This window comes from Phyllobates terribilis, unplaced genomic scaffold, assembly GCF_046119375.1.
Source record: "Phyllobates terribilis strain yellow unplaced genomic scaffold, ASM4611937v1 Scaffold_31__1_contigs__length_13893835, whole genome shotgun sequence".
Lineage (NCBI taxonomy): Eukaryota > Metazoa > Chordata > Amphibia > Anura > Dendrobatidae > Phyllobates > Phyllobates terribilis.
Window position 1 is genome coordinate 10,738,331 of NW_027362791.1, and position 72,089 is coordinate 10,810,419.

Genomic DNA, 72,089 nt, shown 5'->3' on the forward strand with positions numbered 1-72,089 from the left:
TTTTACCCCCGTGGGATATATATTCTACCCACACACATTTGGAACTCTCCTGGGGTACCCTCACACATATTATTCCCTCATTTAGTGGATATTTTCACAAAAAAGTGAAATTTTCAAAAATCCAGAAAATTGGCTGAAAACGACTAAATTTCAAGGACTCATTGGGCAAATCGCTCTGGAACTGAAATCGGAAGGCTCACTGACATTTCCCCTATCTGAAAGTCTGATAAACGACGGAAAAATGACTAAGTCCCCAAAAAAAATTTTTTCAACTTTTTTCAATTTTACCCCGTGGGATATATATTCTACCCACACACATTTGGAAATCTCCTTGGGTACCCTCACACATATTATTCTCTCATTTAGTGGATATTTTCACAAAAAAGTGAAATTTTCAAAAATCCAGAAAATTGGCTGAAAACGACTAAATATCAAGGACTCATTGGGCGAATCGCTCTGGAACTGAAATCTGAACACTCACTGACATTTCCCCTATCTGAAAGTCTGATAAACGCCGGAAAAATAACTAAGTCCCCAATAAAAAATTTTTCAACTTTTTTCAATTTTACCCCCGTGAAATATATATTCTACCCACACACATTTGGAACTCTCCTGGGGTACCCTCACACATATTATTCCCTCATTTAGTGGATATTTTCACAATAAAGTGAAATTTTTAAAAATCCAGAAAATTGGCTGAAAACTACTAAATATCAAGGAATCATTGGGCGAATCGCTCTGGAACTGAAATCTGAACGCTCACTGACATTTTCCCTATCTGAAAGTCTGATAAACGCCGGAAAAATTACTAAGTCCAAAAAAAAAAAATTTTCAACTTTTTTCAATTTTACCCCCGTGGGATATATATTCTACCCACACACATTTGGAACTCTCCTGGGGTACCCTCACACATATTATTCCCTCATTTAGTGGATATTTTCACAAAAAAGTGAAATTTTCAAAAATCCAGAAAATTGGCTGAAAACGACTAAATATCCACGACTCATTGGGCAAATCGCTCTGGAACTGAAATCGGAACGCTCACTGACATTTACCCTATCTGAAAGTCTGATAAACGCCGGAAAAATGACTAAGTCCCCAATAAAAAAATTTTCAACTTTTTTCAATTTTACCCCCGTGGGATATATATTCTACCCACACATATTTAGAACTCTCCTGGGGTACCCTCACACATATTATTCCCTCATTTAGTGGATATTTTCACAAAAAAAGTGAAATTTTCAAAAATCCAGAAAATTGGCTGAAAACGACTAAATATCAAGGACTCATTGGGCGAATCGCTCTCGAACTGAAATCTGAACACTCACTGACATTTCCCCTATCTGAAAGTCTGATAAACGCCGGAAAAATAGCTAAGTCCCCAAAAAATTTTTTTTCAACTTTTTTCAATTTTACCTCCGTGGGATATATATTCTACCCACACACATTTGGATCTCTCCTGGGGTACCCTCATACATATTATTCCCTCATTTAGTGGATATTTTCACAAAAAAAGTGAAATTTTCAAAAATCCAGAAAATTGGCTGAAATCGACTAAATATCAAGGACTCATTGGGCGAATCGCTGTGGAACTGAAATCTGAACGCTCACTGACATTTCCCCTATCTGAAAGTCTGATTAACGCCGGAAAAATGACTAAGTCCCCAATAAAAATTTTTTCAACTTTTTTCAATTTTACCCCCGTGGGATATATATTCTACCCACACACATTTGGAACTCTCCTGGGGTACCCTCACACATATTATTCCCTCATTTAGTGGATATTTTCACAAAAAAGTGAAATTTTCAAAAATCCAGAAAATTGGCTGAAAACGACTAAATATCAAGGACTCATTGGGCAAATCGCTCTGCAACTGAAATTGGAACGCTCATTAACATTTCCCCTATCTGAAAGTCTGATAAACGCCGGAAAAATGACTAAGTCCAAAAAAAAAAATTTTTCAACTTTTTTCAATTTTACCCTTGTGGGATATATATTCTACCCACACACATTTGGAACTCTCCTGTGGTACCCTCACACATATTATTCCCTCATTTAGTGGATATTTTCACAAAAAAGTGAAATTTTCAAAAATCCAGAAAATTGGCTGAAAACGACTAAATATCAAGGACTCATTGGGCGAATCGCTCTGGAACTCATATTGGAATGCTCACTGACATTTCCCCTATCTGAAAGTCTGATAAACGCCGGAAAAATTACTAAGTCCAAAAAAAAAAAATTTTCAACTTTTTTCAATTTTACCCCCGTGGGATATATATTCTACCCACACACATTTGGAACTCTCCTGGGGTACCCTCACACATATTATTCCCTCATTTAGTGGATATTTTCACAAAAAAGTGAAATTTTCAAAAATCCAGAAAATTGGCTGAAAACGACTAAATATCCACGACTCATTGGGCAAATCGCTCTGGAACTGAAATCGGAACGCTCACTGACATTTACCCTATCTGAAAGTCTGATAAATGCCGGAAAAATGACTAAGTCCAAAAAAAAAAATTTTTCAACTTTTTTCAATTTTACCCCCGTGGGATATATATTCTACCCACACACATTTGGAACTCTCCTTGGGTACCCTCACACATATTATTCTCTCATTTAGTGGATATTTTCACAAAAAAGTGAAATTTTCAAAAATCCAGAAAATTGGCTGAAAACGACTAAATATCAAGGACTCATTGGGCGAATCGCTCTGGAACTGAAATCTGAACACTCACTGACATTTCCCCTATCTGAAAGTCTGATAAACGCCGGAAAAATAACTAAGTCCCCAATAAAAAATTTTTCAACTTTTTTCAATTTTACCCCCGTGAAATATATATTCTACCCACACACATTTGGAACTCTCCTGGGGTACCCTCACACATATTATTCCCTCATTTAGTGGATATTTTCACAAAAAAGTGAAATTTTTAAAAATCCAGAAAATTGGCTGAAAACTACTAAATATCAAGGAATCATTGGGCGAATCGCTCTGGAACTGAAATCTGAACGCTCACTGACATTTTCCCTATCTGAAAGTCTGATAAACGCCGGAAAAATTACTAAGTCCAAAAAAAAAAAATTTTCAACTTTTTTCAATTTTACCCCCGTGGGATATATATTCTACCCACACACATTTGGAACTCTCCTGGGGTACCCTCACACATATTATTCCCTCATTTAGTGGATATTTTCACAAAAAAGTGAAATTTTCAAAAATCCAGAAAATTGGCTGAAAACGACTAAATATCAAGGACTCATTGGGCAAATCACTCTGCAACTGAAATTGGAACGCTCATTAACATTTCCCCTATCTGAAAGTCTGATAAACGCCGGAAAAATGACTAAGTCCAAAAAAAAATTTTTTTCAACTTTTTTCAATTTTATCCCCGTGAAATATATATTCTACCCACACACATTTGGAACTCTCCTGGGGTACCCTCACACATATTATTCCCTCATTTAGTGGATATTTTCACAAAAAAGTGAAATTTTTAAAAATCCAGAAAATTGGCTGAAAACTACTAAATATCAAGGACTCATTGGGCGAATCGCTCTGGAACTGAAATCTGAACGCTCACTGACATTTTCCCTATCTGAAAGTCTGATAAACGCCGGAAAAATTACTAAGTCCAAAAAAAAAAAATTTTCAACTTTTTTCAATTTTACCCCCGTGGGATATATATTCTACCCACACACATTTGGAACTCTCCTGGGGTACCCTCACACATATTATTCCCTCATTTAGTGGATATTTTCACAAAAAAGTGAAATTTTCAAAACTCCAGAAAATTGGCTGAAAACGACTAAATATCCACGACTCATTGGGCAAATCGCTCTGGAACTGAAATCGGAACGCTCACTGACATTTACCCTATCTGAAAGTCTGATAAATGCCGGAAAAATGACCAAGTCCAAAAAAAAAAATTTTTCAACTTTTTTCAATTTTACCCCCGTGGGATATATATTCTACCCACACACATTTGGAACTCTCCTGGGGTACCCTCACACATATTATTCCCTCATTTAGTGGATATTTTCACAAAAAAGTGAAATTTTCAAAAATCCAGAAAATTGGCTGAAAACGACTAAATATCAAGGACTCATTGGGCGAATCGCTCTGGAACTGATATCGGAATGCTCACTGACATTTCCCCTATCTGAAAGTCTGATGAACGCCGGAAAAATTACTAAGTCCAAAAAAAATTTTTTTTTAAACTTTTTTCAATTTTATCCCCGTGGGATATGTATTCTACCCACACACATTTGGAACTCTCCTGGGTTTCCCTCACACATATTATTCCCTCATTTAGTGGATATTTTCACAAAAAAGTGAAAATTTCAAAAATCCAGAAAATTGGCTGAAAACTACTAAATATCAAGGATTCATTGGGCGAATCGCTCTGGAACTGAAATCGGAACACTCACTGACAATTCCCCTATCTGAAAGTCTGATAAACGACGGAAAAATGACTAAGTCCCCAAAAAAAAATTTTTCAACTTTTTTCAATTTTACCCCGTGGGATATATATTCTACCCACACACATTTGGAACTCTCCTTGGGTACCCTCACACATATTATTCTCTCATTTAGTGGATATTTTCACAAAAAAGTGAAATTTTCAAAAATCCAGAAAATTGGCTGAAAACGACTAAATATCAAGGACTCATTGGGCGAATCGCTCTGGAACTGAAATCTGAACGCTCACTGACATTTCCCCTATCTGAAAGTCTGATAAACTCCGGAAAAATAACTAAGTCCCCCAAAATTTTTTTTTCAACTTTTTTCAATTTTACCCCCGTGGGATATATATTCTACCCACACACATTTGGAACTCTCCTGGGGTACCCTCACACATATTATTTCCTCATTTAGTGGATATTTTCACAAAAAAGTGAAATTTTCAAAAATCCAGAAAATTGGCTGAAAACGACTAAATATCAAGGACTCATTGGGCGAATCGCTCTGGAACTCATATTGGAATGCTCACTGACATTTCCCCTATCTGAAAGTCTGATGAACGCCGGAAAAATTACTAAGTCCAAAAAAAAAGTTTTTTCAACTTTTTTCAATTTTATCCCCGTGAAATATATATTCTACCCACACACATTTGGAACTCTCCTGGGGTACCCTCACACATATTATTCCCTCATTTAGTGGATATTTTCACAAAAAAGTGAAATTTTTAAAAATCCAGAAAATTGGCTGAAAACGACTAAATATCAAGGACTCATTGGGCGAATCGCTCTGGAACTGAAATCTGAATGCTCACTGACATTTTCCCTATCTGAAAGTCTGATAAACGCCGGAAAAATTACTAAGTCCAAAAAAAAAAAATTTTCAACTTTTTTCAATTTTACCCCCGTGGGATATATATTCTACCCACACACATTTGGAACTCTCCTGGGGTACCCTCACACATATTATTCCCTCATTTAGTGGATATTTTCACAAAAAAGTGAAATTTTCAAAAATCCAGAAAATTGGCTGAAAACGACTAAATATCAAGGACTCATTGGGCAAATCACTCTGCAACTGAAATTGGAACGCTCATTAACATTTCCCCTATCTGAAAGTCTGATAAACGCCGGAAAAATGACTAAGTCCAAAAAAAAATTTTTTTCAACTTTTTTCAATTTTATCCCCGTGAAATATATATTCTACCCACACACATTTGGAACTCTCCTGGGGTACCCTCACACATATTATTCCCTCATTTAGTGGATATTTTCACAAAAAAGTGAAATTTTTAAAAATCCAGAAAATTGGCTGAAAACTACTAAATATCAAGGACTCATTGGGCGAATCGCTCTGGAACTGAAATCTGAACGCTCACTGACATTTTCCCTATCTGAAAGTCTGATAAACGCCGGAAAAATTACTAAGTCCAAAAAAAAAAAATTTTCAACTTTTTTCAATTTTACCCCCGTGGGATATATATTCTACCCACACACATTTGGAACTCTCCTGGGGTACCCTCACACATATTATTCCCTCATTTAGTGGATATTTTCACAAAAAAGTGAAATTTTCAAAACTCCAGAAAATTGGCTGAAAACGACTAAATATCCACGACTCATTGGGCAAATCGCTCTGGAACTGAAATCGGAACGCTCACTGACATTTACCCTATCTGAAAGTCTGATAAATGCCGGAAAAATGACCAAGTCCAAAAAAAAAAATTTTTCAACTTTTTTCAATTTTACCCCCGTGGGATATATATTCTACCCACACACATTTGGAACTCTCCTGGGGTACCCTCACACATATTATTCCCTCATTTAGTGGATATTTTCACAAAAAAGTGAAATTTTCAAAAATCCAGAAAATTGGCTGAAAACGACTAAATATCAAGGACTCATTGGGCGAATCGCTCTGGAACTGATATCGGAATGCTCACTGACATTTCCCCTATCTGAAAGTCTGATGAACGCCGGAAAAATTACTAAGTCCAAAAAAAATTTTTTTTTAAACTTTTTTCAATTTTATCCCCGTGGGATATGTATTCTACCCACACACATTTGGAACTCTCCTGGGTTTCCCTCACACATATTATTCCCTCATTTAGTGGATATTTTCACAAAAAAGTGAAAATTTCAAAAATCCAGAAAATTGGCTGAAAACTACTAAATATCAAGGATTCATTGGGCGAATCGCTCTGGAACTGAAATCGGAACACTCACTGACAATTCCCCTATCTGAAAGTCTGATAAACGACGGAAAAATGACTAAGTCCCCAAAAAAAAATTTTTCAACTTTTTTCAATTTTACCCCGTGGGATATATATTCTACCCACACACATTTGGAACTCTCCTTGGGTACCCTCACACATATTATTCTCTCATTTAGTGGATATTTTCACAAAAAAGTGAAATTTTCAAAAATCCAGAAAATTGGCTGAAAACGACTAAATATCAAGGACTCATTGGGCGAATCGCTCTGGAACTGAAATCTGAACGCTCACTGACATTTCCCCTATCTGAAAGTCTGATAAACTCCGGAAAAATAACTAAGTCCCCCAAAATTTTTTTTTCAACTTTTTTCAATTTTACCCCCGTGGGATATATATTCTACCCACACACATTTGGAACTCTCCTGGGGTACCCTCACACATATTATTTCCTCATTTAGTGGATATTTTCACAAAAAAGTGAAATTTTCAAAAATCCAGAAAATTGGCTGAAAACGACTAAATATCAAGGACTCATTGGGCGAATCGCTCTGGAACTCATATTGGAATGCTCACTGACATTTCCCCTATCTGAAAGTCTGATGAACGCCGGAAAAATTACTAAGTCCAAAAAAAAAGTTTTTTCAACTTTTTTCAATTTTATCCCCGTGAAATATATATTCTACCCACACACATTTGGAACTCTCCTGGGGTACCCTCACACATATTATTCCCTCATTTAGTGGATATTTTCACAAAAAAGTGAAATTTTTAAAAATCCAGAAAATTGGCTGAAAACGACTAAATATCAAGGACTCATTGGGCGAATCGCTCTGGAACTGAAATCTGAATGCTCACTGACATTTTCCCTATCTGAAAGTCTGATAAACGCCAGAAAAATTACTAAGTCCAAAAAAAAATTTTTTTCAACTTTTTTCAATTTTATCCCCGTGGGATATATATTCTACCCACACACATTTGGAACTCTCCTGGGGTACCCTCACACATATTATTCCCTCATTTAGTGGATATTTTCACAAAAAAGTGAAATTTTCAAAAATCCAGAAAATTGGCTGAAAACGACTAAATATCAAGGACTCATTGGGCAAATCGCTCTGGAACTGAAATCGGAAGGCTCACTGACATTTCCCCTATCTGAAAGTCTGATAAACAACGGAAAAATGACTAAGTCCCCAAAAAAAAATTTTTCAACTTTTTTCAATTTTACCCCCGTGGGATATATATTCTACCCACACACATTTGGAACTCTCCTGGGGTACCCTCACACATATTATTTCGTATTTAGTGGATATTTTCACAAAAAAGTGAAATTTTCAAAAATCCAGAAAATTGGCTGAAAACGACTAAATATCAAGGACTCATTGGGCGAATCGCTCTGGAACTGAAATCTGAACGCTCACTGACATTTTCCCTATCTGAAAGTCTGATAAACGCCGGAAAAATTACTAAGTCCAAAAAAAAATTTTTTTCAACTTTTTTCAATTTTATCCCCGCTGGATATATATTCTACCCACACACATTTGGAACTCTCCTGGGGTACCCTCACACATATTATTCCCTCATTTAGTGGACATTTTCACAAAAAAGTGAAATTTTCAAAAATCCAGAAAATTGGCTGAAAACGACTAAATATCAAGGACTCATTGGGCAAATCGCTCTGGAACTGAAATTGGAACGCTCATTGACATTTCCCCTATCTGAAAGTCTGATAAACGCCGGAAAAATGACTAAGTCCCCAAAAAAATTTTTCAACTTTTTTCAATTTTACCCCCGTGGGATATATATTCTACCCACACACATTTGGAACTCTCCTGGGGTACCCTCACACATATTATTTCGTATTTAGTGGATATTTTCACAAAAAAGTGAAATTTTCAAAAATCCAGAAAATTGGCTGAAAACGACTAAATATCAAGGACTCATTGGGCGAATCGCTCTGGAACTGAAATCTGAACGCTCACTGACATTTTCCCTATCTGAAAGTCTGATAAACGCCGGAAAAATTACTAAGTCCAAAAAAAAATTTTTTTCAACTTTTTTAAATTTTATCCCCGCTGGATATATATTCTACCCACACACATTTGGAACTCTCCTGGGGTACCCTCACACATATTATTCCCTCATTTAGTGGACATTTTCACAAAAAAGTGAAATTTTCAAAAATCCAGAAAATTGGCTGAAAACGACTAAATATCAAGGACTCATTGGGCAAATCGCTCTGGAACTGAAATTGGAACGCTCATTGACATTTCCCCTATCTGAAAGTCTGATAAACGCCGGAAAAATGACTAAGTCCCCAAAAAAATTTTTCAACTTTTTTCAATTTTACCCCCGTGGGATATATATTCTACCCACACACATTTGGAACTCTCCTGGGGTACCCTCATACATATTATTCCCTCATTTAGTGGATATTTTCACAAAAAAAGTGAAATTTTCAAAAATCCAGAAAATTGGCTGAAAACGACTAAATATCAAGGACTCATTGGGCGAATCGCTCTGGAACTGAAATCTGAACGCTCACTAACATTTCCCCTATCTGAAAGTCTGATAAACGCCGGAAAAATGACTAAGTCCCCAATAAAAAAATTTTCAACTTTTTTCAATTTTACCCCCGTGGGATATATATTCTACCCACACACATTTGGAACTCTCCTGGGGTACCCTCACACATATTAATTCCTCATTTAGTGGATATTTTCACAAAAAAGTGAAATTTTCAAAAATCCAGAAAATTGGCTGAAAACGACTAAATATCAAGGACTCATTGGGCGAATCGCTCTGGAACTGAAATCTGAACGCTCACTGACATTTCCCCTATCTGAAAGTCTGATAAACGCCGGAAAAATGACTAAGTCCAAAAAAAAATATTTTTCAACTTTTTTCAATTTTACCCCCGTGGGATATATATTCTACCCACACACATTTGGAACTCTCCTGGGGTACCCTCATACATATTATTCCCTCATTTAGTGGATATTTTCACAAAAAAAGTGAAATTTTCAAAAATCCAGAAAATTGGCTGAAATCGACTAAATATCAAGGACTCATTGGGCAAATCGCTCTGGAACTGAAATTGGAACGCTCAGTGACATTTCCCCTATCTGAAAGTCTGATAAACGCTGGAAAAATGACTAAGTCCAAAAAAAAAAATTTTTCAACTTTTTTCAATTTTACCCCCGTGGGATATATATTCTACCCACACACATTTGGAACTCTCCTGGGGTACCCTCACACATATTATTCCCTCATTTAGTGGATATTTTCACAAAAAAGTGAAATTTTCAAAAATCCAGAAAATTGGCTGAAAACGACTAAATATCAAGGACTCATTGGGCAAATCGCTCTGGAACTGAAATTGGAACGCTCATTGACATTTCCCCTATCTGAAAGTCTGATAAACGCCGGAAAAATGACTAAGTCCAAAAAAAAAAATTTTTCAACTTTTTTCAATTTTACCCCCGTGGGATATATATTCTACCCACACACATTTGGAACTCTCCTTGAGTACCCTCACACATATTATTCTCTCATTTAGTGGATATTTTCACAAAAAAGTGAAATTTTCAAAAATCCAGAAAATTGGCTGAAAACGACTAAATATCAAGGACTCATTGGGCGAATCGATCTGGAACTGATATCGGAATGCTCACTGACATTTCCCCTATCTGAAAGTCTGATGAACGCCGGAAAAATTACTAAGTCCAAAAAAAATTTTTTTTTAAACTTTTTTAAATTTTTTCCCCGTGGGATATATGTTCTACCCACACACATTTGGAACTCTCCTGGGGTTCCCTCACACATATTATTCCCTCATTTAGTGGATATTTTCACAAAAAAGTGAAATTTTCAAAAATCCAGAAAATTGGCTGAAAACTACTAAATATCAAGGATTCATTGGGCGAATCGCTCTGGAACTGAAATCGGAACGCTCACTGACATTTCCCCTATCTGAAAGTCTGATAAACGACGGAAAAATGACTAAGTCCCCAAAAAAATTTTTTTAAACTTTTTTCAATTTTACCCCGTGGGATATATATTCTACCCACACACATTTGGAACTCTCCTTGGGTACCCTCACACATATTATTCTCTCATTTAGTGGATATTTTCACAAAAAAGTGAAACTTTCAAAAATCCAGAAAATTGGCTGAAAACGACTAAATATCAAGGACTCATTGGGCGAATCGCTCTGGAACTGAAATCGGAACGCTCACTGACATTTCCCCTATCTGAAAGTCTGATAAACGCCGGAAAAATGACTAAGTCCCCAAAAAAATTTTTCAACTTTTTTCAATTTTACCCCCGTGGGATATATATTCTACCCACACACATTTGGAACTCTCCTGGGGTACCCTCATACATATTATTCCCTCATTTAGTGGATATTTTCACAAAAAAAGTGAAATTTTCAAAAATCCAGAAAATTGGCTGAAATCGACTAAATATCAAGGACTCATTGGGCGAATCGCTCTGGAACTGAAATCTGAATGCTCACTGACATTTCCCCTATCTGAAAGTCTGATAAACGCCGGAAAAATGACTAAGTCCCCAATAAAAAAATTTTCAACTTTTTTCAATTTTACCCCCGTGGGATATATATTCTACCCACACACATTTGGAACTCTCCTGGGGTACCCTCACACATATTATTCTCTCATTTAATGGATATTTTCACAAAAAAGTGAAATTTTCAAAAATCCAGAAAATTGGCTGAAAACGACTAAATATCAAGGACTCGTTGGGCGAATCGCTCTGGAACTGAAATCGGAACGCTCACTGACATTTCCCCTATCTGAAAGTCTGATAAACGACGAAAAAATGACTAAGTCCCCAAAAAAATTTTTTTCAACTTTTTTCAGTTTTATCCCCGTGGGATATGTATTCTACCCACACACATTTGGAACTCTCCTGGGTTTCCCTGACACATATTATTCCCTCATTTAGTGGATATTTTCACAAAAAAGTGAAAATTTCAAAAATCCAGAAAATTGGCTGAAAACTACTAAATATCAAGGATTCATTGGGCGAATCGCTCTGGAACTGAAATCGGAACACTCACAGACAATTCCCCTATCTGAAAGTCTGATAAACGACGGAAAAATGACTAAGTCCCCAAAAAAAAATTTTTCAACTTTTTTCAATTTTACCCCGTGGGATATATATTCTACCCACACACATTTGGAACTCTCCTGGGGTACCCTCATACATATTATTCCCTCATTTAGTGGATATTTTCACAAAAAAAGTGAAATTTTCAAAAATCCAGAAAATTGGCTGAAATCGACTAAATATCAAGGACTCATTGGGCGAATCGCTCTGGAACTGAAATCTGAACGCTCACTAACATTTCCCCTATCTGAAAGTCTGATAAACGCCGGAAAAATGACTAAGTCCCCAATAAAAAATTTTTCAACTTTTTTCAATTTTACCCCCGTGGGATATATATTCTACCCACACACATTTGGAACTCTCCTGGGGTACCCTCACACATATTATTCCCTCATTTAGTGGATATTTTCACAAAAAAGTGAAATTTTCAAAAATCCAGAAAATTGGCTGAAAACGACTAAATATCAAGGACTCATTGGGCAAATCGCTCTGGAACTGAAATTGGAACGCTCATTGACATTTCCCCTATCTGAAAGTCTGATAAACGCCGGAAAAATGACTAAGTCCAAAAAAAAAAATTTTTCAACTTTTTTCAATTTTACCCCCGTGGGATATATATTCTACCCACACACATTTGGAACTCTCCTTGAGTACCCTCACACATATTATTCTCTCATTTAGTGGATATTTTCACAAAAAAGTGAAATTTTCAAAAATCCAGAAAATTGGCTGAAAACGACTAAATATCAAGGACTCATTGGGCGAATCGATCTGGAACTGATATCGGAATGCTCACTGACATTTCCCCTATCTGAAAGTCTGATGAACGCCGGAAAAATTACTAAGTCCAAAAAAAATTTTTTTTTAAACTTTTTTAAATTTTTTCCCCGTGGGATATATATTCTACCCACACACATTTGGAACTCTCCTGGGGTTCCCTCACACATATTATTCCCTCATTTAGTGGATATTTTCACAAAAAAGTGAAATTTTCAAAAATCCAGAAAATTGGCTGAAAACTACTAAATATCAAGGATTCATTGGGCGAATCGCTCTGGAACTGAAATCGGAACGCTCACTGACATTTCCCCTATCTGAAAGTCTGATAAACGACGGAAAAATGACTAAGTCCCCAAAAAAATTTTTTTAAACTTTTTTCAATTTTACCCCGTGGGATATATATTCTACCCACACACATTTGGAACTCTCCTTGGGTACCCTCACACATATTATTCTCTCATTTAGTGGATATTTTCACAAAAAAGTGAAACTTTCAAAAATCCAGAAAATTGGCTGAAAACGACTAAATATCAAGGACTCATTGGGCGAATCGCTCTGGAACTGAAATCGGAACGCTCACTGACATTTCCCCTATCTGAAAGTCTGATAAACGCCGGAAAAATGACTAAGTCCCCAAAAAAATTTTTCAACTTTTTTCAATTTTACCCCCGTGGGATATATATTCTACCCACACACATTTGGAACTCTCCTGGGGTACCCTCATACATATTATTCCCTCATTTAGTGGATATTTTCACAAAAAAAGTGAAATTTTCAAAAATCCAGAAAATTGGCTGAAATCGACTAAATATCAAGGACTCATTGGGCGAATCGCTCTGGAACTGAAATCTGAATGCTCACTGACATTTCCCCTATCTGAAAGTCTGATAAACGCCGGAAAAATGACTAAGTCCCCAATAAAAAATTTTTCAACTTTTTTCAATTTTACCCCCGTGGGATATATATTCTACCCACACACATTTGGAACTCTCCTGGGGTACCCTCACACATATTATTCTCTCATTTAATGGATATTTTCACAAAAAAGTGAAATTTTCAAAAATCCAGAAAATTGGCTGAAAACGACTAAATATCAAGGACTCGTTGGGCGAATCGCTCTGGAACTGAAATCGGAACGCTCACTGACATTTCCCCTATCTGAAAGTCTGATAAACGACGAAAAAATGACTAAGTCCCCAAAAAAATTTTTTTCAACTTTTTTCAGTTTTATCCCCGTGGGATATGTATTCTACCCACACACATTTGGAACTCTCCTGGGTTTCCCTGACACATATTATTCCCTCATTTAGTGGATATTTTCACAAAAAAGTGAAAATTTCAAAAATCCAGAAAATTGGCTGAAAACTACTAAATATCAAGGATTCATTGGGCGAATCGCTCTGGAACTGAAATCGGAACACTCACAGACAATTCCCCTATCTGAAAGTCTGATAAACGACGGAAAAATGACTAAGTCCCCAAAAAAAAATTTTTCAACTTTTTTCAATTTTACCCCGTGGGATATATATTCTACCCACACACATTTGGAACTCTCCTGGGGTACCCTCATACATATTATTCCCTCATTTAGTGGATATTTTCACAAAAAAAGTGAAATTTTCAAAAATCCAGAAAATTGGCTGAAATCGACTAAATATCAAGGACTCATTGGGCGAATCGCTCTGGAACTGAAATCGGAACGCTCACTGACATTTCCCCTATCTGAAAGTCTGATAAACGCCGGAAAAATGACTAAGTCCCCAAAAAAATTTTTCAACTTTTTTCAATTTTACCCCCGTGGGATATATATTCTACCCACACACATTTGGAACTCTCCTGGGGTACCCTCATACATATTATTCCCTCATTTAGTGGATATTTTCACAAAAAAAGTGAAATTTTCAAAAATCCAGAAAATTGGCTGAAATCGACTAAATATCAAGGACTCATTGGGCGAATCGCTCTGGAACTGAAATCTGAATGCTCACTGACATTTCCCCTATCTGAAAGTCTGATAAACGCCGGAAAAATGACTAAGTCCCCAATAAAAAATTTTTCAACTTTTTTCAATTTTACCCCCGTGGGATATATATTCTACCCACACACATTTGGAACTCTCCTGGGGTACCCTCACACATATTATTCTCTCATTTAGTGGATATTTTCACAAAAAAGTGAAATTTTCAAAAATCCAGAAAATTGGCTGAAAACGACTAAATATCAAGGACTCATTGGGCGAATCGCTCTGGAACTGAAATCGGAACGCTCACTGACATTTCCCCTATCTGAAAGTCTGATAAACGACGAAAAAATGACTAAGTCCCCAAAAAAATTTTTTTCAACTTTTTTCAGTTTTATCCCCGTGGGATATGTATTCTACCCACACACATTTGGAACTCTCCTGGGTTTCCCTCACACATATTATTCCCTCATTTAGTGGATATTTTCACAAAAAAGTGAAAATTTCAAAAATCCAGAAAATTGGCTGAAAACTACTAAATATCAAGGATTCATTGGGCGAATCGCTCTGGAACTGAAATCGGAACACTCACAGACAATTCCCCTATCTGAAAGTCTGATAAACGACGGAAAAATGACTAAGTCCCCAAAAAAAAATTTTTCAACTTTTTTCAATTTTACCCCGTGGGATATATATTCTACCCACACACATTTGGAACTCTCCTGGGGTACCCTCATACATATTATTCCCTCATTTAGTGGATATTTTCACAAAAAAAGTGAAATTTTCAAAAATCCAGAAAATTGGCTGAAATCGACTAAATGTCAAGGACTCATTGGGCGAATCGCTCTGGAACTGAAATCTGAACGCTCACTAACATTTCCCCTATCTGAAAGTCTGATAAACGCCGGAAAAATGACTAAGTCCCCAATAAAAAAATGTTCAACTTTTTTCAATTTTACCCCCGTGGGATATATATTCTACCCACACACATTTGGAACTCTCCTGGGGTACCCTCACACATATTAATTCCTCATTTAGTGGATATTTTCACAAAAAAGTGAAATTTTCAAAAATCCAGAAAATTGGCTGAAAACGACTAAATATCAAGGACTCATTGGGCGAATCGCTCTGGAACTGAAATCTGAACGCTCACTGACATTTTCCCTATCTGAAAGTCTGATAAACGCCGGAAAAATTACTAAGTCCAAAAAAAAATTTTTTTCAACTTTTTTCAATTTTATCCCCGTGGGATATATATTCTACCCACACACATTTGGAACTCTCCTGGGGTACCCTCACACATATTATTTCCTCATTTAGTGGATATTTTCACAAAAAAGTGAAATTTTCAAAAATCCAGAAAATTGGCTGAAAACGACTAAATATCAAGGACTCATTGGTCGAATCGCTATGGAACTGAAATCTGAACGCTCACTGACATTTCCCCTATCTGAAAGTCTGATAAACGCCGGAAAAATGACTAAGTCCAAAAAAAAAATTTTTTCAACTTTTTTCAATTTTACCCCCGTGGGATATATTTTCTACCCACACACATTTGGAACTCTCCTGGGGTACCCTCATACATATTATTCCCTCATTTAGTGGATATTTTCACAAAAAAAGTGAAATTTTCAAAAATCCAGAAAATTGGCTGAAATCGACTAAATATCAAGGACTCATTGGGCAAATCGCTCTGGAACTGAAATTGGAACGCTCATTGACATTTCCCCTATCTGAAAGTCTGATAAACGCCGGAAAAATGACTAAGTCCCCAATAAAAAATTTTTCAACTTTTTTCAATTTTACCCCCGTGGGATATATATTCTACCCACACACATTTGGAACTCTCCTGGGGTACCCTCACACATATTATTCTCTCATTTAGTGGATATTTTCACAAAAAAGTGAAATTTTCAAAAATCCAGAAAATTGGCTGAAAACGACTAAATATCAAGGACTCATTGGGCGAATCGCTCTGGAACTGAAATCGGAACGCTCACTGACATTTCCCCTATCTGAAAGTCTGATAAACGACGAAAAAATGACTAAGTCCCCAAAAAAATTTTTTTCAACTTTTTTCAGTTTTATCCCCGTGGGATATGTATTCTACCCACACACATTTGGAACTCTCCTGGGTTTCCCTCACATATATTATTCCCTCATTTAGTGGATATTTTCACAAAAAAGTGAAAATTTCAAAAATCCAGAAAATTGGCTGAAAACTACTAAATATCAAGGATTCATTGGGCGAATCGCTCTGGAACTGAAATCGGAACACTCACAGACAATTCCCCTATCTGAAAGTCTGATAAACGACGGAAAAATGACTAAGTCCCCAAAAAAAAATTTTTCAACTTTTTTCAATTTTACCCCGTGGGATATATATTCTACCCACACACATTTGGAACTCTCCTGGGGTACCCTCATACATATTATTCCCTCATTTAGTGGATATTTTCACAAAAAAAGTGAAATTTTCAAAAATCCAGAAAATTGGCTGAAATCGACTAAATATCAAGGACTCATTGGGCGAATCGCTCTGGAACTGAAATCTGAACTCTCACTAACATTTCCCCTATCTGAAAGTCTGATAAACGCCGGAAAAATGACTAAGTCCCCAATAAAAAAATGTTCAACTTTTTTCAATTTTACCCCCGTGGGATATATATTCTACCCACACACATTTGGAACTCTCCTGGGGTACCCTCACACATATTAATTCCTCATTTAGTGGATATTTTCACAAAAAAGTGAAATTTTCAAAAATCCAGAAAATTGGCTGAAAACGACTAAATATCAAGGACTCATTGGGCGAATCGCTCTGGAACTGAAATCTGAACGCTCACTGACATTTTCCCTATCTGAAAGTCTGATAAACGCCGGAAAAATTACTAAGTCCAAAAAAAAATTTTTTTCAACTTTTTTCAATTTTATCCCCGTGGGATATATATTCTACCCACACACATTTGGAACTCTCCTGGGGTACCCTCACACATATTATTTCCTCATTTAGTGGATATTTTCACAAAAAAGTGAAATTTTCAAAAATCCAGAAAATTGGCTGAAAACGACTAAATATCAAGGACTCATTGGGCGAATCGCTCTGGAACTGAAATCTGAACGCTCACTGACATTTCCCCTATCTGAAAGTCTGATAAACGCCGGAAAAATGACTAAGTCCAAAAAAAAAATTTTTTCAACTTTTTTCAATTTTACCCCCGTGGGATATATATTCTACCCACACACATTTGGAACTCTCCTGGGGTACCCTCATACATATTATTCCCTCATTTAGTGGATATTTTCACAAAAAAAGTGAAATTTTCAAAAATCCAGAAAATTGGCTGAAATCGACTAAATATCAAGGACTCATTGGGCAAATCGCTCTGGAACTGAAATTGGAACGCTCATTGACATTTCCCCTATCTGAAAGTCTGATAAACGCCGGAAAAATGACTAAGTCCAAAAAAAAAAATTTTTCAACTTTTTTCAATTTTACCCCCGTGGGATATATATTCTACCCACACACATTTGGAACTCTCCTTGAGTACCCTCACACATATTATTCTCTCATTTAGTGGATATTTTCACAAAAAAGTGAAATTTTCAAAAATCCAGAAAATTGGCTGAAAACGACTAAATATCAAGGACTCATTGGGCGAATCACTCTGGAACTGAAATCGGAACGCTCACTGACATTTCCCCTATCTGGAAGTCTGATAAACGCCGGAAAAATGACTAAGTCCCCAAAAAAATTTTTCAACTTTTTTCAATTTTACCCCCGTGGGATATATATTCTACCCACACACATTTGGAACTCTCCTGGGGTACCCTCATACATATTATTCTCTCATTTAGTGGATATTTTCACAAAAAAGTGAAATTTTCAAAAATCCAGAAAATTGGCTGAAAACGACTAAATATCAAGGACTCATTGGGCGAATCGCTCTGGAACTGAAATCGGAACGCTCACTGACATTTCCCCTATCTGAAAGTCTGATAAACGACGAAAAAATGACTAAGTCCCCAAAAAATTTTTTTTCAACTTTTTTCAGTTTTATCCCCGTGGGATATGTATTCTACCCACACACATTTGGAACTCTCCTGGGTTTCCCTCACACATATTATTCCCTCATTTAGTGGATATTTTCACAAAAAAGTGAAAATTTCAAAAATCCAGAAAATTGGCTGAAAACTACTAAATATCAAGGATTCATTGGGCGAATCGCTCTGGAACTGAAATCGGAACACTCACAGACAATTCCCCTATCTGAAAGTCTGATAAACGACGGAAAAATGACTAAGTCCCCAAAAAAAAATTTTTCAACTTTTTTCAATTTTACCCCGTGGGATATATATTCTACCCACACACATTTGGAACTCTCCTGGGGTACCCTCATACATATTATTCCCTCATTTACTGGATATTTTCACAAAAAAAGTGAAATTTTCAAAAATCCAGAAAATTGGCTGAAATCGACTAAATATCAAGGACTCATTGGGCGAATCGCTCTGGAACTGAAATCTGAACGCTCACTGACATTTTCCCTATCTGAAAGTCTGATAAACGCCGGAAAAATTACTAAGTCCAAAAAAAAATTTTTTTCAACTTTTTTCAATTTTATCCCCGTGGGATATATATTCTACCCACACACATTTGGAACTCTCCTGGGGTACCCTCACACATATTATTTCCTCATTTAGTGGATATTTTCACAAAAAAGTGAAATTTTCAAAAATCCAGAAAATTGGCTGAAAACGACTAAATATCAAGGACTCATTGGGCGAATCGCTCTGGAACTGAAATCTGAACGCTCACTGACATTTCCCCTATCTGAAAGTCTGATAAACGCCGGAAAAATGACTAAGTCCAAAAAAAAAAATTTTTCAACTTTTTTCAATTTTACCCCCGTGGGATATATATTCTACCCACACACATTTGGAACTCTCCTGGGGTACCCTCACACATATTATTCCCTCATTTAGTGGATATTTTCACAAAAAAGTGAAATTTTCAAAAATCCAGAAAATTGGCTGAAAACTACTAAATATCAAGGATTCATTGGGCGAATCGCTCTGGAACTGAAATCGGAACGCTCACTGACATTTCCCCTATCTGAAAGTCTGATAAACGACGGAAAAATGACTAAGTCCCCAAAAAAATTTTTTTAAACTTTTTTCAATTTTACCCCGTGGGATATATATTCTACCCACACACATTTGGAACTCTCCTTGGGTACCCTCACACATATTATTCTCTCATTTAGTGGATATTTTCACAAAAAAGTGAAATTTTCAAAAATCCAGAAAATTGGCTGAAAACGACTAAATATCAAGGACTCATTGGGCGAATCGCTCTGGAACTGAAATCGGAACGCTCACTGACATTTCCCCTATCTGAAAGTCTGATAAACGCCGGAAAAATAACTAAGTCCCCAAAAAAATTTTTTTCAACTTTTTTCAGTTTTACCCCCGTGGGATATATATTCTACCCACACACATTTGGAACTCTCCTGGGGTACCCTCATACATATTATTCCCTCATTTAGTGGATATTTTCGCAAAAAAAGTGAAATTTTCAAAAATCCAGAAAATTAGTTGAAAATGACTAAATATCAAGGACTCATTGGGCAAATCGCTCTGGAACTGAAATCGGAATGCTCACTGACATTTCCCCTATCTGAAAGTCTCATAAACGCCGGAAAAATGACTAAGTCCCCAATAAAAAAATTTTCAACTTTTTTCAATTTTACCCCCGTGAAATATATATTCTACCCACACACATCTGGAACTCTCCTGGGGTACCCTCACACATATTATTCCCTCATTTAGTGGATATTTTCACAAAAAAGTGAAATTTTCAAAAATCCAGAAAATTGGCTGAAAACGACTAAATATCAAGGACTCATTGGGCGAATCGCTCTGGAACTGAAATCTGAACGCTCACTGACATTTTCCCTATCTGAAAGTCTGATAAACGCCGGAAAAATTACTAAGTCCAAAAAAAAATTTTTTTCAACTTTTTTCAATTTTATCCCCGTGGGATATATATTCTACCCACACACATTTGGAACTCTCCTGGGGTACCCTCACACATATTATTTCCTCATTTAGTGGATATTTTCACAAAAAAGTGAAATTTTCAAAAATCCAGAAAATTGGCTGAAAACGACTAAATATCAAGGACTCATTGGGCGAATCGCTCTGGAACTGAAATCTGAACGCTCACTGACATTTCCCCTATCTGAAAGTCTGATAAACGCCGGAAAAATGACTAAGTCCAAAAAAAAAAATTTTTCAACTTTTTTCAATTTTACCCCCGTGGGATATATATTCTACCCACACACATTTGGAACTCTCCTGGGGTACCCTCATACATATTATTCCCTCATTTAGTGGATATTTTCACAAAAAAAGTGAAATTTTCAAAAATCCAGAAAATTGGCTGAAATCGACTAAATATCAAGGACTCATTGGGCAAATCGCTCTGGAACTGAAATTGGAACGCTCATTGACATTTCCCCTATCTGAAAGTCTGATAAACGCCGGAAAAATGACTAAGTCCAAAAAAAAAAATTTTTCAACTTTTTTCAATTTTACCCCCGTGGGATATATATTCTACCCACACACATTTGGAACTCTCCTTGAGTACCCTCACACATATTATTCTCTCATTTAGTGGATATTTTCACAAAAAAGTGAAATTTTCAAAAATCCAGAAAATTGGCTGAAAACGACTAAATATCAAGGACTCATTGGGCGAATCGATCTGGAACTGATATCGGAATGCTCACTGACATTTCCCCTATCTGAAAGTCTGATGAACGCCGGAAAAATTACTAAGTCCAAAAAAAATTTTTTTTTAAACTTTTTTAAATTTTTTCCCCGTGGGATATATATTCTACCCACACACATTTGGAACTCTCCTGGGGTTCCCTCACACATATTATTCCCTCATTTAGTGGATATTTTCACAAAAAAGTGAAATTTTCAAAAATCCAGAAAATTGGCTGAAAACTACTAAATATCAAGGATTCATTGGGCGAATCGCTCTGGAACTGAAATCGGAACGCTCACTGACATTTCCCCTATCTGAAAGTCTGATAAACGACGGAAAAATGACTAAGTCCCCAAAAAATTTTTTTTAAACTTTTTTCAATTTTACCCCGTGGGATATATATTCTACCCACACACATTTGGAACTCTCCTTGGGTACCCTCACACATATTATTCTCTCATTTAGTGGATATTTTCACAAAAAAGTGAAATTTTCAAAAATCCAGAAAATTGGCTGAAAACGACTAAATATCAAGGACTCATTGGGCGAATCGCTCTGGAACTGAAATCGGAACGCTCACTGACATTTCCCCTATCTGGAAGTCTGATAAACGCCGGAAAAATGACTAAGTCCCCCAAAAAATTTTTCAACTTTTTTCAATTTTACCCCCGTGGGATATATATTCTACCCACACACATTTGGAACTCTCCTGGGGTACCCTCATACATATTATTCTCTCATTTAGTGGATATTTTCACAAAAAAGTGAAATTTTCAAAAATCCAGAAAATTGGCTGAAAACGACTAAATATCAAGGACTCATTGGGCGAATCGCTCTGGAACTGAAATCGGAACGCTCACTGACATTTCCCCTATCTGAAAGTCTGATAAACGACGAAAAAATGACTAAGTCCCCAAAAAAATTTTTTTCAACTTTTTTCAGTTTTATCCCCGTGGGATATGTATTCTACCCACACACATTTGGAACTCTCCTGGGTTTCCCTCACACATATTATTCCCTCATTTAGTGGATATTTTCACAAAAAAGTGAAAATTTCAAAAATCCAGAAAATTGGCTGAAAACTACTAAATATCAAGGATTCATTGGGCGAATCGCTCTGGAACTGAAATCGGAACACTCACAGACAATTCCCCTATCTGAAAGTCTGATAAACGACGGAAAAATGACTAAGTCCCCAAAAAAAAATTTTTCAACTTTTTTCAATTTTACCCCGTGGGATATATATTCTACCCACACACATTTGGAACTCTCCTGGGGTACCCTCATACATATTATTCCCTCATTTAGTGGATATTTTCACAAAAAAAGTGAAATTTTCAAAAATCCAGAAAATTGGCTGAAATCGACTAAATATCAAGGACTCATTGGGCGAATCGCTCTGGAACTGAAATCTGAACGCTCACTGACATTTTCCCTATCTGAAAGTCTGATAAACGCCGGAAAAATTACTAAGTCCAAAAAAAAATTTTTTTCAACTTTTTTCAATTTTATCCCCGTGGGATATATATTCTACCCACACACATTTGGAACTCTCCTGGGGTACCCTCACACATATTATTTCCTCATTTAGTGGATATTTTCACAAAAAAGTGAAATTTTCAAAAATCCAGAAAATTGGCTGAAAACGACTAAATATCAAGGACTCATTGGGCGAATCGATCTGGAACTGATATCGGAATGCTCACTGACATTTCCCCTATCTGAAAGTCTGATGAACGCCGGAAAAATTACTAAGTCCAAAAAAAATTTTTTTTTAAACTTTTTTAAATTTTTTCCACGTGGGATATATATTCTACCCACACACATTTGGAACTCTCCTGGGGTTCCCTCACACATATTATTCCCTCATTTAGTGGATATTTTCACAAAAAAGTGAAATTTTCAAAAATCCAGAAAATTGGCTGAAAACTACTAAATATCAAGGATTCATTGGGCGAATCGCTCTGGAACTGAAATCGGAACGCTCACTGACATTTCCCCTATCTGAAAGTCTGATAAACGACGGAAAAATGACTAAGTCCCCAAAAAAATTTTTTTAAACTTTTTTCAATTTTACCCCGTGGGATATATATTCTACCCACACACATTTGAACTCTCCTGGGGCACCCTCACACATATTATTCCCTCATTTAGTGGATATTTTCACAAAAAAGTGAAATTTTCAAAAATCCAGAAAATTGGCTGAAAACGACTAAATATCAAGGACTCATTGGGCGAATCGCTCTGGAACTGAAATCAGAACGCTCACTCACATTTCCCCTATCTGAAAGTCTGATAAACGCCAGAAAAATGACTAAGTCCCCAAAAAATTTTTTTTCAACTTTTTTCAATTTTACCTCCGTGGGATATATATTCTACCCACACACATTTGGAACTCTCCTTGAGTACCCTCACACATATTATTCTCTCATTTAGTGGATATTTTCACAAAAAAGTGAAATTTTCAAAAATCCAGAAAATTGGCTGAAAACGACTAAATATCAAGGACTCATTGGGCGAATCGATCTGGAACTGATATCGGAATGCTCACTGACATTTCCCCTATCTGAAAGTCTGATGAACGCCGGAAAAATTACTAAGTCCCAAAAAATTTTTTTTTTAAACTTTTTTAAATTTTTTCCCCGTGGGATATATATTCTACCCACACACATTTGGAACTCTCCTGGGGTTCCCTCACACATATTATTCCCTCATTTAGTGGATATTTTCACAAAAAAGTGAAATTTTCAAAAATCCAGAAAATTGGCTGAAAACGACTAAATATCAAGGACTCATTGGGCGAATCGCTCTGGAACTGAAATCGGAACGCTCACTGACATTTCCCCTATCTGAAAGTCTGATAAACGCCGGAAAAATAACTAAGTCCCCAAAAAAATTTTTTTCAACTTTTTTCAGTTTTACCCCCGTGGGATATATATTCTACCCACACACATTTGGAACTCTCCTGGGGTACCCTCATACATATTATTCCCTCATTTAGTGGATATTTTCGCAAAAAAAGTGAAATTTTCAAAAATCCAGAAAATTAGTAGAAAATGACTAAATATCAAGGACTCATTGGGCAAATCGCTCTGGAACTGAAATCGGAATGCTCACTGACATTTCCCCTATCTGAAAGTCTCATAAACGCCGGAAAAATGACTAAGTCCCCAGTAAAAAAATTTTCAACTTTTTTCAATTTTACCCCCGTGAAATATATATTCTACCCACACACATTTGGAACTCTCCTGGGGTACCCTCACACATATTATTCCCTCATTTAGTGGATATTTTCACAAAAAAGTGAAATTTTCAAAAATCCAGAAAATTGGCTGAAAACGACTAAATATCAAGGACTCATTGGGCAAATCGCTCTGGAACTGAAATCAGAACGCTCACTCACATTTCCCCTATCTGAAAGTCTGATAAACGCCGGAAAAATGACTAAGTCAAGGAAATTTTTTTTTTAAACTTTTTTCAATTTTACCCCTTGGGATATATATTCTACTCACACACATTTGGAACTCTCCTGGGGTACACTCACACATATTATTCTATCATTTAGTGGATATTTTCACAAAAAAGGGAAATTTTCAAAATTCCACAAAATTGTCAGAAAACGACTAAATATCAAGGACTCATTGGGCGAATCGCTCTGGAACTGAAATCGGAACGCTCACTCACATTTCCCCTATCTGAAAGCCTGATAAATGCCGGAAACATGACTAAGTCAAGGAAATTTTTTTTTTAAACTTTTTTCAATTTTACCCCGTGGGGTATATATTCTGCCCACACACATTTGGAACTCTCCTGGGGTACACTCACACTTATTATTCTCTCATTTAGTGGATATTTTCACAAAAAAGTGAAATTTTCAAAAATTCACAAAATTGGCTGAAAACGACTAAATATCAAGGACTCATTGGGCGAATCGCTCTGGAACTGAAATCGGAATGCTCACTGACATTTCCCGTATCTGAAAGTCTGATAAACGCCGGAAAAATGACTAAGTCCAAAAAAAAATTTTTTTCAACTTTTTTCAATTTTACCCTGGTGGGATATATATTCTACCCACACACATTTGGAACTCTCCTGGGGTACCCTCACACATATTATTCCCTCATTTAGTGGATATTTTCACAAAAAAGTGAAATTTTCAAAAATCCAGAAAATTGTCTGAAAACGACTAAATATCAAGGACTCATTGGGCGAATCGCTCTGGAACTGATATCGGAATGCTCACTGACATTTCCCCTATCTGAAAGTCTGATGAACGCCGGAAAAATTACTAAGTCCAAATAAAAATTTTTTTTAAACTTTTTTCAATTTTTTCCCCATGGGATATATATTCTACCCACACACATTTGGAACTCTCCTGGGGTTCCCTCACACATATTATTCTCTCATTTAGTGGATATTTTCACAAAAAAGTGAAATTTTCAAAAATCCAGAAAATTGGCTGAAAACGACTAAATATCAAGGACTCATTGGGCGAATCGCTCTGGAACTGAAATCGGAACGCTCACTGACATTTTCCCTATCTGAAAGTCTGATAAACGCCGGAAAAATGACTAAGTCCAAAAAAAAAAATTTTTCAACTTTTTTCAATTTTACCCCCGTGGGATATATATTCTACCCACACACATTTGGAACTCTCCTGGGGCACCCTCACACATATTATTCCCTCATTTAGTGGATATTTTCACAAAAACGTGAAATTTTCAAAAATCCAGAAAATTGGTTGAAAATGACTAAATATCAAGGACTCATTGGGCAAATCGCTTTGGAACTGAAATCGGAATGCTCACTGACATTTCCCCTATCTGAAAGTCTGATAAACGCCGGAAAAATGACTAAGTCCAAAAAAAATTTTTTTTAAACTTTTTTCAATTTTACCCCTGTGGGATATATATTCTACCCACACACATTTGGAACTCTCCTTGGTTACCCTCACACATGTTATTCTCTCATTTAGTGGATATTTTCACAAAAAAGTGAAATTTTCAAAAATTCAGAAAATTGGCTGAAAACGACTAAATATCAAGGACTCATTGAGAGAATCGCTCTGGAACTGAAATCGGAATGCTCACTGACATTTCCCCTATCTGAAAGTCTGATAAACGCCGGAAAAATTACTAAGTCCCAAAAATAATTTTTTTCAACTTTTTTCAATTTTATCCCCGTGGGATATATATTCTACCCACACACATTTGGAACGCTCCTGGGGAACCCTCACACATATTATTCCGTCATTTAGTGGATATTTTCACAAAAAAGTGAAATTTTCAAAAATCCAGAAAATTGGCTGAAAATGACTAAATATCAAGGACTCATTGGGCGAATCGCTCTGGAACTGAAATCGGAACGCTCACTCACATTTCCCCTATCTGAAAGCCTGATAAACGCCGGAAAAATGACTAAGTCAAGGAAATTTTTTTTTTAAACTTTTTTCAATTTTACCCCTTGGGATATATATTCTACTCACACACATTTGGAACTCTTCTGGGGTACACTCACACATATTATTCTATCATTTAGTGGATATTTTCACAAAAAAGTGAAATTTTCAAAATTCCACAAAATTGTCAGAAAACGACTAAATATCAAGGACTCATTGGGCGAATCGCTCTGGAACTGAAATCGGAACGCTCACTCACATTTCCCCTATCTGAAAGCCTGATAAATGCCGGAAAAATGAATAAGTCAAAGAAATTTTTTCTTTAAACTTTTTTCAATTTTACCCCGTGGGATATATATTCTACCCACACACATTTGGAACTCTCCTGGGGTACACTCACACTTATTATTCTCTCATTTAGTGGATATTTTCACAAAAAAGTGAAATTTTCAAAAATCCAGAAAATTGTCTGAAAACGACTAAATATCAAGGACTCATTGGGCGAATCGCTCTGGAACTGATATCGGAATGCTCACTGACATTTCCCCTATCTGAAAGTCTGATAAACGACGGAAAAATGACTAAGTCCCCAAAAAATTTTTTTTAAACTTTTTTCAATTTTACCCCGTGGGATATATATTCTACCCACACACATTTGGAACTCTCCTTGGGTACCCTTACACATATTATTCTCTCATTTAGTGGATATTTTCACAAAAAAGTGAAATTTTCAAAAATCCAGAAAATTGGCTGAAAACGACTAAATATCAAGGACTCATTGGGCGAATCGCTCTGGAACTGAAATCAGAACGCTCACTCACATTTCCCCTATCTGAAAGTCTGATAAACGCCGGAAAAATGACTAAGTCCCCAAAAAATTTGTTTTCAACTTTTTTCAATTTTACCCCCGTGGGATATATATTCTACCCACACACATTTGGAACTCTCCTTGAGTACCCTCACACATATTATTCTCTCATTTAGTGGATATTTTCACAAAAAAGTGAAATTTTCAAAAATCCAGAAAATTGGCTGAAAACGACTAAATATCAAGGACTCATTGGGCGAATCGATCTGGAACTGATATCGGAATGCTCACTGACATTTCCCCTATCTGAAAGTCTGATGAACGCCGGAAAAATTACTAAGTCCAAAAAAAATTTTTTTTTAAACTTTTTTAAATTTTTTCCCCGTGAGATATATATTCTACCCACACACATTTGGAACTCTCCTGGGGTTCCCTCACACATATTATTCCCTCATTTAGTGGATATTTTCACAAAAAAGTGAAATTTTCAAAAATCCAGAAAATTGGATGAAAACTGCTAAATATCAAGGATTCATTGGGCGAATCGCTCTGGAACTGAAATCGGAACGCTCACTGACAATTCCCCTATCTGAAAGTCTGATAAACGCCGGAAAAATGACTAAGTCCCAAAAATAATTTTTTTCAACTTTTTTCAATTTTATCCCCGTGGGATATATATTCTACCCACACACATTTGGAACTCTCCTGGGGAACCCTCACACATATTATTCCATCATTTAGTGGATATTTTCACAAAAAAGTGAAATTTTCAAAAATCCAGAAAATTCCCTGAAAACGACTAAATATCAAGGACTCATTGGGCGAAACACTCTGGAACTGAAATCGGAACGCTCACTGACAATTCCCCTATCTGAAAGTCTGACAAACGAGGGAAAAATGACTAAGTCCAAAAAAAAAAATTTTCAACTTTTTTCAATTTTATCCCCGTGGGATATATATTCTACCCACACACATTTGGAACTCTCCTGGGGAACCCTCACACATATTATTCCCTCATTTAGTGGATATTTTCACAAAAAAGTGAAATTTTCAAAAATCCAGAAAATTGGCTGAAAACGACTAAATATCAAGGACTCATTGGGCAAATCGCTCTGGAACTGAAATCGGAATGCTCACTGACATTTCCCGTATCTGAAAGTCTGATAAACGCCGGAAAAATGACTAAGTCCAAAAAAAAATTATTTTAATTTTTTTTCAATTTTACCCTTGTGGGATATATATTCTACCCACACACATTTGGAACTCTCCTGGGGTACCCTCACACATATTATTCCCTCATTTAGTGGATATTTCCACAAAAAAGTGAAATTTTCAAAAATCCAGAAAATTGGCTGAAAACGACTAAATATCAAGGACTCAATGGGCGAATCGCTCTGGAACTGAAATCGGAACGCTCACTGACAATTCCCCTATCTGAAAGTCTGATAAACGCCGGAAAAATTACTAAGTCCCAAAAATAATTTTTTTCAACTTTTTTCAATTTTATCCCCGTGGGATATATATTCTACCCACACACATTTGGAACGCTCCTGGGGAACCCTCACACATATTATTCCGTCATTTAGTGGATATTTTCACAAAAAAGTGAAATTTTCAAAAATCCAGAAAATTGGCTGAAAATGACTAAATATCAAGGACTCATTGGGCGAATCGCTCTGGAACTGAAATCGGAACGCTCACTCACATTTCCCCTATCTGAAAGCCTGATAAACGCCGGAAAAATGACTAAGTCAAGGAAATTTTTTTTTTAAACTTTTTTCAATTTTACCCCTTGGGATATATATTCTACTCACACACATTTGGAACTCTCCTGGGGTACACTCACACATATTATTCTATCATTTAGTGGATATTTTCACAAAAAAGTGAAATTTTCAAAATTCCACAAAATTGTCAGAAAACGACTAAATATCAAGGACTCATTGGGCGAATCGCTCTGGAACTGAAATCGGAACGCTCACTCACATTTCCCCTATCTGAAAGCCTGATAAATGCCGGAAACATGACTAAGTCAAAGAAATTTTTTTTTTATACTTTTTTCAATTTTACCCCGTGGGATATATATTCTGCCCACACACATTTGGAACTCTCATGGGGTACACTCACACTTATTATTCTCTCATTTAGTGGATATTTTCACAAAAAAGTGAAATTTTCAAAAATTCACAAAATTGGCTGAAAACGACTAAATATCAAGGACTCATTGGGCGAATCGCTTTTGGAACTGAAATCGGAATGCTCACTGACATTTCCCGTATCTGAAAGTCTGATAAACGCCGGAAAAATGACTAAGTCCAAAAAAAAATTTTTTTCAACTTTTTTCAATTTTACCCTGGTGGGATATATATTCTACCCACACACATTTGGAACTCTCCTGGGGTACCCTCACACATATTATTCCCTCATTTAGTGGATATTTTCACAAAAAAGTGAAATTTTCAAAAATCCAGAAAATTGTCTGAAAACGACTAAATATCAAGGACTCATTGGGCGAATCGCTCTGGAACTGATATCGGAATGCTCACTGACATTTCCCCTATCTGAAAGTCTGATGAACGCCGGAAAAATTACTAAGTCCAAATAAATTTTTTTTTTAAACTTTTTTCAATTTTTTCCCCATGGGATATATATTCTACCCACACACTTTTGGAACTCTCCTGGGGTTCCCTCACACATATTATTCCCTCATTTAGTGGATATTTTCACAAAAAAGTGAAATTTTCAAAAATCCAGAAAATTGGCTGAAAACTACTAAATATCAAGGATTCATTGGGCGAATCGCTCTGGAACTGAAATCGGAACGCTCAATGACATTTCCCCTATCTGAAAGTCTGATAAACGACGGAAAAATGACTAAGTCCCCAAAAAATTTTTTTTAAACTTTTTTCAATTTTACCCCGTGGGATATATATTCTACCCACACACATTTGGAACTCTCCTTGGGTACCCTCACACATATTATTCTCTCATTTAGTGGATATTTTCACAAAAAAGTGAAATTTTCAAAAATCCAGAAAATTGGCTGAAAACGACTAAATATCAAGGACTCATTGGGCGAATCGCTCTGGAACTGAAATCGGAATGCTCACTGACATTTTCCCTATCTGAAAGTCTGATAAACGCCGGAAAAATGACTAAGTCCAAAAAAAAAAATTTTTCAACTTTTTTCAATTTTACCCCCGTGGGATATATATTCTACCCACACACATTTGGAACTCTCCTGGGGCACCCTCACACATATTATTCCCTCATTTAGTGGATATTTTCACAAAAACGTGAAGTTTTCAAAAATCCAGAAAATTGGTTGAAAATGACTAAATATCAAGGACTCATTGGGCAAATCGCTCTGGAACTGAAATCGGAATGCTCACTGACATTTCCCCTATCTGAAAGTCTGATAAACGCCGGAAAAATGACTAAGTCCAAAAAAATTTTTTTTTAAACTTTTTTCAATTTTACCCCTGTGGGATATATATTCTACCCACACACATTTGGAACTCTCCTTGGTTACCCTCACACATGTTATTCTCTCATTTAGTGGATATTTTCACAAAAAAGTGAAATTTTCAAAAATTCAGAAAATTGGCTGAAAACGACTAAATATCAAGGACTCATTGAGAGAATCGCTCTGGAACTGAAATCGGAATGCTCACTGACATTTCCCCTATCTGAAAGTCTGATAAACGCCGGAAAAATTACTAAGTCCCAAAAATAATTTTTTTCAACTTTTTTCAATTTTATCCCCGTGGGATATATATTCTACCCACACACATTTGGAACTCTCCTGGGGTTCCCTCACACATATTATTCCCTCATTTAGTGGATATTTTCACAAAAAAGTGAAATTTTCAAAAATCCAGAAAATTGGCTGAAAACTACTAAATATCAAGGATTCATTGGGCGAATCGCTCTGGAACTGAAATCGGAACGCTCACTGACATTTCCCCTATCTGAAAGTCTGATAAACGACGGAAAAATGACTAAGTCCCCAAAAAAATTTTTTTAAACTTTTTTCAATTTTACCCCGTGGGATATATATTCTACCCACACACATTTGGAACTCTCCTTGGGTACCCTCACACATATTATTCTCTCATTTAGTGGATATTTTCACAAAAAAGTGAAATTTTCAAAAATCCAGAAAATTGGCTGAAAACGACTAAATATCAAGGACTCATTGGGCGAATCGCTCTGGAACTGAAATCTGAACGCTCACTGACATTTTCCCTATCTGAAAGTCTGATAAACGCCGGAAAAATTACTAAGTCCAAAAAAAAATTTTTTTCAACTTTTTTCAATTTTATCCCCGTGGGATATATATTCTACCCACACACATTTGGAACTCTCCTGGGGTACCCTCACACATATTATTTCCTCATTTAGTGGATATTTTCACAAAAAAGTGAAATTTTCAAAAATCCAGAAAATTGGCTGAAAACGACTAAATATCAAGGACTCATTGGGCGAATCGCTCTGGAACTGAAATCTGAACGCTCACTGACATTTCCCCTATCTGAAAGTCTGATAAACGCCGGAAAAATGACTAAGTCCAAAAAAAAAAATTTTTCAACTTTTTTCAATTTTACCCCCGTGGGATATATATTCTACCCACACACATTTGGAACTCTCCTGGGGTACCTTCACACATATTATTCCCTCATTTAGTGGATATTTTCACAAAAAAGTGAAATTTTCAAAAATCCAGAAAATTGGCTGAAAACGACTAAATATCAAGGACTCATTGGGCGAATCGATCTGGAACTGATATCGGAATGCTCACTGACATTTCCCCTATCTGAAAGTCTGATGAACGCCGGAAAAATTACTAAGTCCAAAAAAAATTTTTTTTTAAACTTTTTTAAATTTTTTCCACGTGGGATATATATTCTACCCACACACATTTGGAACTCTCCTGGGGTTCCCTCACACATATTATTCCCTCATTTAGTGGATATTTTCACAAAAAAGTGAAATTTTCAAAAATCCAGAAAATTGGCTGAAAACTACTAAATATCAAGGATTCATTGGGCGAATCGCTCTGGAACTGAAATCGGAACGCTCACTGACATTTCCCCTATCTGAAAGTCTGATAAACGACGGAAAAATGACTAAGTCCCCAAAAAAATTTTTTTAAACTTTTTTCAATTTTACCCCGTGGGATATATATTCTACCCACACACATTTGGAACTCTCCTTGGGTACCCTCACACATATTATTCTCTCATTTAGTGGATATTTTCACAAAAAAGTGAAATTTTCAAAAATCCAGAAAATTGGCTGAAAACGACTAAATATCAAGGACTCATTGGGCGAATCGCTCTGGAACTGAAATCGGAACGCTCACTGACATTTCCCCTATCTGAAAGTCTGATAAACGCCGGAAAAATAACTAAGTCCCCAAAAAAATTTTTTTCAACTTTTTTCAGTTTTACCCCCGTGGGATATATATTCTACCCACACACATTTGGAACTCTCCTGGGGTACCCTCATACATATTATTCCCTCATTTAGTGGATATTTTCGCAAAAAAAGTGAAATTTTCAAAAATCCAGAAAATTAGTTGAAAATGACTAAATATCAAGGACTCATTGGGCAAATCGCTCTGGAACTGAAATCGGAATGCTCACTGACATTTCCCCTATCTGAAAGTCTCATAAACGCCGGAAAAATGACTAAGTCCCCAATAAAAAATTTTTCAACTTTTTTCAATTTTACCCCCGTGAAATATATATTCTACCCACACACATCTGGAACTCTCCTGGGGTACCCTCACACATATTATTCCCTCATTTAGTGGATATTTTCACAAAAAAGTGAAATTTTCAAAAATCCAGAAAATTGGCTGAAAACGACTAAATATCAAGGACTCATTGGGCGAATCGCTCTGGAACTGAAATCTGAACGCTCACTGACATTTCCCCTATCTGAAAGTCTGATAAACGCCGGAAAAATGACTAAGTCCAAAAAAAAAAATTTTTCAACTTTTTTCAATTTTACCCCCGTGGGATATATATTCTACCCACACACATTTGGAACTCTCCTTGAGTACCCTCACACATATTATTCTCTCATTTAGTGGATATTTTCACAAAAAAGTGAAATTTTCAAAAATCCAGAAAATTGGCTGAAAACGACTAAATATCAAGGACTCATTGGGCGAATCGATCTGGAACTGATATCGGAATGCTCACTGACATTTCCCCTATCTGAAAGTCTGATGAACGCCGGAAAAATTACTAAGTCCAAAAAAAATTTTTTTTTAAACTTTTTTAAATTTTTTCCCCGTGGGATATATATTCTACCCACACACATTTGGAACTCTCCTGGGGTTCCCTCACACATATTATTCCCTCATTTAGTAGATATTTTCACAAAAAAGTGAAATTTTCAAAAATCCAGAAAATTGGCTGAAAACGACTAAATATCAAGGATTCATTGGGCGAATCGCTCTGGAACTGAAATCGGAACACTCACAGACAATTCCCCTATCTGAAAGTCTGATAAACGACGGAAAAATGACTAAGTCCCCAAAAAAAAATTTTTCAACTTTTTTCAATTTTACCCCGTGGGATATATATTCTACCCACACACATTTGGAACTCTCCTGGGGTACCCTCATACATATTATTCCCTCATTTAGTGGATATTTTTACAAAAAAAGTGAAATTTTCAAAAATCCAGAAAATTGGCTGAAATCGACTAAATATCAAGGACTCATTGGGCGAATCGCTCTGGAACTGAAATCTGAACGCTCACTGACATTTTCCCTATCTGAAAGTCTGATAAACGCCGGAAAAATTACTAAGTCCAAAAAAAAATTTTTTTCAACTTTTTTTCAATTTTATCCCCGTGGGATATATATTCTACCCACACACATTTGGAACTCTCCTGGGGTACCCTCACACATATTATTTCCTCATTTAGTGGATATTTTCACAAAAAAGTGAAATTTTCAAAAATCCAGAAAATTGGCTGAAAACGACTAAATATCAAGGACTCATTGGGCGAATCGCTCTGGAACTGAAATCTGAACGCTCACTGACATTTCCCCTATCTGAAAGTCTGATAAACGCCGGAAAAATGACTAAGTCCAAAAAAAAAAATTTTTCAACTTTTTTCAATTTTACCCCCGTGGGATATATATTCTACCCACACACATTTGGAACTCTCCTGGGGTACCCTCACACATATTATTCCCTCATTTAGTGGATATTTTCACAAAAAAGTGAAATTTTCAAAAATCCAGAAAATTGGCTGAAAACGACTAAATATCAAGGACTCATTGGGCGAATCGATCTGGAACTGATATCGGAATGCTCACTGACATTTCCCCTATCTGAAAGTCTGATGAACGCCGGAAAAATTACTAAGTCCAAAAAAAATTTTTTTTTAAACTTTTTTAAATTTTTTCCACGTGGGATATATATTCTACCCACACACATTTGGAACTCTCCTGGGGTTCCCTCACACATATTATTCCCTCATTTAGTGGATATTTTCACAAAAAAAGTGAAATTTTCAAAAATCCAGAAAATTGGCTGAAAACTACTAAATCTCAAGGATTCATTGGGCGAATCGCTCTGGAACTGAAATCGGAACGCTCACTGACATTTCCCCTATCTGAAAGTCTGATAAACGACGGAAAAATGACTAAGTCCCCAAAAAAATTTTTTTAAACTTTTTTCAATTTTACCCCGTGGGATATATATTCTACCCACACACATTTGAACTCTCCTGGGGCACCCTCACACATATTATTCCCTCATTTAGTGGATATTTTCACAAAAAAGTGAAATTTTCAAAAATCCAGAAAATTGGCTGAAAACGACTAAATATCAAGGACTCATTGGGCGAATCGCTCTGGAACTGAAATCAGAACGCTCACTCACATTTCCCCTATCTGAAAGTCTGATAAACGCCAGAAAAATGACTAAGTCCCCAAAAAATTTTTTTTCAACTTTTTTCAATTTTACCTCCGTGGGATATATATTCTACCCACACACATTTGGAACTCTCCTTGAGTACCCTCACACATATTATTCTCTCATTTAGTGGATATTTTCACAAAAAAGTGAAATTTTCAAAAATCCAGAAAATTTGCTGAAAACGACTAAATATCAAGGACTCATTGGGCGAATCGATCTGGAACTGATATCGGAATGCTCACTGACATTTCCCCTATCTGAAAGTCTGATGAACGCCGGAAAAATTACTAAGTCCCAAAAAATTTTTTTTTTAAACTTTTTTAAATTTTTTCCCCGTGGGATATATATTCTACCCACACACATTTGGAACTCTCCTGGGGTTCCCTCACACATATTATTCCCTCATTTAGTGGATATTTTCACAAAAAAGTGAAATTTTCAAAAATCCAGAAAATTGGCTGAAAACTACTAAATATCAAGGATTCATTGGGCGAATCGCTCTGGAACTGAAATCGTAACGCTCACTGACATTTCCCCTATCTGAAAGTCTGATAAACGACGGAAAAATGACTAAGTCCCCAAAAAAAATTTTTTAAACTTTTTTCAATTTTACCCCGTGGGATATATATTCTACCCACACACATTTGGAACTCTCCTTGGGTACCCTCACACATATTATTCTCTCATTTAGTGGATATTTTCACAAAAAAGTGAAATTTTCAAAAATCCAGAAAATTGGCTGAAAACGACTAAATATCAAGGACTCATTGGGCGAATCGCTCTGGAACTGAAATCGGAACGCTCACTGACATTTCCCCTATCTGAAAGTCTGATAAACGCCGGAAAAATAACTAAGTCCCCAAAAAAATTTTTTTCAACTTTTTTCAGTTTTACCCCCGTGGGATATATATTCTACCCACACACATTTGGAACTCTCCTGGGGTACCCTCATACATATTATTCCCTCATTTAGTGGATATTTTCGCAAAAAAAGTGAAATTTTCAAAAATCCAGAAAATTAGTAGAAAATGACTAAATATCAAGGACTCATTGGGCAAATCGCTCTGGAACTGAAATCGGAATGCTCACTGACATTTCCCCTATCTGAAAGTCTCATAAACGCCGGAAAAATGACTAAGTCCCCAATAAAAAATTTTTCAACTTTTTTCAATTTTACCCCCGTGAAATATATATTCTACCCACACACATCTGGAACTCTCCTGGGGTACCCTCACACATATTATTCCCTCATTTAGTGGATATTTTCACAAAAAAGTGAAATTTTCAAAAATCCAGAAAATTGGCTGAAAACGACTAAATATCAAGGACTCATTGGGCAAATCGCTCTGGAACTGAAATCAGAACGCTCACTCACATTTCCCCTATCTGAAAGTCTGATAAACGCCGGAAAAATGACTAAGTCAAGGAAATTTTTTTTTTAAACTTTTTTCAATTTTACCCCTTGGGATATATATTCTACTCACACACATTTGGAACTCTCCTGGGGTACACTCACACATATTATTCTATCATTTAGTGGATATTTTCACAAAAAAGGGAAATTTTCAAAATTCCACAAAATTGTCAGAAAACGACTAAATATCAAGGACTCATTGGGCGAATCGCTCTGGAACTGAAATCGGAACGCTCACTCACATTTCCCCTATCTGAAAGCCTGATAAATGCCGGAAACATGACTAAGTCAAGGAAATTTTTTTTTTAAACTTTTTTCAATTTTACCCCGTGGGATATATATTCTGCCCACACACATTTGGAACTCTCCTGGGGTACACTCACACTTATTATTCTCTCATTTAGTGGATATTTTCACAAAAAAGTGAAATTTTCAAAAATCCAGAAAATTGGCTGAAAACGACTAAATATCAAGGACTCATTGGGCGAATCGCTCTGGAACTGAAATCTGAACGCTCACTGACATTTCCCCTATCTGAAAGTCTGATAAACGCCGGAAAAATGACTAAGTCCAAAAAAAAAAATTTTTCAACTTTTTTCAATTTTACCCCCGTGGGATATATATTCTACCCACACACATTTGGAACTCTCCTGGGGTACCCTCACACATATTATTCCCTCATTTAGTGGATATTTTCACAAAAAAGTGAAATTTTCAAAAATCCAGAAAATTGGCTGAAAACGACTAAATATCAAGGACTCATTGGGCGAATCGATCTGGAACTGATATCAGAATGCTCACTGACATTTCCCCTATCTGAAAGTCTGATGAACGCCGGAAAAATTACTAAGTCCAAAAAAAATTTTTTTTTAAACTTTTTTAAATTTTTTCCACGTGGGATATATATTCTACCCACACACATTTGGAACTCTCCTGGGGTTCCCTCACACATATTATTCCCTCATTTAGTGGATATTTTCACAAAAAAAGTGAAATTTTCAAAAATCCAGAAAATTGGCTGAAAACTACTAAATATCAAGGATTCATTGGGCGAATCGCTCTGGAACTGAAATCGGAACGCTCACTGACATTTCCCCTATCTGAAAGTCTGATAAACGACGGAAAAATGACTAAGTCCCCAAAAAAATTTTTTTAAACTTTTTTCAATTTTACCCCGTGGGATATATATTCTACCCACACACATTTGAACTCTCCTGGGGCACCCTCACACATATTATTCCCTCATTTAGTGGATATTTTCACAAAAAAGTGAAATTTTCAAAAATCCAGAAAATTGGCTGAAAACGACTAAATATCAAGGACTCATTGGGCGAATCGCTCTGGAACTGAAATCAGAACGCTCACTCACATTTCCCCTATCTGAAAGTCTGATAAACGCCAGAAAAATGACTAAGTCCCCAAAAAATTTTTTTTCAACTTTTTTCAATTTTACCTCCGTGGGATATATATTCTACCCACACACATTTGGAACTCTCCTTGAGTACCCTCACACATATTATTCTCTCATTTAGTGGATATTTTCACAAAAAAGTGAAATTTTCAAAAATCCAGAAAATTGGCTGAAAACGACTAAATATCAAGGACTCATTGGGCGAATCGATCTGGAACTGATATCGGAATGCTCACTGACATTTCCCCTATCTGAAAGTCTGATGAACGCCGGAAAAATTACTAAGTCCCAAAAAATTTTTTTTTTAAACTTTTTTAAATTTTTTCCCCGTGGGATATATATTCTACCCACACACATTTGGAACTCTCCTGGGGTTCCCTCACACATATTATTCCCTCATTTAGTGGATATTTTCACAAAAAAGTGAAATTTTCAAAAATCCAGAAAATTGGCTGAAAACTACTAAATATCAAGGATTCATTGGGCGAATCGCTCTGGAACTGAAATCGTAACGCTCACTGACATTTCCCCTATCTGAAAGTCTGATAAACGACGGAAAAATGACTAAGTCCCCAAAAAAAATTTTTTAAACTTTTTTCAGTTTTACCCCCGTGGGATATATATTCTACCCACACACATTTGGAACTCTCCTGGGGTACCCTCATACATATTATTCCCTCATTTAGTGGATATTTTCGCAAAAAAAGTGAAATTTTCAAAAATCCAGAAAATTAGTAGAAAATGACTAAATATCAAGGACTCATTGGGCAAATCGCTCTGGAACTGAAATCGGAATGCTCACTGACATTTCCCCTATCTGAAAGTCTCATAAACGCCGGAAAAATGACTAAGTCCCCAATAAAAAATTTTTCAACTTTTTTCAATTTTACCCCCGTGAAATATATATTCTACCCACACACATCTGGAACTCTCCTGGGGTACCCTCACACATATTATTCCCTCATTTAGTGGATATTTTCACAAAAAAGTGAAATTTTCAAAAATCCAGAAAATTGGCTGAAAACGACTAAATATCAAGGACTCATTGGGCAAATCGCTCTGGAACTGAAATCAGAACGCTCACTCACATTTCCCCTATCTGAAAGTCTGATAAACGCCGGAAAAATGACTAAGTCAAGGAAATTTTTTTTTTAAACTTTTTTCAATTTTACCCCTTGGGATATATATTCTACTCACACACATTTGGAACTCTCCTGGGGTACACTCACACATATTATTCTATCATTTAGTGGATATTTTCACAAAAAAGGGAAATTTTCAAAATTCCACAAAATTGTCAGAAAACGACTAAATATCAAGGACTCATTGGGCGAATCGCTCTGGAACTGAAATCGGAACGCTCACTCACATTTCCCCTATCTGAAAGCCTGATAAATGCCGGAAACATGACTAAGTCAAGGAAATTTTTTTTTTAAACTTTTTTCAATTTTACCCCGTGGGATATATATTCTGCCCACACACATTTGGAACTCTCCTGGGGTACACTCACACTTATTATTCTCTCATTTAGTGGATATTTTCACAAAAAAGTGAAATTTTCAAAAATTCACAAAATTGGCTGAAAACGACTTAATATCAAGGACTCATTGGGCGAATCGCTCTGGAACTGAAATCGGAATGCTCACTGACATTTCCCGTATCTGAAAGTCTGATAAACGCCGGAAAAATGACTAAGTCCAAAAAAAATTTTTTTTCAACTTTTTTCAATTTTACCCTGGTGGGATATATATTCTACCCACACACATTTGGAACTCTCCTGGGGTACCCTCACACATATTATTCCCTCATTTAGTGGATATTTTCACAAAAAAGTGAAATTTTCAAAAATCCAGAAAATTGTCTGAAAACGACTAAATATCAAGGACTCATTGGGCGAATCGCTCTGGAACTGATATCGGAATGCTCACTGACATTTCCCCTATCTGAAAGTCTGATGAACGCCGGAAAAATTACTAAGTCCAAATAAAAAATTTTTTTAAACTTTTTTCAATTTTTTCCCCATGGGATATATATTCTACCCACACACATTTGGAACTCTCCTGGGGTTCCCTCACACATATTATTCTCTCATTTAGTGGATATTTTCACAAAAAAGTGAAATTTTCAAAAATCCAGAAAATTGGCTGAAAACGACTAAATATCAAGGACTCATTGGGCGAATCGCTCTGGAACTGAAATCGGAACGCTCACTGACATTTTCCCTATCTGAAAGTCTGATAAACGCCGGAAAAATGACTAAGTCAAGGAAATTTTTTTTTTAAACTTTTTTCAATTTTACCCCTTGGGATATATATTCTACTCACACACATTTGGAACTCTCCTGGGGTACACTCACACATATTATTCTATCATTTAGTGGATATTTTCACAAAAAAGGGAAATTTTCAAAATTCCACAAAATTGTCAGAAAACGACTAAATATCAAGGACTCATTGGGCGAATCGCTCTGGAACTGAAATCGGAACGCTCACTCACATTTCCCCTATCTGAAAGCCTGATAAATGCCGGAAACATGACTAAGTCAAGGAAATTTTTTTTTTAAACTTTTTTCAATTTTACCCCGTGGGATATATATTCTGCCCACACACATTTGGAACTCTCCTGGGGTACACTCACACTTATTATTCTCTCATTTAGTGGATATTTTCACAAAAAAGTGAAATTTTCAAAAATTCACAAAATTGGCTGAAAACGACTAAATATCAAGGACTCATTGGGCGAATCGCTCTGGAACTGAAATCGGAATGCTCACTGACATTTCCCGTATCTGAAAGTCTGATAAACGCCGGAAAAATGACTAAGTCCAAAAAAAAATTTTTTTCAACTTTTTTCAATTTTACCCTGGTGGGATATATATTCTACCCACACACATTTGGAACTCTCCTGGGGTACCCTCACACATATTATTCCCTCATTTAGTGGATATTTTCACAAAAAAGTGAAATTTTCAAAAATCCAGAAAATTGTCTGAAAACGACTAAATATCAAGGACTCATTGGGCGAATCGCTCTGGAACTGATATCGGAATGCTCACTGACATTTCCCCTATCTGAAAGTCTGATGAACGCCGGAAAAATTACTAAGTCCAAATAAAAAATTTTTTTAAACTTTTTTCAATTTTTTCCCCATGGGATATATATTCTACCCACACACATTTGGAACTCTCCTGGGGTTCCCTCACACATATTATTCCCTCATTTAGTGGATATTTTCACAAAAAAGTGAAATTTTCAAAAATCCAGAAAATTGGCTGAAAACTACTAAATATCAAGGATTCATTGGGCGAATCGCTCTGGAACTGAAATCGGAACGCTCAATGACATTTCCCCTATCTGAAAGTCTGATAAACGACGGAAAAATGACTAAGTCCCCAAAAAAATTTTTTTAAACTTTTTTCAATTTTACCCCGTGGGATATATATTCTACCCACACACATTTGGAACTCTCCTGGGGTTCCCTCACACATATTATTCTCTCATTTAGTGGATATTTTCACAAAAAAGTGAAATTTTCAAAAATCCAGAAAATTGGCTGAAAACGACTAAATATCAAGGACTCATTGGGCGAATCGCTCTGGAACTGAAATCGGAACGCTCACTGACATTTTCCCTATCTGAAAGTCTGATAAACGCCGGAAAAATGACTAAGTCCAAAAAAAAAAATTTTTCAACTTTTTTCAATTTTACCCCCGTGGGATATATATTCTACCCACACACATTTGGAACTCTCCTGGGGCACCCTCACACATATTATTCCCTCATTTAGTGGATATTTTCACAAAAACGTGAAATTTTCAAAAATCCAGAAAATTGGTTGAAAATGACTAAATATCAAGGACTCATTGGGCAAATCGCTTTGGAACTGAAATCGGAATGCTCACTGACATTTCCCCTATCTGAAAGTCTGATAAACGCCGGAAAAATGACTAAGTCCAAAAAAAATTTTTTTTAAACTTTTTTCAATTTTACCCCTGTGGGATATATATTCTACCCACACACATTTGGAACTCTCCTTGGTTACCCTCACACATGTTATTCTCTCATTTAGTGGATATTTTCACAAAAAAGTGAAATTTTCAAAAATTCAGAAAATTGGCTGAAAACGACTAAATATCAAGGACTCATTGAGAGAATCGCTCTGGAACTGAAATCGGAATGCTCACTGACATTTCCCCTATCTGAAAGTCTGATAAACGCCGGAAAAATTACTAAGTCCCAAAAATAATTTTTTTCAACTTTTTTCAATTTTATCCCCGTGGGATATATATTCTACCCACACACATTTGGAACGCTCCTGGGGAACCCTCACACATATTATTCCGTCATTTAGTGGATATTTTCACAAAAAAGTGAAATTTTCAAAAATCCAGAAAATTGGCTGAAAATGACTAAATATCAAGGACTCATTGGGCGAATCGCTCTGGAACTGAAATCGGAACGCTCACTCACATTTCCCCTATCTGAAAGCCTGATAAACGCCGGAAAAATGACTAAGTCAAGGAAATTTTTTTTTTAAACTTTTTTCAATTTTACCCCTTGGGATATATATTCTACTCACACACATTTGGAACTCTTCTGGGGTACACTCACACATATTATTCTATCATTTAGTGGATATTTTCACAAAAAAGTGAAATTTTCAAAATTCCACAAAATTGTCAGAAAACGACTAAATATCAAGGACTCATTGGGCGAATCGCTCTGGAACTGAAATCGGAACGCTCACTCACATTTCCCCTATCTGAAAGCCTGATAAATGCCGGAAAAATGAATAAGTCAAAGAAATTTTTTCTTTAAACTTTTTTCAATTTTACCCCGTGGGATATATATTCTACCCACACACATTTGGAACTCTCCTGGGGTACACTCACACTTATTATTCTCTCATTTAGTGGATATTTTCACAAAAAAGTGAAATTTTCAAAAATCCAGAAAATTGTCTGAAAACGACTAAATATCAAGGACTCATTGGGCGAATCGCTCTGGAACTGATATCGGAATGCTCACTGACATTTCCCCTATCTGAAAGTCTGATAAACGACGGAAAAATGACTAAGTCCCCAAAAAATTTTTTTTAAACTTTTTTCAATTTTACCCCGTGGGATATATATTCTACCCACACACATTTGGAACTCTCCTTGGGTACCCTTACACATATTATTCTCTCATTTAGTGGATATTTTCACAAAAAAGTGAAATTTTCAAAAATCCAGAAAATTGGCTGAAAACGACTAAATATCAAGGACTCATTGGGCGAATCGCTCTGGAACTGAAATCAGAACGCTCACTCACATTTCCCCTATCTGAAAGTCTGATAAACGCCGGAAAAATGACTAAGTCCCCAAAAAATTTGTTTTCAACTTTTTTCAATTTTACCCCCGTGGGATATATATTCTACCCACACACATTTGGAACTCTCCTGGGGTTCCCTCACACATATTATTCCCTCATTTAGTGGATATTTTCACAAAAAAGTGAAATTTTCAAAAATCCAGAAAATTGGATGAAAACTGCTAAATATCAAGGATTCATTGGGCGAATCGCTCTGGAACTGAAATCGGAACGCTCACTGACAATTCCCCTATCTGAAAGTCTGATAAACGCCGGAAAAATGACTAAGTCCCAAAAATAATTTTTTTCAACTTTTTTCAATTTTATCCCCGTGGGATATATATTCTACCCACACACATTTGGAACTCTCCTGGGGAACCCTCACACATATTATTCCATCATTTAGTGGATATTTTCACAAAAAAGTGAAATTTTCAAAAATCCAGAAAATTCCCTGAAAACGACTAAATATCAAGGACTCATTGGGCGAAACACTCTGGAACTGAAATCGGAACGCTCACTGACAATTCCCCTATCTGAAAGTCTGACAAACGAGGGAAAAATGACTAAGTCCAAAAAAAAAAATTTTCAACTTTTTTCAATTTTATCCCCGTGGGATATATATTCTACCCACACACATTTGGAACTCTCCTGGGGAACCCTCACACATATTATTCCCTCATTTAGTGGATATTTTCACAAAAAAGTGAAATTTTCAAAAATCCAGAAAATTGGCTGAAAACGACTAAATATCAAGGACTCATTGGGCAAATCGCTCTGGAACTGAAATCGGAATGCTCACTGACATTTCCCGTATCTGAAAGTCTGATAAACGCCGGAAAAATGACTAAGTCCAAAAAAAAATTATTTTAATTTTTTTTCAATTTTACCCTTGTGGGATATATATTCTACCCACACACATTTGGAACTCTCCTGGGGTACCCTCACACATATTATTCCCTCATTTAGTGGATATTTCCACAAAAAAGTGAAATTTTCAAAAATCCAGAAAATTGGCTGAAAACGACTAAATATCAAGGACTCAATGGGCGAATCGCTCTGGAACTGAAATCGGAACGCTCACTGACAATTCCCCTATCTGAAAGTCTGATAAACGCCGGAAAAATTACTAAGTCCCAAAAATAATTTTTTTCAACTTTTTTCAATTTTACCCTGGTGGGATATATATTCTACCCACACACATTTGGAACTCTCCTTGGGTTCCCTCACACATATTATTCCCTCATTTAGTGGATATTTTCACAAAAAAGTGAAATTTTCAAAAATCCAGAAAATTGGCTGAAAACTACTAAATATCAAGGATTCATTGGGCGAATCGCTCTGGAACTGAATTCGGAACGCTCACTGACATTTCCCCTATCTGAAAGTCTGATAAACGCCGGAAAAATGACTAAGTCCAAAAAAAATTTTTTTTCAACTTTTTTCAATTTTACCCTGGTGGGATATATATTCTACCCACACACATTTGGAACTCTCCTGGGGTACCCTCACACATATTATTCCCTCATTTAGTGGATATTTTCACAAAAAAAGTGAAATTTTCAAAAATCCAGAAAATTGTCTGAAAACGACTAAATATCAAGGACTCATTGGGCGAATCGCTCTGGAACTGATATCGGAATGCTCACTGACATTTCCCCTATCTGAAAGTCTGATGAACGCCGGAAAAATTACTAAGTCCAAATAAAATTTTTTTTTAAACTTTTTTCAATTTTTTCCCCGTGGGATATATATTCTACCCACACACATTTGGAACTCTCCTGGGGTTCCCTCACACATATTATTCCCTCATTTAGTGGATATTTTCACAAAAAAGTGAAATTTTCAAAAATCCAGAAAATTGGCTGAAAACTACTAAATATCAAGGATTCATTGGGCGAATCGCTCTGGAACTGAAATCGGAACGCTCACTGACATTTCCCCTATCTGAAAGTCTGATAAACGACGGAAAAATGACTAAGTCCCCAAAAAAATTTTTTTAAACTTTTTTCAATTTTACCCCGTGGGATATATATTCTACCCACACACATTTGGAACTTTCCTTGGGTACCCTTACACATATTATTCTCTCATTTAGTGGATATTTTCGCAAAAAAAGTGAAATTTTCAAAAATCCAGAAAATTGGTTGAAAATGATTAAATATCAAGGACTCATTGGGCAAATCGCTCTGGAACTGAAATCGGAATGCTCACTGAAATTTTCCCTATCTGAAAGTCTGATAAACGCCGGAAAAATGACTAAGTCCAAAAAAAAAAATTTTTCAACTTTTTTCAATTTTACCCCCATGGGATATATATTCTACCCACACACATTTGGAACTCTCCTGGGGCACCCTCACACATATTATTCCCTCATTTAGTGGATATTTTCACAAAAACGTGAAATTTTCAAAAATCCAGAAAATTGGCTGAAAACGACTAAATATCAAGGACTCATTGGGCGAATCGCTCTGGAACTGAAATCAGAACGCTCACTCACATTTCCCCTATCTGAAAGTCTGATAAACGCCGGAAAAATGACTAAGTCCCCAAAAAAATTTTTTTCAACTTTTTTCAATTTTACCCCCGTGGGATATATATTCTACCCACACACATTTGGAACTCTCCTGGGGAACCCTCACACATATTATTCCCTCATTTAGTGGATATTTTCACAAAAAAGTGAAATTTTCAAAAATCCAGAAAATTGGCTGAAAACGACTAAATATCAAGGACTCATTGGGCGAATCGCTCTGGAACTGAAATCGGAACACTCACTGACATTTCCCGTATCTGAAAGTCTGATAAACGCCGGAAAAATGACTAAGTCCAAAAAAAAATTTTTTTAAACTTTTTTCAATTTTACCCCCGTGGGATATATATTCTACCCACACACATTTGGAACTCTCCTGGGGTAGCCTCACACATATTATTCCCTCATTTAGTTAATATTTTCACAAAAAAGTGAAATTTTCAAAAATCCAGAAAATTGGCTGAAAACGACTAAATATCAAGGACTCATTGGGCGAATCACTCTGGAACTGAAATCGGAACGCTCACTCACATTTCCCCTATCTGAAAGTCTGATAAACGCCAGAAAAATGACTAAGTCAAAGAAGTTTTTTCTTTTTAACTTTTTTCAATTTTACCCCGTGGGATATATATTCTACCGACACACATTTGGAACTCTCCTGGGGTTCCCTCACACATATTATTCCCTCATTTAGTGGATATTTTCACAAAAAAGTGAAATTTTCAAAAATCCAGAAAATTGGCTGAAAACTACTAAATATCAAGGATTCATTGGGCGAATCGCTCTGGAACTGAAATCGGAACGCTCACTGACATTTCCCCTATCTGAAAGTCTGATAAACGACGGAAAAATGACTAAGTTCCCAAAAAAATTTTTTTAAACTTTTTTCAATTTTACCCCGTGGGATATATATTCTACCCACACACATTTGGAACTCTCCTGGGGTACCCTCATACATATTAGTCCCTCATTTAGTGGATATTTTCACAAAAAAGTGAAATTTTCAAAAATTCACAAAATTGGCTGAAAACGACTAAATATCAAGGACTCATTGGGCGAATCGCTCTGGAACTGATATCGGAATGCTCACTGACATTTCCCCTATCTGAAAGTCTGATAAACGCCGGAAAAATAACTAAGTCCCCCAAAAATTTTTTTTCAACTTTTTTCAGTTTTACCCCCGTGGGATATATATTCTACCCACACACATTTGGAACTCTCCTGGGGTACCCTCATACATATTATTCCCTCATTTAGTGGATATTTTCGCAAAAAAAGTGAAATTTTCAAAAATCCAGAAAATTGGTTGAAAATGACTAAATATCAAGGACTCATTGGGCGAATCGCTCTGGAACTGAAATCGGAACGCTCACTGACATTTCCCCTATCTGAAAGTCTGATAAACGCCGGAAAAATAACTAAGTCCCCAAAAAATTTTTTTTCAACTTTTTTCAGTTTTACCCCCGTGGGATATATATTCTACCCACACACATTTGGAACTCTCCTGATGTACCCTCATACATATTATTCCCTCATTTAGTGGATATTTTCGCAAAAAAAGTGAAATTTTCAAAAATCCAGAAAATTGGTTGAAAATGATTAAATATCAAGGACTCATTGGGCAAATCGCTCTGGAACTGAAATCGGAATGCTCACTGAAATTTTCCCTATCTGAAAGTCTGATAAACGCCGGAAAAATGACTAAGTCCAAAAAAAAAAATTTTTCAACTTTTTTCAATTTTACCCCCGTGGGATATATATTCTACCCACACACATTTGGAACTCTCCTGGGGTAGCCTCACACATATTATTCCCTCATTTAGTTAATATTTTCACAAAAAAGTGAAATTTTCAAAAATCCAGAAAATTGGCTGAAAACGACTAAATATCAAGGACTCATTGGGCGAATCACTCTGGAACTGAAATCGGAACGCTCACTCACATTTCCCCTATCTGAAAGTCTGATAAACGCCAGAAAAATGACTAAGTCAAAGAAGTTTTTTCTTTTTAACTTTTTTCAATTTTACCCCGTGGGATATATATTCTACCCACACACATTTGGAACTTTCCTTGGGTACCCTTACACATATTATTCTCTCATTTAGTGGATATTTTCGCAAAAAAAGTGAAATTTTCAAAAATCCAGAAAATTGGTTGAAAATGATTAAATATCAAGGACTCATTGGGCAAATCGCTCTGGAACTGAAATCGGAATGCTCACTGAAATTTTCCCTATCTGAAAGTCTGATAAACGCCGGAAAAATGACTAAGTCCAAAAAAAAAAATTTTTCAACTTTTTTCAATTTTACCCCCATGGGATATATATTCTACCCACACACATTTGGAACTCTCCTGGGGCACCCTCACACATATTATTCCCTCATTTAGTGGATATTTTCACAAAAACGTGAAATTTTCAAAAATCCAGAAAATTGGCTGAAAACGACTAAATATCAAGGACTCATTGGGCGAATCGCTCTGGAACTGAAATCAGAACGCTCACTCACTTTTCCCCTATCTGAAAGTCTGATAAACGCCGGAAAAATGACTAAGTCCCCAAAAAAATTTTTTTCAACTTTTTTCAATTTTACCCCCGTGGGATATATATTCTACCCACACACATTTGGAACTCTCCTGGGGAACCCTCACACATATTATTCCCTCATTTAGTGGATATTTTCACAAAAAAGTGAAATTTTCAAAAATCCAGAAAATTGGCTGAAAACGACTAAATATCAAGGACTCATTGGGCGAATCGCTCTGGAACTGAAATCGGAACACTCACTGACATTTCCCGTATCTGAAAGTCTGATAAACGCCGGAAAAATGACTAAGTCCAAAAAAAAATTTTTTTAAACTTTTTTCAATTTTACCCCCGTGGGATATATATTCTACCCACACACATTTGGAACTCTCCTGGGGTAGCCTCACACATATTATTCCCTCATTTAGTTAATATTTTCACAAAAAAGTGAAATTTTCAAAAATCCAGAAAATTGGCTGAAAACGACTAAATATCAAGGACTCATTGGGCGAATCACTCTGGAACTGAAATCGGAACGCTCACTCACATTTCCCCTATCTGAAAGTCTGATAAACGCCAGAAAAATGACTAAGTCAAAGAAGTTTTTTCTTTTTAACTTTTTTCAATTTTACCCCGTGGGATATATATTCTACCCACACACATTTGGAACTCTCCTGGGGTACATTCACACATATTATTCTATCATTTAGTGGATATTTTCACAAAAAAGTGAAATTTTCAAAAATCCAGAAAATTGGCTGAAAACGACTAAATATCAAGGACTCATTGGGCGAATCGCTCTGGAACTGATATCGGAATGCTCACTGACATTTCCCCTATCTGAAAGTCTGATGAACGCCGGAAAAATTACTAAGTCCAAAAAAAATTTTTTTTTAAACTTTTTTAAATTTTTTCCCCGTGGGATATATATTCTACCGACACACATTTGGAACTCTCCTGGGGTTCCCTCACACATATTATTCCCTCATTTAGTGGATATTTTCACAAAAAAGTGAAATTTTCAAAAATCCAGAAAATTGGCTGAAAACTACTAAATATCAAGGATTCATTGGGCGAATCGCTCTGGAACTGAAATCGGAACGCTCACTGACATTTCCCCTATCTGAAAGTCTGATAAACGACGGAAAAATGACTAAGTTCCCAAAAAAATTTTTTTAAACTTTTTTCAATTTTACCCCGTGGGATATATATTCTACCCACACACATTTGGAACTCTCCTGGGGTACCCTCATACATATTAGTCCCTCATTTAGTGGATATTTTCACAAAAAAGTGAAATTTTCAAAAATTCACAAAATTGGCTGAAAACGACTAAATATCAAGGACTCATTGGGCGAATCGCTCTGGAACTGATATCGGAATGCTCACTGACATTTCCCCTATCTGAAAGTCTGATAAACGCCGGAAAAATAACTAAGTCCCCCAAAAATTTTTTTTCAACTTTTTTCAGTTTTACCCCCGTGGGATATATATTCTACCCACACACATTTGGAACTCTCCTGGGGTACCCTCATACATATTATTCCCTCATTTAGTGGATATTTTCGCAAAAAAAGTGAAATTTTCAAAAATCCAGAAAATTGGTTGAAAATGACTAAATATCAAGGACTCATTGGGCGAATCGCTCTGGAACTGAAATCGGAACGCTCACTGACATTTCCCCTATCTGAAAGTCTGATAAACGCCGGAAAAATAACTAAGTCCCCAAAAAATTTTTTTTCAACTTTTTTCAGTTTTACCCCCGTGGGATATATATTCTACCCACACACATTTGGAACTCTCCTGATGTACCCTCATACATATTATTCCCTCATTTAGTGGATATTTTCGCAAAAAAAGTGAAATTTTCAAAAATCCAGAAAATTGGTTGAAAATGATTAAATATCAAGGACTCATTGGGCAAATCGCTCTGGAACTGAAATCGGAATGCTCACTGAAATTTTCCCTATCTGAAAGTCTGATAAACGCCGGAAAAATGACTAAGTCCAAAAAAAAAAATTTTTCAACTTTTTTCAATTTTACCCCCGTGGGATATATATTCTACCCACACACATTTGGAACTCTCCTGGGGTAGCCTCACACATATTATTCCCTCATTTAGTTAATATTTTCACAAAAAAGTGAAATTTTCAAAAATCCAGAAAATTGGCTGAAAACGACTAAATATCAAGGACTCATTGGGCGAATCACTCTGGAACTGAAATCGGAACGCTCACTCACATTTCCCCTATCTGAAAGTCTGATAAACGCCAGAAAAATGACTAAGTCAAAGAAGTTTTTTCTTTTTAACTTTTTTCAATTTTACCCCGTGGGATATATATTCTACCCACACACATTTGGAACTCTCCTGGGGTTCCCTCACACATATTATTCCCTCATTTAGTGGATATTTTCACAAAAAAGTGAAATTTTCAAAAATCCAGAAAATTGGCTGAAAACTACTAAATATCAAGGATTCATTGGGCGAATCGCTCTGGAACTGAAATCGGAACGCTCACTGACATTTCCCCTATCTGATTTCTGATAAACGACGGAAAAATGACTAAGTTCCCAAAAAAATTTTTTTAAACTTTTTTCAATTTTACCCCGTGGGATATATATTCTACCCACACACATTTGGAACTCTCCTGGGGTACCCTCATACATATTAGTCCCTCATTTAGTGGATATTTTCACAAAAAAGTGAAATTTTCAAAAATTCACAAAATTGGCTGAAAACGACTAAATATCAAGGACTCATTGGGCGAATCGCTCTGGAACTGATATCGGAATGCTCACTGACATTTCCCCTATCTGAAAGTCTGATAAACGCCGGAAAAATAACTAAGTCCCCCAAAAATTTTTTTTCAACTTTTTTCAGTTTTACCCCCGTGGGATATATATTCTACCCACACACATTTGGAACTCTCCTGGGGTACCCTCATACATATTATTCCCTCATTTAGTGGATATTTTCGCAAAAAAAGTGAAATTTTCAAAAATCCAGAAAATTGGTTGAAAATGACTAAATATCAAGGACTCATTGGGCAAATCGCTCTGGAACTAAAATCGGAATGCTCACTGACATTTCCCCTATCTGAAAGTTTGATAAACGCCGGAAAAATGACTAAGTCCAAAAAAAATTTTTTTTAAACTTTTTTCAATTTTACCCCCGTGGGATATATATTCTACCCACACACATTTGGAACTCTCCTGGGGTTCCCTCACACATATTATTCCCTCATTTAGTGGATATTTTCACAAAAAAGTGAAATTTTCAAAAATCCAGAAAATTGGCTTAAAACTACTAAATATCAAGGATTCATTGGGCGAATCGCTCTGGAACTGAAATCGGAACGCTCACTGACATTTCCCCTATCTGAAAGTCTGATAAACGACGGAAAAATGACTAAGTTCCCAAAAAAATTTTTTTAAACTTTTTTCAATTTTACCCCGTGGGATATATATTCTACCCACACACATTTGGAACTCTCCTGGGGTACCCTCATACATATTAGTCCCTCATTTAGTGGATATTTTCACAAAAAAGTGAAATTTTCAAAAATTCACAAAATTGGCTGAAAACGACTAAATATCAAGGACTCATTGGGCGAATCGCTCTGGAACTGATATCGGAATGCTCACTGACATTTCCCCTATCTGAAAGTCTGATAAACGCCGGAAAAATAACTAAGTCCCCCAAAAATTTTTTTTCAACTTTTTTCAGTTTTACCCCCGTGGGATATATATTCTACCCACACACATTTGGAACTCTCCTGGGGTACCCTCATACATATTATTCCCTCATTTAGTGGATATTTTCGCAAAAAAAGTGAAATTTTCAAAAATCCAGAAAATTGGTTGAAAATGACTAAATATCAAGGACTCATTGGGCAAATCGCTCTGGAACTAAAATCGGAATGCTCACTGACATTTCCCCTATCTGAAAGTCTGATAAACGCCGGAAAAATGACTAAGTCCAAAAAAAATTTTTTTTAAACTTTTTTCAATTTTACCCCCGTGGGATATATATTCTACCCACACACATTTGGAACTCTCCTTGGTTACCCTCACACATGTTATTCTCTCATTTAGTGGATATTTTCACAAAAAAGTGAAATTTTCAAAAATTCAGAAAATTGGCTGAAAACGACTAAATATCAAGGACTCATTGAGTGAATCGCTCTGGAACTGAAATCGGAACGCTCACTGACATTTCCCCTATCTGAAAGTCTGATAAACGCCGGAAAAATTACTAAGTCCCAAAAATAATTTTTTTCAACTTTTTTCAATTTTATCCCCGTGGGATATATATTCTACCCACACACATTTGGAACGCTACTGGGGAACCCTCACACATATTATTCCGTCATTTAGTGGATATTTTCACAAAAAAGTGAAATTTTCAAAAATCCAGAAAATTGGCTGAAAATGACTAAATATCAAGGACTCATTGGGCGAATCGCTCTGGAACTGAAATCGGAACGCTCACTCACATTTACCCTATCTGAAAGCCTGATAAACGCCGGAAGAATGACTAGGTCAAGGAAATTTTTTTTTTAAACTTTTTTCAATTTTACCCCTTGGGATATATATTCTACTCACACACATTTGGAACTCTCCTGGGGTACACTCACACATATTATTCTATCATTTAGTGGATATTTTCACAAAAAAGTGAAATTTTCAAAATTCCACAAAATTGTCAGAAAACGACTAAATATCAAGGACTCATTGGGCGAATCGCTCTGGAACTGAAATCGGAACGCTCAATCACATTTACCCTATCTGAAAGCCTGATAAATGCCGGAAAAATGACTAAGTCAAAGAAATTTTTTCTTTAAACTTTTTTCAATTTTACACCGTGGGATATATATTCTACCCACACACATTTGGAACTCTCCTGCGGTACACTCACACTTATTATTCTCTCATTTAGTGGATATTTTCACAAAAAAGTGAAATTTTCAAAAATTCACAAAATTGGCTGAAAACGACTAAATATCAAGGACTCATTGGGCGAATCGCTCTGGAACTGATATCGGAATGCTCACTGACATTTCCCCTATCTGAAAGTCTGATAAACGCCGGAAAAATAAGTCCCCCAAAAATTTTTTTTCAACTTTTTTCAGTTTTACCCCCGTGGGATATATATTCTACCCACACACATTTGGAACTCTCCTGGGGTACCCTCATACATATTATTCCCTCATTTAGTGGATATTTTCGCAAAAAAAGTGAAATTTTCAAAAATCCAGAAAATTGGTTGAAAATGACTAAATATCAAGGACTCATTGGGCAAATCGCTCTGGAACTAAAATCGGAATGCTCACTGACATTTCCCCTATCTGAAAGTCTGATAAACGCCGGAAAAATGACTAAGTCCAAAAAAAATTTTTTTTAAACTTTTTTCAATTTTACCCCCGTGGGATATATATTCTACCCACACACATTTGGAACTCTCCTTGGTTACCCTCACACATGTTATTCTCTCATTTAGTGGATATTTTCACAAAAAAGTGAAATTTTCAAAAATTCAGAAAATTGGCTGAAAACGACTAAATATCAAGGACTCATTGAGTGAATCGCTCTGGAACTGAAATCGGAACGCTCACTGACATTTCCCCTATCTGAAAGTCTGATAAACGCCGGAAAAATTACTAAGTCCCAAAAATAATTTTTTTCAACTTTTTTCAATTTTATCCCCGTGGGATATATATTCTACCCACACACATTTGGAACGCTCCTGGGGAACCCTCACACATATTATTCCGTCATTTAGTGGATATTTTCACAAAAAAGTGAAATTTTCAAAAATCCAGAAAATTGGCTGAAAATGACTAAATATCAAGGACTCATTGGGCGAATCGCTCTGGAACTGAAATCGGAACGCTCACTCACATTTCCCCTATCTGAAAGCCTGATAAACGCCGGAAAAATGACTAGGTCAAGGAAATTTTTTTTTTAAACTTTTTTCAATTTTACCCCTTGGGATATATATTCTACTCACACACATTTGGAACTCTCCTGGGGTACACTCACACATATTATTCTATCATTTAGTGGATATTTTCACAAAAAAGTGAAATTTTCAAAATTCCACAAAATTGTCAGAAAACGACTAAATATCAAGGACTCATTGGGCGAATCGCTCTGGAACTGAAATCGGAACGCTCACTCACATTTACCCTATCTGAAAGCCTGATAAATGCCGGAAAAATGACTAAGTCAAAGAAATTTTTTCTTTAAACTTTTTTCAATTTTACCCTGGTGGAATATATATTCTACCCACACACATTTGGAACTCTCCTGGGGTACCCTCACACATATTATTCCCTCATTTAGTGGATATTTTCACAAAAAAGTGAAATTTTCAAAAATCCAGAAAATTGTCTGAAAACGACTAAATATCAAGGACTCATTGGGCGAATCGCTCTGGAACTGATATCGGAATGCTCACTGACATTTCCCCTATCTGAAAGTCTGATGAACGCCGGAAAAATTACTAAGTCCAAATAAAATTTTTTTTTAAACTTTTTTCAATTTTTTCCCCGTGGGATATATATTCTACCCACACACATTTGGAACTCTCCTTGGGTACCCTTACACATATTATTCTGTCATTTAGTGGATATTTTCACAAAAAAGTGAAATTTTCAAAAATCCAGAAAATTGGCTGAAAACGACTAAATATCAAGGACTCATTGGGCGAATCGCTCTGGAACTGAAATCGGAACGCTCACTGACATTTCCCCTATCTGAAAGTCTGATAAACGCCGGAAAAATAACTAAGTCCCCAAAAAATTTTTTTTCAACTTTTTTCAATTTTACCCCCGTGGGATATATATTCTACCACACACATTTGGAACTCTCCTTGAGTATCCTCACACATATTAATCTCTCATTTAGTGGATATTTTCACAAAAAAGTGAAATTTTCAAAAATCCAGAAAATTGGCTGAAAACGACTAAATATCAAGGACTCATTGGGCGAATCGCTCTGGAACTGAAATCGGAACGCTCACTGACAATTCCCCTATCTGAAAGTCTGATAAACGCCGGAAAAATGACTAAGTCCCAAAAATAATTTTTTTCAACTTTTTTCAATTTTATCCCCGTGGGATATATATTCTACCCACACACATTTGGAACTCTCCTGGGGTACCCTCACACATATTATTCCCTCATTTAGTGGATATTTTCACAAAAAAGTGAAATTTTCAAAAATCCAGAAAATTGGCTGAAAACGACTAAATATCAAGGACTCAATGGGCGAATCGCTCTGGAACTGAAATCGGAACGCTCACTGACAATTCCCCTATCTGAAAGTCTGATAAACGACGGAAAAATGACTAAGTCCAAAAAAATTTTTTTTAAACTTTTTTCAATTTTACCCCGTGGGATATATATTCTACCCACACACATTTGGAACTCTCCTGGGGTACCCTCACACATATTATTCCCTCATTTAGTTAATATTTTCACAAAAAAGTGAAATTTTCAAAAATCCAGAAAATTGGCTGAAAACGACTAAATATCAAGGACTCATTGGGCGAATCACTCTGGAACTGAAATCGGAAAGCTCACTCACATTTCCCCTATCTGAAAGTCTGATAAACGCCGGAAAAATGACTAAGTCAAAGAAGTTTTTTTTTTTTACTTTTTTCAATTTTACCCCGTGGGATATATATTCTACCCACACACATTTGGAACTCTCCTGGGGTACACTCACACATATTATTCTATCATTTAGTGGATATTTTCACAAAAAACTGAAATTTTCAAAAATCCACAAAATTGGCTGAAAACGAACAAATATCAAGGGCTCATTGGGCGAATCGCTCTGGAACTGAAATTGGAACGCGCACTCACATTTCCCCTAACTGAAAGTCTGATAACGCCGGAAAAATGACTAAGTCCACGAAAAAAAAATTTTCAGCTTTTTTCAATTTTACCCCCGTGGGATATATATTCTACCCACACACATTTGGAACTCTCCTGGGGTACCCTCACACATATTATTCCCTCATTTAGTGGATATTTTCACAAAAAAGTGAAATTTTCAAAAATCCAGAAAATTGGCTGAAAATGACTAAATATCAAGGACTCATTGGGCGAATCGCTCTGGAACTGAAATCGGAACGCTCACTCACATTTCCCCTATCTGAAAGCCTGATAAACGCCGGAAAAATGACTAGGTCAAGGAAATTTTTTTTTTAAACTTTTTTCAATTTTACCCCTTGGGATATATATTCTACTCACACACATTTGGAACTCTCCTGGGGTACACTCACACATATTATTCTATCATTTAGTGGATATTTTCACAAAAAAGTGAAATTTTCAAAATTCCACAAAATTGTCAGAAAACGACTAAATATCAAGGACTCATTGGGCGAATCGCTCTGGAACTGAAATCGGAACGCTCACTCACATTTACCCTATCTGAAAGCCTGATAAATGCCGGAAAAATGACTAAGTCAAAGAAATTTTTTCTTTAAACTTTTTTCAATTTTACCCTGGTGGAATATATATTCTACCCACACACATTTGGAACTCTCCTGGGGTACCCTCACACATATTATTCCCTCATTTAGTGGATATTTTCACAAAAAAGTGAAATTTTCAAAAATCCAGAAAATTGTCTGAAAACGACTAAATATCAAGGACTCATTGGGCGAATCGCTCTGGAACTGATATCGGAATGCTCACTGACATTTCCCCTATCTGAAAGTCTGATGAACGCCGGAAAAATTACTAAGTCCAAATAAAATTTTTTTTTAAACTTTTTTCAATTTTTTCCCCGTGGGATATATATTCTACCCACACACATTTGGAACTCTCCTTGGGTACCCTTACACATATTATTCTGTCATTTAGTGGATATTTTCACAAAAAAGTGAAATTTTCAAAAATCCAGAAAATTGGCTGAAAACGACTAAATATCAAGGACTCATTGGGCGAATCGCTCTGGAACTGAAATCGGAACGCTCACTGACATTTCCCCTATCTGAAAGTCTGATAAACGCCGGAAAAATAACTAAGTCCCCAAAAAATTTTTTTTCAACTTTTTTCAATTTTACCCCCGTGGGATATATATTCTACCACACACATTTGGAACTCTCCTTGAGTATCCTCACACATATTAATCTCTCATTTAGTGGATATTTTCACAAAAAAGTGAAATTTTCAAAAATCCAGAAAATTGGCTGAAAACGACTAAATATCAAGGACTCATTGGGCGAATCGCTCTGGAACTGAAATCGGAACGCTCACTGACAATTCCCCTATCTGAAAGTCTGATAAACGCCGGAAAAATGACTAAGTCCCAAAAATAATTTTTTTCAACTTTTTTCAATTTTATCCCCGTGGGATATATATTCTACCCACACACATTTGGAACTCTCCTGGGGTACCCTCACACATATTATTCCCTCATTTAGTGGATATTTTCACAAAAAAGTGAAATTTTCAAAAATCCAGAAAATTGGCTGAAAACGACTAAATATCAAGGACTCAATGGGCGAATCGCTCTGGAACTGAAATCGGAACGCTCACTGACAATTCCCCTATCTGAAAGTCTGATAAACGACGGAAAAATGACTAAGTCCAAAAAAATTTTTTTTAAACTTTTTTCAATTTTACCCCGTGGGATATATATTCTACCCACACACATTTGGAACTCTCCTGGGGTACCCTCACACATATTATTCCCTCATTTAGTTAATATTTTCACAAAAAAGTGAAATTTTCAAAAATCCAGAAAATTGGCTGAAAACGACTAAATATCAAGGACTCATTGGGCGAATCACTCTGGAACTGAAATCGGAAAGCTCACTCACATTTCCCCTATCTGAAAGTCTGATAAACGCCGGAAAAATGACTAAGTCAAAGAAGTTTTTTTTTTTTACTTTTTTCAATTTTACCCCGTGGGATATATATTCTACCCACACACATTTGGAACTCTCCTGGGGTACACTCACACATATTATTCTATCATTTAGTGGATATTTTCACAAAAAACTGAAATTTTCAAAAATCCACAAAATTGGCTGAAAACGAACAAATATCAAGGGCTCATTGGGCGAATCGCTCTGGAACTGAAATTGGAACGCGCACTCACATTTCCCCTAACTGAAAGTCTGATAACGCCGGAAAAATGACTAAGTCCACGAAAAAAAAATTTTCAGCTTTTTTCAATTTTACCCCCGTGGGATATATATTCTACCCACACACATTTGGAACTCTCCTGGGGTACCCTCACACATATTATTCCCTCATTTAGTGGATATTTTCACAAAAAAGTGAAATTTTCAAAAATCCAGAAAATTGTCTGAAAACGACTAAATATCAAGGACTCATTGGGCGAATCGTTCTGGAACTGAAATCGGAACGCTCACTGACATTTCCCGTATCTGAAAGTCTGATAAACGCCGGAAAAATTACTAAGTCCAAAAAAAATTTTTTTTCAACTTTTTTCAATTTTACCCGCGTGGGATATATATTCTACCCACACACATTTGGAACTCTCCAGGGGTACCCTCACATATATTATTCCCTTATTTAGTGGATATTTTCACAAAAAGGTGAAATTTTCAAAAATCCAGAAAATTGGCTGAAAATGACTAAATATCAAGGACTAATTGGGCAAATCGCTCTGGAAGTGAAATCGGAACGCTCACTCACATTTCCCCTATCTGAAAGTCTTTTAAACGCCGGAAAAATGACTAAGTCAAAGAAATTTTTTTTTAAAACTTTTTTCAATTTTACCCCGTGGGATATATATTCTACCCACACACATTTGGAACTCTCCTTGGTTACCCTCACACATGTTATTCTCTCATTTAGTGGATATTTTCACAAAAAAGTGAAATTTTCAAAAATTCAGAAAATTGGCTGAAAACGACTAAATATCAAGGACTCATTGAGTGAATCGCTCTGGAACTGAAATCGGAACGCTCACTGACATTTCCCCTATCTGAAAGTCTGATAAACGCCGGAAAAATTACTAAGTCCCAAAAATAATTTTTTTCAACTTTTTTCAATTTTATCCCCGTGGGATATATATTCTACCCACACACATTTGGAACGCTCCTGGGGAACCCTCACACATATTATTCCGTCATTTAGTGGATATTTTCACAAAAAAGTGAAATTTTCAAAAATCCAGAAAATTGGCTGAAAATGACTAAATATCAAGGACTCATTGGGCGAATCGCTCTGGAACTGAAATCGGAACGCTCACTCACACTTCCCCTATCTGAAAGTCTGCTAAACGCCGGAAATATGACTAAGTTTCAAAAAAAATTTTTTTCAACTTTTTTCAATTTTACCCCGGTGGGATATATATTCTGCCCACACACATTTGGAACTCTCCTGGGGCACCCTCACACATATTATTCCCTCATTTAGTGGATATTTTGACAAAAAAGTGAAATTTTCAAAAATCCAGAAAATTGGCTGAAAATGACTAAATATCAAGGACTCATTGGGCGAATCACTCTGGAACTGAAATCGGAACACTCACTCACATTTCCCCTATCTGAAAGTCTGATAAACGCCGGAAAAATGACTATGTCAAAGAAATTTTTTTTTTAAACTTTTTTCAATTTTACCCCGTGGGATATATATTCTACCCAAACACATTTGGGACTCTCCTGGGGTACACTCACACATATTATTCTCTCATTTAGTGGATATTTTCACAAAAAAGTGAAATTTTCAAAAATCCACAAAATTGGCTGAAAACGACTAAATATCAAGGACTCATTGGGCGAATCGCTCTGGAACTGAAATCGGAATGCTCACTGACATTTCCCGTATCTGAAAGTCTGATAAACGCCGGAAAAATGACTAAGTCCAAAAAAAATTTTTTTTCAACTTTTTTAAATTTTACCCCCGTGGGATATATATTCTACCCACACACATTTGGAACTCTCCTGGGGTACCCTCACACATGTTATTCCCTCATTTAGTGGATATTTTCACAAAGAAGTGAAATTTTCAAAAATCCAGAAAATTGGCTGAAAACGACTAAATATCAAGGACTCAATGATCGAATCGCTATGGAACTGAAATCAGAATGCTCACTGACAATTCCCCTATCTGAAAGTCTAATAAACGCCGGAAAAAAATCCAAAAAAAAAATGTTTTCAACTTTTTTCAATTTTACCCCCGTGGGATATATATTCTACCCACACACATTTGGAACTCTCCTGGGGTTCCGTCACACATATTATTACCTCATTTCGTGGATATTTTCACAAAAAAAGTGAAATTTTCAAAAATCCAGAAAATTGGCTGAAATCGACTAAATATCAAGGACTTATTGGGTGAATCGCTCTGGAACTGAAATCTAAATGCTCACTGACATTTCCCCTATCTGAAAGTCTGATAAACGCCTGAAAAATGACTAAGTCCAAAAAAAAATAATTTTTCAACTTTTTCCAATTTTACCACCGTGGGATATATATTCTTCCCACACACATTTGGAACTCTCCTGGGGTACCCTCACACATATTATTCCCTCATTTAGTGGATTTTTCACAAAAAAGTGAAATTTTCAAAAATCCAGAAAATTGGGTGAAAACGACTAAATATCAAGGACTCATTGGGCGAATCACTCTGGAACTGAAATCGGAACGCTCACTCACATTTCCCCTATCTGAAAGTCTGATAAACGCCGGAAAAATGACTAAGTCAAAGAAGTTTTTTTTTTTAACTTTTTTCAATTTTACCCCATGGGATATATATTCTACCCACACACATTTGGAACTCTCCTGGGGTACACTCACACATATTATTCTATCATTTAGTGGATATTTTCACAAGAAAAACTGAAATTTTCAAAAATCCACAAAATTGTCTGAAAACGACTAAATATCAAGGACTCATTGAGTGAATCGCTCTGGAACTGAAATCGGAACGCTCACTGACATTTCCCCTATCTGAAAGTCTGATAAACGCCGGAAAAATTACTAAGTCCCAAAAATAATTTTTTTCAACTTTTTTCAATTTTATCCCCGTGGGATATATATTCTACCCACACACATTTGGAACGCTCCTGGGGAACCCTCACACATATTATTCCGTCATTTAGTGGATATTTTCACAAAAAAGTGAAATTTTCAAAAATCCAGAAAATTGGCTGAAAATGACTAAATATCAAGGACTCATTGGGCGAATCGCTCTGGAACTGAAATCGGAACGCTTACTCACATTTCCCCTATCTGAAAGTCTGCTAAACGCCGGAAATATGACTAAGTTTCAAAAAAAAATTTTTTCAACTTTTTTCAATTTTACCCCGGTGGGATATATATTCTGCCCACACACATTTGGAACTCTCCTGGGGTACCCTCACACATATTATTCCCTCATTTAGTGGATATTTTCACAAAAAAGTGAAATTTTCAAAAATCCAGAAAATTGGCTGAAAATGACTAAATATCAAGGACTCATTGGGCGAATCGTTCTGGAACTGAAATCGGAACGCTCACTGACATTTCCCGTATCTGAAAGTCTGATAAACGCCGGAAAAATTACTAAGTCCAAAACAAATTTTTTTTCAACTTTTTTCAATTTTATCCGCGTGGGATATATATTCTACCCACACACATTTGGAACTCTCCAGGGGTACCCTCACACATATTATTCCCTTATTTAGTGGATATTTTCACAAAAAGGTGAAATTTTCAAAAATCCAGAAAATTGGCTGAAAATGACTAAATATCAAGGACTCATTGGGCAAATCGCTCTGGAAGTGAAATCGGAACGCTCACTCACATTTCCCCTATCTGAAAGTCTTTTAAACGCCGGAAAAATGACTAAGTCAAAGAAATTTTTTTTTAAAACTTTTTTCAATTTTACCCCGTGGGATATATATTCTACCCACACACATTTGGAGCTCTCCTTGGTTACCCTCACACATGTTATTCTCTCATTTAGTGGATATTTTCACAAAAAAGTGAAATTTTCAAAAATTCAGAAAATTGGCTGAAAACGACTAAATATCAAGGACTCATTGAGTGAATCGCTCTGGAACTGAAATCGGAACGCTCACTGACATTTCCCCTATCTGAAAGTCTGATAAACGCCGGAAAAATTACTAAGTCCCAAAAATAATTTTTTTCAACTTTTTTCAATTTTATCCCCGTGGGATATATATTCTACCCACACACATTTGGAACGCTCCTGGGGAACCCTCACACATATTATTCCGTCATTTAGTGGATATTTTCACAAAAAAGTGAAATTTTCAAAAATCCAGAAAATTGGCTGAAAATGACTAAATATCAAGGACTCATTGGGCGAATCGCTCTGGAACTGAAATCGGAACGCTTACTCACATTTCCCCTATCTGAAAGTCTGCTAAACGCCGGAAATATGACTAAGTTTCAAAAAAAAATTTTTTCAACTTTTTTCAATTTTACCCCGGTGGGATATATATTCTGCCCACACACATTTGGAACTCTCCTGGGGTACCCTCACACATATTATTCCCTCATTTAGTGGATATTTTCACAAAAAAGTGAAATTTTCAAAAATCCAGAAAATTGGCTGAAAATGACTAAATATCAAGGACTCATTGGGCGAATCGTTCTGGAACTGAAATCGGAACGCTCACTGACATTTCCCGTATCTGAAAGTCTGATAAACGCCGGAAAAATTACTAAGTCCAAAACAAATTTTTTTTCAACTTTTTTCAATTTTATCCGCGTGGGATATATATTCTACCCACACACATTTGGAACTCTCCAGGGGTACCCTCACACATATTATTCCCTTATTTAGTGGATATTTTCACAAAAAGGTGAAATTTTCAAAAATCCAGAAAATTGGCTGAAAATGACTAAATATCAAGGACTCATTGGGCAAATCGCTCTGGAAGTGAAATCGGAACGCTCACTCACATTTCCCCTATCTGAAAGTCTTTTAAACGCCGGAAAAATGACTAAGTCAAAGAAATTTTTTTTTAAAACTTTTTTCAATTTTACCCCGTGGGATATATATTCTACCCACACACATTTGGAGCTCTCCTTGGTTACCCTCACACATGTTATTCTCTCATTTAGTGGATATTTTCACAAAAAAGTGAAATTTTCAAAAATTCAGAAAATTGGCTGAAAACGACTAAATATCAAGGACTCATTGAGTGAATCGCTCTGGAACTGAAATCGGAACGCTCACTGACATTTCCCCTATCTGAAAGTCTGATAAACGCCGGAAAAATTACTAAGTCCCAAAAATAATTTTTTTCAACTTTTTTCAATTTTATCCCCGTGGGATATATATTCTACCCACACACATTTGGAACGCTCCTGGGGAACCCTCACACATATTATTCCGTCATTTAGTCGATATTTTCACAAAAAAGTGAAATTTTCAAAAATCCAGAAAATTGGCTGAAAATGACTAAATATCAAGGACTCATTGGGCGAATCGCTCTGGAACTGAAATCGGAACGCTCACTCACATTTCCCCTATCTGAAAGTCTGCTAAACGCCGGAAATATGACTAAGTTTCAAAAAAAAAATTTTTCAACTTTTTTCAATTTTACCCCGGTGGGATATATATTCTGCCCACACACATTTGGAACTCTCCTGGGGTACCCTCACACATATTATTCCCTCATTTAGTGGATATTTTCACAAAAAAGTGAAATTTTCAAAAATCCAGAAAATTGGCTGAAAATGACTAAATATCAAGGACTCATTGGGCGAATCGTTCTGGAACTGAAATCGTAACGCTCACTGACATTTCCCCTATCTGAAAGTCTGATAAACGCCGGAAAAATTACTAAGTCCAAAACAAATTTTTTTTCAACTTTTTTCAATTTTACCCGCGTGGGATATATATTCTACCCACACACATTTGGAACTCTCCAGGGGTACCCTCACACATATTATTCCCTTATTTAGTGGATATTTTCACAAAAAGGTGAAATTTTCAAAAATCCAGAAAATTGGCTGAAAATGACTAAATATCAAGGACTAATTGGGCAAATCGCTCTGGAAGTGAAATCGGAACGCTCACTCACATTTCCCCTATCTGAAAGTCTTTTAAACGCCGGAAAAATGACTAAGTCAAAGAAATTTTTTTTTAAAACTTTTTTCAATTTTACCCCGTGGGATATATATTCTACCCACACACATTTGGAGCTCTCCTTGGTTACCCTCACACATGTTATTCTCTCATTTAGTGGATATTTTCACAAAAAAGTGAAATTTTCAAAAATTCAGAAAATTGGCTGAAAACGACTAAATATCAAGGACTCATTGAGTGAATCGCTCTGGAACTGAAATCGGAACGCTCACTGACATTTCCCCTATCTGAAAGTCTGATAAACGCCGGAAAAATTACTAAGTCCCAAAAATAATTTTTTTCAACTTTTTTCAATTTTATCCCCGTGGGATATATATTCTACCCACACACATTTGGAACGCTCCTGGGGAACCCTCACACATATTATTCCCTCATTTAGTGGATATTTTCACAAAAAAGTGAAATTTTCAAAAATCCAGAAAATTGGCTGAAAATGACTAAATATCAAGGACTCATTGGGCGAATCACTCTGGAACTGAAATCGGAACACTCACTCACATTTCCCCTATCTGAAAGTCTGATAAACGCCGGAAAAACGACTATGTTAAAGAAATTTTTTTTTAACTTTTTTCAATTTTACCCCGTGGGATATATATTCTACCCAAACACATTTGGGACTCTCCTGGGGTACACTCACACATATTATTCTCTCATTTAGTGGATATGTGGATATTTTCACAAAAAAGTGAAATTTTCAAAAATCCACAAAATTGGCTGAAAACGACTAAATATCAAGGACTCATTGGGCGAATCGCTCTGGAACTGAAATCGGAACGCTCACTGACATTTCCCGTATCTGAAAGTCTGATAAACGCCGGAAAAATGACAAAGTCCAAAAAAAATTTTTTTTCAACTTTTTTAAATTTTACCCCCGTGGGATATATATTCTACCCACACACATTTGGAACTCTACTGGGGTACACTAACACATATTATTCCCTTATTTAGTGGATATTTTCACATAAAGGTGAAATTTTCAAAAATCCAGAAAATTGGCTGAAAACGTCTAAATATCAAGGACTTATTGGGTGAATCGCTCTGGAACTGAAATCGGAATGCTCACTGACATTTCCCCTATCTGAAAGTCTGATAAACGCCTGAAAAATGACTAAGTCCAAAAAAAAATAATTTTTCAACTTTTTCCAATTTTACCACCGTGGGATATATATTCTTCGGACACACATTTGGAACTCTCCTGGGGTACCCTCACACATTTTATTCCCTCATTTAGTGGATTTTTCACAAAAAAGTGAAATTTTCAAAAATCCAGAAAATTGGCTGAAAACGACTAAATAACAAGGACTCATTGGGCGAATCGCTCTGGAACTGAAATCGGAATGCTCACTGACATTTCCCCTATCTGAAAGTCTGATAAACGTCGCAAAAATGACTATGTCCAAAAAAAAAATGTTTTCAACTTTTTTAAATTTTACCCCCGTGGGATATATATTCTACCCACACACATTTGGAACTCTCCTGGGGTACCCTCACACATATTATTCCCTCATTTAGTGGATATTTTCACAAAAAAGCGAAATTTTCAAAAATCCAGAAAATTGGCTGAAAACGACTAAATATCAAGGACTCATTGGGCGAATCACTCTGGAACTGAAATCGGAACGCTCACTCACATTTCCCCTATCTGAAAGTCTGATAAACGCCGGAAAAATGACTAAGTCTAAAAAAAAAATTTTTCCAACTTTTTTCAATTTTACCCACGTGGGATATATATTGTACCCACACACATTTGGAACTCTCCTGGGGTACACTCACACATATTATTCTCTCATTTAGTGGATATTTTCACAAAAAAGTGAAATTTTCAAAAATCCACAAAATTGGCTGAAAGCGACTAAATATCAAGGACTCATTGGGCGAATCGCTCTGGAACTGAAATTTGAACGCTCACTGACATTTGCCCTATCTGATATTCTAATAAACGCCGGAAAAAAATCCAAAAAAAAAAATGTTTTCAACTTTTTTCAATTTTACCCCCGTGGGATTTATATTCTTCCCACACACATTTGGAACTCTCCTGGGGTACCCTCACACATATTATTCCCTCATTTAGTGGATATTTTAACAAAAAAGTGAAATTTTCAAAAATCCAGAAAATTGCCTGAAAACGGCTCAATAACAAGGACTGATTGGGCGAATCGCTCTGGAACTGAAATCGGAACGCTCACTGACATTTCCCCTATCTGAAAGTCTGATAAATTTGAGAAAAATGACTAAGTCCAAAAAAAAAATGTTTTCAACTTCTTTCAATTTTACCCCTGTGGGATATATATTATACCCACACACATTTGTCACTCTCCTGGGGTACCCTCACACATATTATTCCCTCATTTAGTGGATATTTTCACAAAAAAGTGAAATTTTCAAAAATCTAAAATATTGGCTGAGAATGACTAAATATCAAGAACTCATTGGGCGAATCGCTCTGGCACTGAAATCGGAACGCTCACTGACATTTCCCCTATCTGAAAGTCTGATAAACGCCACAAAAATGACTAAGTCCCCAAAAAAATTTTTTTCAAGTTTTTGCAATTTTATTTCAGTAGGATATATATTCTACCCACACACATTTGGAACTCTCCTGGGGTACCCTCACACATATTATTCCCTCATTTAGTGGATATTTTCACAAAAAAAGTGAAATTTTCAAAAATCCAGAAAATTGGCTGAAAACGACTAAATAACAAGGACTCATTGGGCGAATCGCTCTGGAACTGAAATCGGAACGCTCACTGACATTTGCCCTATCTGAAAGTCTGATAAACGCCGGAAAAATGACTAAGTCCAAAAACAAAATGTTTTCAACTTTTTTCAATTTTACCCCCATGGGATATATATCCTACCCACACACATTTGGAACTCTCCTGGGGTACCCTCACACATATTATTCCCTCATTTAGTAGATATTTTCACAAAAAAGTGAAATTTTCAAAAATCAAGAAAATTGGCTGAAAACGACTTAATAACAAGGACTCATTGGGTGAATCGCTGTGGAACTGAAATCGGAACGCTCACTGACATTTCCCCTATCTGAAAGTCTGATAAACGTAAGAAAAATGACTATGCCCAAAAAAAATTTTTTTCAACTTTATTCATTTTTACCCCAGTAGGATATATATTCTACCCACACACATTTGGAACTCTCCTGGGGTACCCTCAAACATATTATTCCGTCATTTAGTGGATATTTTCACAAAAAAGTGAAATTTTCAAAAATCCAGAAAATTATCTGAAAAAGACTAAATAACAAAGACTCATTGGGCGAATCGCTCTGGAACTGAAATCGGAACGCTCACTGACATTTCCCCTATCTGAAAGTCTGATAAACGCCGGAAAAATGACTTAGTCCCAAAAATTATTTTTTTCAGCTTTTTTCAATTTTACCCCCGTGGGATATATATTCTACCCACACACATTTGGAACTCTCCTGGGGTACCCTCACACATATTATTCCCTCATTTAGTGGATATTTTCACAAAAAAGTGAAGTTTTCAAAAATCCAAAATATTGGCTGAGAACGACTAAATATCAAGGACTCATTGGGCGAATCGCTCTGGCACTGAAATCGGAATGCTCACTGACATTTCCCCTATCTGAAAGTCTGATAAACGACAGAAAAATGGCTAAGTCCCAAAAAAAAATTTTTTCAAGTTTTTTCAATTTTACTCCAGTAGGATATATATTCTACCCACACACATTTGGAACTCTCCTGGGGTACCCTCACACATATTATTCCCTCATTTAGTGGATATTTTCACAAAAAAGTGAAATTTTCAAAAATCCAGAAAATTGGCTGAAAATGACTAAATATCAAGGACTCATTGGGCGAATCGCTCTGGAACTGAAATCGGAATGCTCACTGACATTTCCCCTATCTGAAAGTCTGATAAACACCGGAAAAATGACTAAGTCCAAAAAAAAATTTTTTATAACTTTTTTCAATTTTACCCCCGTGGGATATATATTCTACCCACACACATTTGGAACTCTCCTGGGGTACCCTCACACATATTATTCCCTCATTTAGCGGATATTTTCACAAAATAGTGAAATTTTCAAAAATCCAGAAAATTGGCAGAAAACGACTTAATAACAAGGACTCATTGGTTGAATCGCTCTGGAACTGAAATCGGAACGCTCACTGACATTTCTCCTATCTGAGAGTCTGATAAACGCCGGAAAAATGACTAAGTCCAAAAAAAAATTTTTTTCAACTTCTTTCAATTTTACCCCTGTGGGATATATATTATACCCACACATATTTGTCACTCTCCTGGGGTACCCTCACACATATTATTCCCTCATTTAGTGGATATTTTCACAAAAAAGTAAAATTTTCAAAAATCCAGAAAATTAGCTGAAAAAGACTAAATAACATGGACTCATTGGGTGAATCGCTCTGGAACTGAAATCGTAACGCTCACTGACATTTCCCCTATCTGAAAGTCTGATAAACGCAGGAAAAATGACTTAGTCCCAAAAAATATTTTTTTCAGCTTTTTTCAATTTTACCCCCGTGGGATATATATTCTACCAAAACACATTTGGAACTCTCCTGGGGTACCCTCACACATATTATTCCCTCATTTAGTGGATATTTTCACAAAAAAGTGAAATTTTCAAAAATCCAAAATATTGGCTGAGAACGACTAAATATCAAGGACTCAATGGGCGAATCGCTCTGGCACTGAAATCGGAACGCTCACTGACATTTCCCCTATCTGAAAGTCTGATAAACGCTGGTAAAATGACCAAGTCCAAAAAAAAATTTTTTTCAACTTTTTTAAATTTTACCCCCGTGGGATATATATTCTACCAACACACATTTGGAACTCTCCTGGGGTACCCTCACACATATTATTCCCTCATTTAGTGGATATTTTCACAAAAAAAGTGAAATTTTCAAAAATCCAGAAAATTGGCTGAAAACGACTAAATAACAAGGACTCATTGGGCGAATCGCTCTGGAACTGAAATCGGAACGCTCACTGACATTTGCCCTATCTGAAAGTCTGATAAACGCCGGAAAAATGACTAAGTCCAAAAACAAAATGTTTTCAACTTTTTTCAATTTTACCCCCATGGGATATATATCCTACCCACACACATTTGGAACTCTCCTGGGGTACCCTCACACATATTATTCCCTCATTTAGTAGATATTTTCACAAAAAAGTGAAATTTTCAAAAATCAAGAAAATTGGCTGAAAACGACTTAATAACAAGGACTCATTGGGTGAATCGCTGTGGAACTGAAATCGGAACGCTCACTGACATTTCCCCTATCTGAAAGTCTGATAAACGTAAGAAAAATGACTATGCCCAAAAAAAATTTTTTTCAACTTTTTTCATTTTTACCCCAGTAGGATATATATTCTACCCACACACATTTGGAACTCTCCTGGGGTACCCTCAAACATATTATTCCGTCATTTAGTGGATATTTTCACAAAAAAGTGAAATTTTCAAAAATCCAGAAAATTATCTGAAAAAGACTAAATAACAAAGACTCATTGGGCGAATCGCTCTGGAACTGAAATCGGAACGCTCACTGACATTTCCCCTATCTGAAAGTCTGATAAACGCCGGAAAAATGACTTAGTCCCAAAAATTATTTTTTTCAGCTTTTTTCAATTTTACCCCCGTGGGATATATATTCTACCCACACACATTTGGAACTCTCCTGGGGTACCCTCACACATATTATTCCCTCATTTAGTGGATATTTTCACAAAAAAGTGAAGTTTTCAAAAATCCAAAATATTGGCTGAGAACGACTAAATATCAAGGACTCATTGGGCGAATCGCTCTGGCACTGAAATCGGAATGCTCACTGACATTTCCCCTATCTGAAAGTCTGATAAACGACAGAAAAATGGCTAAGTCCCAAAAAAAAATTTTTTCAAGTTTTTTCAATTTTACTCCAGTAGGATATATATTCTACCCACACACATTTGGAACTCTCCTGGGGTACCCTCACACATATTATTCCCTCATTTAGTGGATATTTTCACAAAAAAGTGAAATTTTCAAAAATCCAGAAAATTGGCTGAAAATGACTAAATATCAAGGACTCATTGGGCGAATCGCTCTGGAACTGAAATCGGAATGCTCACTGACATTTCCCCTATCTGAAAGTCTGATAAACACCGGAAAAATGACTAAGTCCAAAAAAAAATTTTTTATAACTTTTTTCAATTTTACCCCCGTGGGATATATATTCTTCCCACACACATTTGGAACTCTCCTGGGGTACCCTCACACATATTATTCCCTCATTTAGTGGATATTTTCACAAAAAAGTGAAATTTTCAAAAATCCAGAAAATTAGCTGAAAAAGACTAAATAACAAGGACTCATTGGGTGAATCGCTCTGGAACTGAAATCGGAACGCTCACTGACATTTTACCCTATCTGAAAGTCTGATAAACGCAGGAAAAATGACTAAGTGCAAAAAAAAAAATGTTTTCAACTTTTTCAATTTTACCCCCAATGGATATATATTCTACCCACACACATTTGGAACTCTCCTGGGGTACCCTCACACATATTATTCCCTCATTTAGTGGATATTTTCACAAAAAAGTGAAATTTTCAAAAATCCAGAAAGTTGGCTGAAAACGACTAAATAACAAAGACTCATTGGGCGAATCGCTCTGGAACTGAATTCGGAACGCTCACTGACATTTCCCCTATCTGAAAGTCTGATAAACGCCGGAAAAATGACTTAGTCCCAAAAAATATTTTTTTCAGCTTTTTTCAATTTTACCCCCGTGGGATATATATTCTACCAACACACATTTGGAACTCTCCTGGGGTACCCTCACACATATTATTCCCTCATTTAGTGGATATTTTCACAAAAAAGTGAAATTTTCAAAAATAGAAAATATTGGCTGAGAACGACTAAATATCAAGGACTCAATGGGCGAATCGCTCTGGCACTGAAATCGGAACGCTCACTGACATTTCCCCTATCTGAAAGTCTGATAAACGCTGGTAAAATGACCAAGTCCAAAAAAAAATTTTTTTCAACTTTTTTAAATTTTACCCCCGTGGGATATATATTCTACCAACACACATTTGGAACTCTCCTGGGGTACCCTCACACATATTATTCCCTCATTTAGTGGATGTTTTCACAAAAAAGTGAAATTTTCAAAAATCCAGCAAACTGGCTGAAAACGACTAAATATCAAGGACTTATTGGGCGAATCGCTCTGGAACTGAAATCGGAATGCTAACTGACATTTCCCC